The 71,611-nt window shown below is 48.1% G+C and overlaps 4 protein-coding genes and 1 pseudogene across 4 annotated transcripts; 4 read left to right on the top strand and 1 right to left on the bottom strand.

Annotated features, from left to right (window-relative positions):
• Nucleotides 1–6,740: 6,740 nt before the first annotated feature.
• LOC123101576 (uncharacterized) lies at nucleotides 6,741–8,642 on the top strand. The gene is made up of 3 exons (XM_044522961.1): nucleotides 6,741–6,908; nucleotides 6,993–8,091; nucleotides 8,169–8,642. Exons 2-3 carry the CDS (start codon nucleotides 7,651–7,653, stop codon nucleotides 8,640–8,642), a joined length of 915 nt encoding a protein of 304 aa, XP_044378896.1. The 5' UTR covers nucleotides 6,741–6,908; nucleotides 6,993–7,650.
• A 9,541-nt stretch (nucleotides 8,643–18,183) lies between these two features.
• On the top strand, nucleotides 18,184–21,738 carry LOC123104887 (uncharacterized). Its single transcript, XM_044526824.1, has 4 exons — nucleotides 18,184–18,855; nucleotides 19,341–19,493; nucleotides 19,604–20,245; nucleotides 20,389–21,738. The coding sequence occupies exons 1-4, from the start codon at nucleotides 18,511–18,513 to the stop codon at nucleotides 21,472–21,474; spliced, it is 2,226 nt and encodes a 741-aa protein (XP_044382759.1). The 5' UTR covers nucleotides 18,184–18,510; the 3' UTR covers nucleotides 21,475–21,738.
• An 819-nt stretch (nucleotides 21,739–22,557) lies between these two features.
• Nucleotides 22,558–26,760, bottom strand: LOC123104889 (7-methylguanosine phosphate-specific 5'-nucleotidase A). Its single transcript, XM_044526826.1, has 9 exons — nucleotides 26,492–26,760; nucleotides 26,349–26,409; nucleotides 26,116–26,248; nucleotides 25,420–25,543; nucleotides 24,574–24,630; nucleotides 24,403–24,499; nucleotides 23,800–24,007; nucleotides 22,890–22,950; nucleotides 22,558–22,781 (listed from the first exon to the last, which is right to left on the bottom strand). The coding sequence occupies exons 1-9, from the start codon at nucleotides 26,726–26,728 to the stop codon at nucleotides 22,728–22,730; spliced, it is 1,032 nt and encodes a 343-aa protein (XP_044382761.1). The 5' UTR covers nucleotides 26,729–26,760; the 3' UTR covers nucleotides 22,558–22,727.
• LOC123104888 (histidine--tRNA ligase, chloroplastic/mitochondrial) lies at nucleotides 26,639–37,015 on the top strand. Its single transcript, XM_044526825.1, has 2 exons — nucleotides 26,639–28,229; nucleotides 36,671–37,015. The coding sequence occupies exon 1, from the start codon at nucleotides 26,811–26,813 to the stop codon at nucleotides 28,209–28,211; it is 1,401 nt and encodes a 466-aa protein (XP_044382760.1). The 5' UTR covers nucleotides 26,639–26,810; the 3' UTR covers nucleotides 28,212–28,229; nucleotides 36,671–37,015.
• A 1,570-nt stretch (nucleotides 37,016–38,585) lies between these two features.
• On the top strand, nucleotides 38,586–38,724 carry LOC123109273 (uncharacterized; annotated as a pseudogene).
• The last annotated feature ends 32,887 nt before the right edge of the window (nucleotides 38,725–71,611 follow it).

The raw sequence follows: 71,611 nt of genomic DNA on the forward strand, positions 1-71,611 counted from the left end.
AAAGCAATAGCAACATACTAAACGATCGGGTACTAAGCTAATGGAATGGGTCATGTCAATCAGATCATTCAACTAATGATGTGATCCCGTTAATCAAATAACAACTCTTTCTCCATGGTTAGGAAACATAACCATCTTTGATTAACGAGCTAGTCAAGTAGAGGCATACTAGTGACACTCTGTTTGTCTATGTATTCACACATGTATTATGTTTCCGGTTAATACAATTCTAGCATGAATAATAAACATTTATCATGATATAAGGAAATAAATAATAACTTTATTATTGCCTCTAGGGCATATTTCCTTTAGTCTCCCACTTCCACTAGAGTCAATAATCTAGATCACATCGCCATGTGATTTAACATCAATAGTTCACATCTTTATGTGATTGGTTCACATCTCCATGTGACTAACACCCAAAGGGTTTACTAGATTCAATAATCTAGTTCACATCGCTATGTGATTAAGACCCAAAAAGTGATCATGTTTTGCTTGTGAGAGAAGTTTAGTCAGCGGGTCTGCCACATTCAGATCCGCATGTATTTTGCAAATTTCTATGTCAACAATGCTCTGCATGGAGCTACTCTAGCTAATTGCTCCCACTTTCAATATGTATCCAGATTGAGACTTAGAGTCATCTGGATCAGTGTCAAAACTTGCATCGACGTAACCCTTTACGACGAACCTTTTGTCACCTCCGTAATCGAGAAACATATCCTTATTCCAGTAAGGATAATTTTGACCGTTGTCCATTGATCTACTCCTAGATCACTATTGTACTCCCTCTCTTAACACAGTGTATGGTATACAATAGATCTGGTACACAGCATGGCATACTTTATAGAACCTATGACTGAGGCATAGGGAATGACTTTCATTCTCTTTCTATCTTCTGCCGTGGTCGGGCTTTGAGTCTTACTCAACTTCACACCTTGTAACACAGGCAAGAAACTTTTTCTTTGACTGTTCCATTTTAAACTACTTCAAAATCTTGTCAAGGTATGTACTCATTGAAAAAACTTATCAAGCGTCTTGATCTATCTCTATAGATCTTGATACTCAATATGTAAGCAGCTTTATCGAGGTCTTTCTTTGAAAAACTCCTTTCAAACACTCCTTTATGCTTTGCAGAATAATTCTACATTATTTCCGATCAACAATATGTCATTCACATATACTTATCAGAAATGTTGTAGTACTCCCACTCACTTTCTTGTAAATACAGGCTTCATCGCAAGTCTATATAAAACTATATGCTTTGATCAACTTATCAAAGCGTATATTCCAACTCCGAGATGCTTGCACCAGTCCATAAATGGATCGCTGGAGTTTGCATGTTTTGTTAGCACCTTTAGGATTGACAAAATCATCTTGTTGCATCACATACAACTCTTCTTTAATAAATTCATTAAGGAATGCAGTTTTGTTTATCCATTTGCCAGATTTCATAAAATGCGGCAATTGCTAACATGATTCGGACAGACTTAGGCATAGATACAAGTGAGAAACTCTCATCATAGTCAACACCTTGAACTTGTCGAAAACCTTTTGCGACAATTATAGCTTTGTAGATAGCAACACTACTATCCGTGTCCGTCTTCCTCTTGAAGATCCATTTATTATCAATGGCTTGCCGATCCTCGGGCAAGTCCACCAAAGTCCACACTTTGTTCTCATACATGGATCCTATCTCAGATTTCATGGCCTCAAGCCATTTATCAGAATCTGGGCTCATCATCGCTTCCTCATAGTTCGTAGGTTCGTCATGGTCAAGTAACATGACCTCCAGAATAGGATTACCGTACCACTGTGGTGCGGATCTCACTCTGGTTTACCTACGAGATTCGGTAGTAACTTGATCTGAAGTTACATGATCATCATCATTAGCTTCCTCACTAATTGGTGTAGGTGTCACAGAAACTGGTTTCTGTGATGTACTACTTTCCAACAAGGGAGCAGGTACAGTTACCTCATCAAGTTCTACTTTCCTCCCACTCACTTCTTTCGAGAGAAAATCCTTCTCTAGAAAGGATCCATTCTTAGCAACGAATGTTATTGCCTTCGGATCTGTGATAGAAGGTGTACCCAACAGTCTCCTTTGGGTATCCTATGAAGACATATTTCTCTGATTTGGGTTTGAGCTTATCGGGATGAAACTTTTTCATATAAGCATCATAGTCCCAAACTTTAAGAAACGACAACTATGGTTTCTTGCCAAAACACAGTTCAGATTGTGTCGTCTCAACAGACTTAGATGATGCCCTTTTTAACGTGAATGCAGCTGTCTCTAATGCATAACCCCAAAACGATAGTGGTAGATCGGTAAGAGACATCATAGATTGTACTATATCCAATAAAGTACAGTTATGACGTTCGGACACACCATTATACTGTGATGTTCCAGGTGGCATGAATTTGTGAAACTATTCCACATTGTTTTAAATGAAGACCAAACTCGTAACTCAAATATTTGTCTCCGCGATCAGATCGTAGAAACCTTATTTTCTTGTCACGATGATTTTCCACTTCACTTTGAAATTCTTTGATCTTTTCAAATGTTTCAGACTTATGTTTCATCAAGTAGATATACCCATATCTGCTCAAATCATCTGTGAAGGTCAGAAAATAACGATACCCGCCGCGAGCCTTAACACTCATCGGATCGCATACATCAGTATGTATTATTTCCAATAAGTTAGTTGCTCGCTCCATTGTTCTGGAGAACGGAGTTTTAGTCATCTTGCCCATGAGGCATGGTTCGCAAGCATCAAGTGATTCCAAAAGCCCATCAGCATGGAGTTTTTCATGCGCTTTACATCAATATGACCTAAACAGCAGTGCCACAAATAAGTTGCACTATCATTATTAACTTTGCATCTTTTGGTTTCAATATTATGAATATGTGTATCACTACGATCGAGATCCAATGAACCATTTTCATTGGGTGTGTAACCATATAAGGTTTTATTCATGTAAAGAGAACAACAATTTATTCTCTTAAATGAATAACTGTATTGCAATAAACATGATCAAATCATATTCATGCTCAACACCAAATAACACTTATTTAGGTTCCACACTAATCCCGAAAGTATAGGGAGTGTGCGATGATGATCATATTAATCTTGGAACCACTTCCAACTCTCATCGTCACTTCACCCTTAACTAGTCTCTGTTCATTCTGCAACTCCCGTTTCGAGTTACTACTCTTAGCAACTGAACCAGTACCAAATACCGAGGGGTTGCTACGAACACTAGTAAAATACACATCAATAATCTGTATATCAAATATAATTTTGTTCACTTTGCCATCCTTCTTATCCGCTAAATACTTGGGGCAGTTCCGCTTCCAGTGACCAATCCCTTTGCAGTAGAAGCACTCAGTCTCAGGCTTAGGTCCAGACTTGGGCTTCTTCACTTGAGCAGCAACTCGCTTGCCATTCTTCTTGAAGTTCCCCTTCTTCCCTTTGCCCTTTTCTTGAAACTAGTAGTCTTGTCAACCATCAACACTTGATATTTTTCTTGATTTCTACCTTCATCGATTTCATCATCATGAAAAGCTCAGGAATCATTTTCGTCATCCCTTGCATACTATAGTTCATCATGGAGTTCTACTAACTTGGTGATGGTGACTAGAGAATTCTGTCAATCACTATCTTATCTGGAAGATTAACCCCCACTTGATTCAAGTGATTGTAGTACCTAGACAATCTGAGCACATGCTCACTAGTTGAGTGATTCTCCTCCATCTTTTAGCTATAGAACTTGTTGGAGACTTCATATCTCTCAACTCGGGTATTTGCTTGAAATATTAACTTCAACTCCTGGAACATCTCATATGGTCCATGACGTTCAAAACGTCTTTGAAGTCCCGATTCTAAGCCATTAAGCATTCCGCGTGTGCAACTGTTTTGCACCCGTTGTATTTGAACGTAGAGCCTATCACACCCGATCATCACGTGGTGTCTCAGCACGAAGAACTTTCGCAACGGTGCATACTCAGGGAGAACACTTCTTGATAATTTAGTGAGAGATCATCTTATAATGCTACCATCAATCAAAGCAAGATAAGATGCATAAAAGATAAACATCACATGCAATCAATATAAGTGATATGATATGGCCATCATCATCTTGTGCTTGTGATCTCCATCTCCGAAGCACCGTCGTGATCACCATCGTTACCGGCGCGACACCTTGATCTCCATCGTAGTATCGTTGTCGTCTCGCCAATCTTATGCTTCCACGACTATCGCTACCGCTTAGTGATAAAGTAAAGCATTACAGCGCGATTGCATTGCATACAATAAAGCGACAACCATATGGCTCCTGCCAGTTGCCGGTAACTCGGTTACAAAACATGATCATCTCATACAATAAAATTTAGCATCATGTCTTGACCATATCACATCACAACATGCCCTGCAAAAACAAGTTAGACGTCCTCTACTTTGTTGTTGCAATTTTTACGTGGCTGCTACGGGCTTAAGCAAGAACCAATCTTACCTACGCATCAAAACCACAACGATAGTTTGTCAAGTTGGTGCTGTTTTAACCTTCGCAAGGACCGGGCATAGCCACACTCAGTTCAACTAAAGTTGGAGAAACTGTCACCCGCAAGCCACCTATGTGCAAAGCACGTCGGGAGAACCGGTCTCGCGTAAGCGTACGTGTAATGTCGGTCCGGGCCGCTTCGTCCAACAATACCGCCGAACCAAAGTATGACATGCTGGTAAGCAGTATGACTTATATCGCCCATAACTCACTTGTGTTCTACTCGTGCATATAACATTAAACCATAAAAACCTAGGCTCTGATACCACTGTTGGGGAACGTAGTAATTTCAAAAAAATTCCTACGCACACGCAAGATCATGGTGATGCATAGCAACGAGAAGGGAGAGTGTTGTCTACGTACCCTCATAGACCGAAGCGGAAGCGTTGACGCAACGTAGAGGAAGTAGTCATACGTCTTCCCGATCCGACCGATCCAAGCACCGTTACTCCGGCACCTCCGAGTTCTTGGCACACGTTCAGCTCGATGACGATCCCCGGGCTCCGATCCAGCAAAGCGTCGGGGAGGAGTTCCGTCAGCACGACGGCGTGGTGACGATCTTGATGTTCTACCGTCGCAGGGCTTCGCCTAAGCACTGCAACAATATGACCGAGGTGGAATATGGTGGAGGGGAGCACCACACACGGCTAAGGAATGATCACGAAGATCAACTTGTGTCTCTAGGGGGTGCCCCTGCCTCCGTATATAAAGGCTCAAGGGGGGGGGGGGCGGCCGGCCAAGAGGAGGCGCGCCAGGAGGAGTCCTACTCCCTCCGGGAGTAGGACTCCCCCCCTTTCCTAGTTGGAATAGGATTCATGGAGGGGGGAGAGAGGAGGAAGGGGGGCCGGCCCCCTCTCCTTGTCCTATTCGGACCAAGGGGGGGAGAGGCGCGCGGCCCATCTCTGGCCATCTCTCTTCTCTTCCACTAAGGCCCACTAAGGCCCATATACCTCCCGGGGGGTTCCGGTAACCTCCCGGTACTCCGGTAAAATCCCGATTTCACCCGGAACACTTCCGATATCCAAACATAGGCTTCCAATATATCAATCTTTATGTCTCAACCATTTCGAGACTCCTCGTCATGTCCGTGAACACATCCGGGACTTCGAACAACCTTCGGTACATCAAAACGCATAAACTCATAATATAATTGTCATCGAAACCTTAAGCGTGCGGACCCTACGGGTTCGAGAACAATGTAGACATGACCGAGACACGTCTCCGGTCAATAACCAATAGCGGAACCTGGATGCTCATATTGGGTCCTACATTTTCTACGAAGATCTTTATCGGTCAGACCGCATAACAACATACGTTGTTCCCTTTGTCATCGGTATGTTACTTGCCCGAGATTCGATCGTCGGTATCCAATACCTAGTTCAATCTCGTTACCGGCAAGTCTCTTTACTCGTTCCGTAATACATCATCCCGTAACTACCTCATTAGTTGCAATGCTTGCAAGGCTTAAGTGATGTGCATTACCGAGAGGGCCCAGAGATACCTCTCCGACATTCGGAGTGACAAATCCTAATCTCGAAATACGCCAACCCAACATGTACCTTTGGAGACACTTGTAAAGCTCCTTTATAATCACCCAGTTACGTTGTAATGTTTGGTAGCACACAAAGTGTTCCTCCGGAAAACGGGAGTTGCATAATCTCATATTCATAGGAACATGTATAAGTCATGAAGAAAGCAATAGCAACATACTAAACGATCGGGTGCTAAGCTAATGGAATGGGTCATGTCAATCAGATCATTCAACTAATGATGTGATTCCGTTAATCAAATAACAACTCTTTGGCCATGGTTAGGAAACATAACCATCTTTGATTAACGAGCTAGTCAAGTAGAGGCATACTAGTGACACTCTGTTTGTCTATGTATTCACACATGTATTATGTTTCCGGTTAATACAATTCTAGCATGAATAATAAACATTTATCATGATATAAGGAAATAAATAATAACTTTATTATTGCCTCTAGGGCATATTTCCTTCAGGAAACCCCCGCAAAAATTACAGGAAATCATCGATTTGACCCATATTTTAAGGTAATTTCAGAGACTATTCCTTTGCTATCTAGGCTATATGATATACCATTTAATACTGGTCTCTATATAGGATTGTATTGGAGCTATCGATGGTACACAGGTGCGAGCAGGGGTTACCAAAGATGTGGAGCCTTCTTTTCGTGGTAGGAAGGCCTTTACCACTCAAAATGTGATGGCAGCAGTAGATTTTGACTTCCGCTTCACATATGTGTTGGCTGGTTGGGAAGGGTCCGCACACGACGCGACCGTCTTAGCTGATGCATTAACTCGTGAGAGAGGCTTACAAGTACCACCTGGTAAGACGTTGACCTAGATAGAAATTGTCCATTTGTTACTGCCTTACGAAACCATTGTAACCAATATTTATTTTTATTTTTTAGGAAAGTACTACCTAGTTGATGCCGGTTATGGAGCCAAGCCTGGGTTCTTACCACCTTTTCGTGGCGTGAGGTATCATTTGAATGAGTGGGGCAACAATCCGGTCCAAAATGACAAGGAGCTATTCAACCTTAGGCACTCATCTCTACGGGTGATGGTAGAGAGGGCTTTTGGATCTCTCAAGAGGCGTTTCAAAATTTTAGATGATGCCAAACCATTCTTCACTTTTCCGGTCCAAGTTGACATTGTTATAGCTTGTTGTGTTCTTCATAATTATGCACTATCACAAGGGATCGATGAATTCATTATACCGGAAGTGACATGGACCACCCAACCAATTCCAACATCAAGGCAACAATTAAGTGACAATAGGGCCTTGGTAGACCATAGGCTACAAATTGCTGCCCAAATGTGGGAAGATAGGCAACTTATGTATGCCAATTTATGAGTGCAGTGCATTATGTATTTGTAATGTTTATGCAACTACCTTTGCATTCATTTGATGGCTGGACAGATTGTGGTATTTGTTATGTCAAACCATGTATTTGTGATGATTTCATCATTTTTATTGCAACATTTTGATGGCTGGACAGATTGTGGTATTTATTATGTCAAATCATATATTTGTGATGATTTCATCCTTTTTATTGCAACATTTTGATGGCTGGACTGATTGTGGTATTTATTATGTCAAACCATATATTTGTGATGATTTCATCCATTCTTTTGCAATTTTTTGATGACTGGACAGAAATGGACAATGTTGAAGTTACCGCTGCAAGTGGAAACTCCGGGAAAAGTGGGGTCATTGTATGGACCACTTCCATGACCAACAGTATGCTAGGTTTTTTGGCTGACCTTGTTGCTAAAGGGAAGAGAACTTCTAGTGGATTCAGGGAGACACATCTTAAACAATGTGCTGCTGTTTTAAACAAGCAATTCAAGCTAACTATCACCTCTGATCAAGTTAGAAACCATCTCAAGAAGTGGAGGAAGATTTGGTTCAGGGTTGTCAATTTGAAGAATTTAAGTGGAGCTCTATGGGATGAAGATACTTGCACAATTAGGCTCAGCGATAAGCACTATGCAGGTCATTGTATGGTAAGCTTCTTATAGTATGAACGATATCATCTCATTTTCTGCCTTCATTATGCTAATGACTTGCAAATTTTTTGTAGACCCACAAACCTGATGCTCCCTTCTTGAATAACCCAATTGAACACTATCATGCTATGGCGACCATTTTTGGAACAACCGGGGCTAAAGGGATGAATGCAAGGTCTGGAAATGATCTCCTTTCTATTGATGTCGATGATGAGGAGAATGGTGAGGTGAATGGTGAGATCAACACGTCACCACAAGTTGGTGAGTCTTCTGACCCCAAAGGACCACCAAAAAAGAAGGCCAAGGTGGTGAAAGTTCTAGAGGATCCACTAGGTGCCATTCTCAAAGATGGGTTTAAACTTGTGGCTGAAGCTCTTGTGAAATCTGGTGGAGATGATGATGATATACCCGATGACCTTTGGGATGTAGTCTCTTGTTTGAAAGAATTTGATGAAGAGCACCTTGCCCATTACTATGCTCATCTTGTTGACAACCCCAGGACTGCAAGGGCCTTCATGAAGCTTTCCAAAACCAACAAATCCGTTTAGGTGAGTAGGTATGTGAAGAAGAACGTCTAAATTTGATATGGTTGTCAAGTATGTGAACTTGACATGTATGGCTGTAGTGCCATTGGGTTGCTTTTGGATGTTTGGTATGTGAACATGTATGGCTGTAGTACCATTGGTTGCTTTTGGATGTTTGGTGTGTGAACATGTATGACTGTAGTGCACTTTCCTTGGTTATTTGTATGTGAAAGACATGTACTGCCTATTTGTATGTGAAAGACATGTACGTGCTGATTGCTTTTGGATATACCAAATGAACTTACTACATCATTGCCATCTTATGATATTGCTGGAAATTGTGTTCTTTGTCAATATATATAGTTATGTTGTTTTTTTCTTGAAAATACAAACGAAATGCTGCCGAAAATTTGAATTTTTGTTCTTCCATTCTTTCAAACCAAACACTGGAATGGAACCAACCCGTTCTACTTTTTTGCACCTACCAAACACAAGAACGAAACCGACCCGTTCCTCTGAAATGGAACCATTCCATTCCGTAACAGTTGGTTCCTCAACCAAACACACCCTTACTGATCCGCCTCGGAGATGCCATAACAACGTCCAGAACACGATTGCAGGAGTCTATCTAATACCGTTTCGAGTTTACTGCACGAATGTTGTGTGTAATTGATTAACTGGTTGATGCACGAGACGCTGAGGGCGTGTGCGTGCGTGCTAATTTCAATTGAGAATTCTGCCTTTTCGTATATCACCCATCATGATTGTCGTTGGGTTATGCCGCGCTTGCATCTTTCTACACGATGGAGATGGAAACCAGGAAAAGAGATGTGCCGGTGCCGGCTAGCAATGGTGGCTAAGCTAGGCCTAGGCCTAGGTCACCCATGTTGGTGTGCATAAGGGCATCTTCAGTCGTTGGTTTTTTAGGAGGGGCAAAAAATCACCCCTGGGACGCACCGGCGCTAAACCGCGCACTGAGGACGTGATGCCCCCCAGTCGTGGCCTTCCACGGATTTTTAAAATGTTCAAATTCGGCGCAAACACAACGCAAATACGGGCGAGTTCGTTCAAATTTAAACATATTTTACAAAAAAAAAGAAAAAAACTATCGCGGGCTACCCCGCCGTCTCCCTCGCCGCCCGCCTCGCCGCCCGCCCACGCGGTTCTACATGCCGAGGAGGCTGTAGAACCGCGTGTAGTCACCGCCGCCGTCGTCGTCGTCGTCGCCCCCGCCTATGCCTCCGCCGTCCCTGCTGCATCCCTCCCCCGGTTGGCGCGGCGGGTTGGACGGTCCGGAGGCGTCGTCGTCGTCGCTATCGAGGACGACGACACCGTCCTCGTCCTCGCGCCCACGTTTGCGGGCGGCGATCTCCTCCAGGGCCCGGCGCGGCCGGATCATCTCCTCGCGCAGGTAGTCGTCGCGCGACCACCGCATGGCGTCCTCGTCGAAGAAGCCGCACCGGGCTATCTCCTCGTACTCCGGGGGAAGGCTGGACTCCACCTTGGGCTCGACGAGGGCGCCGGAGCTGCGGGTACGCACGCTGACAGGCGTGTCCTGGGGCTCCGGCTTGACGGGGCGGAGGTGGAGGCAGGGAGAGCCGCCGGAGCTGCGGGTACGCGCGCTGACAGGCGTGTCCTGGGGCTCCGGCTTGACGGGGCGGAGGTGGAGGCAGGGAGAGCCGCCGGACGAGGAGGAGGACACCCCGGTCTCCATGCGCCTCGGCGTCCAGGAGCTTCCCCGGCGGCGGCGTGAGAAGGACGGGGGAGCGGGGTACTCGAGGCGCGGCGTGTTGCCGCCCTCGATGTACTCGAGGACGGACTCCAACGTGCGCCCGGGCACGCCCCACCACCGACGCCGGCTGGCGGCGTTGAACCTGTCGGAGGGCACGACGCCGTTGGTGGCCTCGAGCTGCTCGCCGTGCCGGCGGCGGAAGTACGGCTCCCAGATTGGGCTGTCGGGGACGTACCGGGGCCCCTCCCTCGCCGCACGCGGCAAGGACGAGCGGATGCGTGCGATCTCCGCACGCCGCGCCGCGCCGGTGGGTACCGGGGGCACCGGCACGCCGCCGGCGCTGATCCTTCACGCCCCGGGCACCCGCATGTCCGGCGGGACCGGGTACTCGGCCTCGAAAAGGAGGCGAGCCTCGTCCTCATGCAGATGACGGCGCCCGAATCCGTTCGCCGCCGCGCCGTCGCCTGGGAAACGCTCGGCCATGCTTTCTCAACTGGTGACGACGAGAGGAGGAAAGGGGGAGAAATGAGCGCGTCGTCGGTGGATGATCGGGGTGAATCTCTCCGGCGCGCTTGCAGTCGGCTTTTATAGGCGGAGACGCCGCGTGGTAGGCTTGGCCGGCGCGTTACGCGTGGCGTGATTGCGTGGCGGCCGAGAGACGCGTCGCCCAGCCTTCACTGCGCCGCCCGTGAGGCATCAATGGAGGCTGACCGGCGCGGCAGCGCGCGGCAGCTTTGGCATTGATTCCCGCGGGAAACGAGGCGATGAGGACGACGAAGGGGCGAGAAGAGAGTAGAGTCGCTGACGCGGCGGGCCCGCGGCTCTTCGCGCCAAAAACGATTCGTCCGGCGCCCCCGAGCGACCCCCAGCGCGCCGGGTTCGGGTTGGGTCCGCCGGCGCCAATTTCGGCCGGAGCCGGTGAAAATTGAGCTCTTGGGGACGCGACTGGACCGATTTTTTGACGTCGGCGGATGAAAAAACGCCTGGGGGGCCTTCTTGAGGGCGCGGCTGGAGATACCCTAATATGTGCCATCAGCAGGTAGATGCCGGCCATTGTTGGTGACACGCAAGACACCAACAACAAGATATTGCTCGTCTAGAAGGACGTTGATTCATACATCTATAGGCCTGGTCGGACCTAACAAGGAACTGAGCTAGATACGGGCCCTCGGGTTGGCCAAAAACGGTTGTCTTCTTTGTGAGAGTATCAGACAAATATCTTGCATAGGGTGATGATCCAGGGCCGGTGCTTACTGCGCAGGGCGGCAACAGGTAAGTGCTCAAAGTGGACATGGAAATTGACATTGAACAGACACAGAGAGATATACAGTGACAATGAGCATACGGCAGTGGTGCTGAATTGACTTTTTTGACAAGGCACCAAGTAGGCACGCACATTGGCCAAAAAGAAACGAAGAAAAGCAAGCAAGCACGCACGCACGCACACTCCCCGTTGACATATCCACCACACTATCTGAGTTGTCTCCATATTGGTTCAGGTCTCCCTCCGCACTGGGTTCGGTGGGTGTCCCTGTTTTGCTGCTATATTATTATCTGCACTGCACATGGAATGGGACAACACATCTTTGAGATGGAGGTAGAGATACATACGCCTCAAACCCTGTGTACAGTAGGATTTTTCAAGGTTCTGGAGCACACGGTGCGATCGACATGTACCGAATGGGATTCGCACTTCGCCGCCGGGGGTGAACAACCGAGCACCGTATCTGTACGTGGCGTATCAAGAGGCCTATACTTTTAGTCTTTTACCGACGGGTCCAACTAGAACAGATAGGTGTGCCACCAGTGTAAAAGCATCTTCAACCAGACTTGACTGGGTAAATATGACCTCCTAAGATATGTCCATGGATGCGTTTGTCCCTTCGAGCAACCATTCTCCTTATTTACAAACCCTCAAAACCATACAAAAGCATATTTCACAAAAGAAAACATACAAAAGCATGCAATGCAGAAGTCATGTAGAGAAGGTTTTATACATTAAAGCTACATTTATCTTAAGATAACACAGAGATACAATTACATTAAAAAAGTGCAAACTAAAAGCTACTCCGAGTCTGAGGAGATCGGGATTGCGGAAGTCACCAGCCTTCTTGTCATTGACGGCCGAATGCATCTCGTCTTACTCGTAGTCGTCCGCAAAAGTCTTCTTCATTCAACATCGTGGATGAAGAGCGTGTAACGGTTCACCATTACCACCCCGCTCATCCCGCATCGACTCTGAGGATGGCGCGGTTTTCCGCAATGAAGGCAGGGTCGATGTAGAGCTTAGCGAGGGCAGCAGCGTCCGCTTGCTCGGTAGTGAGCTGCTCCTCTGTCATGAGGTGCTCGCCTACATGGCCAAGGGGAATTGCTCCCGCACATCCTCCATCGAGAGGTGGGGGATGTCGTGGCCCTCACCTAAGGCAGTGCCCGCCATTTCCAACCCGGAGGTGACGGGGTCAACTATCAGGACCGCCTTCTCCGAGCGCTTCCCCCTCCTCTTTGTTCGATGTCGAGGGAAGATTGACCACAATGCGGGTTGGGCAAGCCTCCATCACGATATGGGCACAGCGCTCCAGCGCCAATTGCTTATACCATATGACCGTCGTGCGCAACATGTTGGATGGCGAACGGCGAGCTTGGACCCGGACGACACAAGCCCGTGGACACAATGACAACGTGAACCCAAGAGGATGGAGGAATTGTGAAGGAAGGCCGGGGTTTGGCTCGTCGACCGGCTTAAATAGCCGGAATTTGACCCCTCAAACGATGCGCCAGAGCGGCAACATGAATGTGGACAGCAAACCTGCGAGCTCTGGGGCAGACTAATGGGTTCCACCGCAAGTCCTGCTCGTATTTTTTTTGAGTTGCGCGCCCCGCCCATCAGTCAGACATGGTGGACTATGGACTGAGTTTGAGGGGCGCACTATAGTCCGGATAAAATGGACTGGATTGGGATGTCCAATTGGATGGTTGTTTTCTGTTTGAGCAGATTTCAGTTGTAGATACTCTACTGTAGAAACGAAGATTGTGGATCTCACGACACGAGAGAGGATCTGGGGAACTCTGACCAGAGACACAAAGTGAGGTCAAACAAACATGCGCACATGGAGCCCACAGAGGGCCATCACACACACACGGAACCTCTCGGTCAGTGTGCGGTCGGTCACCGTTGGAACCCATGATCACCATCGTAGCCAGGACAGGAAGATCAGCCACATGATCTTGTTTGATGCATACTGTAGCCAGCCAACCCGACTGCAGCCTCCCTTTCCATTTTGTCCCCATCTTCCCGTTGTTTCCTTTCAAACTGCAGGTCCTCTTGTCGTGGTAACGGGGTGCCTAAAATCGATGAACCGTTTGCGGATGGCGCCTAGGAAAATAATACTGGAGTTTTGCAGTTAGGATCGCGACAAGTGGACCGTTATGTGGTGATTGGTTCAGCTTGGGGCAGATTCGTTCTTCCTTGATAAAATAAAATTCGAGCATCGAGCAAAGGCATCTATTCCGAGGGAATAACACCACGAGGGAGGCGACAAGGCTGTCATCCTCCTTCCCAGCCGAGGTCGGGGGAGCGGCAGACGGATACAACTATATCTATGTGCGGTTAATTTGCAAGCTCATAGGCTGCCTTAGCCTTATCAAGCCGCATAATCTACGTAGCAGTATATTCTGCGAACAGGCCGAGCAGTAAAATCCTTTTTGGCATCAGCTAGCGCTGGCTCGCACGCTCAATTATAGGGGGCAGGTAGTGTAGAATGCATTGGCGAGGATGTGCTCAGCAACGTCTCTGTAGGCCAAGAGGGAAGGGAAAGGGAACGAATGGTGAAAATGGGTTGTTCTGTGAATTGTTCTTGTAAGAGTGCTTTATTCATGGAGGTTATTGTCACATTGTCTCTTGTTTGCTAGAACTAGAGCAATGAGAATATCATATCGAATCATACGTTTATGCTACAGTTATGTTTTAGACGTGGAGCTAGCTCATCCAATTAAAAGTAGTGCGTGTTGCGTAGATTGGAATATCTTTCTGGTTTCTCGACAAAAAATATTTATCTCTACTCTTATAAAAAACTGAGTTGGTGATGATGGTGTGTCTGTCATCCTGCAATATAGACCGTCTGATCTATATCTGACGGATAGAAAGCAAACTATGTCAATTTTGCAAAAAGATACCCGTACCCCTCTCCACATTTGCAGATAAGGCCTTCCCTCATTCATCTTTGTCTCGCACGAGACAAACAGCTCGTATAAATGCATCTTGATGTTCCGTGCAACGCATGGGCCTCTTGCTAGTTACTCCCTCCGTTCCAAATTATTCGTCGCAGAAATGGATGTATTTAGAACTAATATACATCTAGATACATCCATACCTGCGACAAGTAATTCGGAACGGAGGGAGTATTACATAAATATGTGGAACCTTACATCATATTGCAACCGCCCCCCCCCCCCCCCCCAGTCCGGGCGACACCCTTTGGGTCAGTTCATTTGGGCGGCTTAAAAATTAAGCTGCTGCACCCTAAAATTGTTGAGACTTCTAAATTAGTTACCTCATAACTAGTTTATTCATTTGGGCGGCTTAAAAATTAATCTGCCGCACCCTAAATTTGTTGAGACTTCTAAATTAGTTATCTCATAACTAGTTTAGAAGCACCAATAAATAAGAGAGGCGGCCTATGAAAAAAGTTGGGGACAAGACAACTTTTTTAAGCTGCCAAAAGAACTGGCCCTTTATCCCCATCTCTTATGTTGCATCCTAGCACACTAGTGACCCCCCCCCCCCCTCTTCTCTTTTGAACATCGAACCCTAACAATATGGCCATAGGCAATCCTAAGCCGGTTTCATGTCAAACCAATTTTGTTGCAGTTGTTGGACATGCTTAAGAACAAAAATCCCATCTCTTTTACCCGCCTCTTGTTTGTTGTCCTAACTCTGCCCTCCACTTTGACACACATCTTCTCCCATGCTACGGTTTTCTCCACGATTACTTCTTCGTATATTCAATTACAAATTTCCTCGATTGATCTTGATTCTTCCTCTCACGCCACGAACCCATTTTATCTCTTTTCCATGTTTGCCGGTGACTTCCATGATAGCCAGGCAATAGCTTCAAGCAAGGTAATACACGATGTGCCATCAGACTCCGGCTGTTGTTGGTAGTGAGATCACATATTTTGGATGCTACTCATGTAGCGGTTCATCTCATGGTGACACTCCTTCCCCGCGTCATTCCTTCTGCTTTGCGGAGGATCCTTAAGCATTATTCTTTTGAAGGTATCTTCTTTCTGAGTTCACTTCCTCCCATGCATTGGACTGGTTCAAGGAATGCTTCTAAACCGATTTGGAGCAACACAGATGGTCTCTCTTGTACTGTAAGGAAAAATAAAACACTGTGAATGGTTAACCCTAATGAAGAAGATGCAAAAGAACCACCAAAAATGTGGCAGCTCAAACATTTCCCAATTTACTAATAATAGTCCTTCCTTTCTAAAAAAAAGCCGTTCCAGCAGGTTATTCTATGAATTGTTCTTGTAGGAGTGTTTTGTTCCAGCAAGTTATTGTCACATCATCTCTTGTTTGCTAGAACTAGAGCAATTAGAATATCATATTGGATCATATAGCAAGCTAAACTTATACTCCCTCCGTCCAGAATTACTTGTCATAGAAATAGATGTACCTAGATGATTTAAATCTAGATACATCCATTTTTATCCATTTGACGGAGGTAGTATTTAGATGTGGAGGTAGCTCATCCAATTGAACTGGTGTTGTTTGTGTCGGTTGAAATTTTTGGCTTTATTTCTTGACAACAAATACCAAAATTATGTGTTGAATACGTACAACTAAACCTGATCATGGACAGACCTGCCACAGCCCAGCCTGAAAAAAACTAGGCTGGGCCAGGCCGGGTTGGGCTTCATTTTATAGCCCAAAAGATCACTCTGGTTGAGCTTCGGGGTGGACTTGCACGTGCATAGACCAACAAACAACATTCAGACCGGGCTCAGGCTTGAGAAAAGTGCTATTTTAGGCCTCGAACTCGGGCTTATAGTTTTAGGATCGGGCTTTTGCAAGCTCGACCTGAAACCCAGCCCGACCCGACATATGATCTTTACTAGAACCTTAGATCATGCTGTATCACCCCCCCACTACTAGTTTGTCCAACACCGTTTTGTCCTCGTCTCTTATGCTTTGTCCTGCACACCACTTGACATCTTTGTAAGGTAATTCTAGTGACCCCCCCCCCCTTGTGGCCACCTCTTTCTAACGTCGGAACCCTAAGAATAAGGCCATCACCAACCCTAAAATGGGTTCTAGTCCAACCAATTTTCACCTCCTCACCGGCAATATGATTCACAACTACAATATGATTCGATAATTCATCTCTGCCAGGAGAATATCATCCAAAAAGGAAATAGGATAACTGCTCTTCTTTTTTAGTTATTCTTTCTTTTGTTTTGTTTGTATATATGTACCATATTTACTTTTATTGATGGAAAATACCTTAGAACTATTGTTCTACGGTTTGGGCCTAAAAAATGACCCCCTCTTGTTCTTTGTCCTAACTTTGCCCTCCACTTTGACTCACATCTTCTTCCATGCTATGGTTCTCTCCACGATTACTTCTTCATATATTCAAATAAATATTTCCTCGCTTGATCTATATTCTTCCCCTCACACTACAAACACATTTACCTCTTTTCCATGTCGTCGACGTCAATGAATTCCATGATAATGCAATGACTTCATGCAAGGTACACGATGTGCTATCATGACTCCGCCTGTTGTTGGTAGGGAGAGCACATACATTGGCTACTACTCATGCGATAGTCAATCTCATGGTGAAACTCCTTCGCCGTGTTGTCCTCGCTAATTTGCGAAGGATCCCTAAGCATAGTTCCTTTTGACGTACCTTCTCCTTGAGTTCACTTCCTCTTGTGAATCAGAGCAGTTCATGGAATGCTTCTAACCGATTTATAGCAGCACAGATAGTCTCCCTTGTGTTGTAAGGAAAAAAGAAAACATTGTGCATGGTTAACCCTACTAAAGAAGATGCAAAAGAGCCACCATTAGTGTTCACAAAAGGTCGCAGCTCAAACATTCTCCAGTTTACTAAATAATAGTAGTCCCACCTATCTAAAAGAAAGTCCTTTCATCCGGATATATAAGAGGCATTTCGACCCATCAAGACAAAGGCTTTGATCAACACTTAATTTTACACGCATGTGCCTTATTCCACATATATTACTGTCATTTACTCATTTATGTTCAGAAAATATTTCCTATTATTGCGGTTGTGATTCAGCATCACATAAAGTAAATACGAATGACCCTCATGGATTAGCTTGTCTTGCTAGGAGGAACCTCCACTCGGCGGTGTGACAGCTTTGCCTTGCCTCCCCCTCTATTATCTGCTAAAAAAACCCTATATGAGTTATTATGTTTGGGGTTTTGACCTATGATTTATTATGTTGGAGAGCTTTGTACTTCCGGTGAAGCTTTATAATAGATCCAGGTCCTGTTACACACACAAAGAAAAACTCGGGGACTGTAAAAACATTAATATTTCTCATTTGATCAACAAAGCCCCAAATCTTATACTGTACTTTGACAAGCAAAAATATGTCCTGTAAAACCGAGACGAGAAAGTAATAATAACAAAAGAAAAACGAAATTTATGCTGCCGGTACAGAGACAGCATGGAAAAGCCGGCCACGGGGCCCCACTCCGCGATCTAAACAAGCAGAGAAAAACAAAGGGGGCCCCACCCGCGCCTCCCCTCCGCAACGTTTTTCTGCCCCTATTTATGCCCGAGACCTGCACCCCTCTCTCTCCTCGTGCCTCCCTCCACTCTCCTCCCCCACAACCTCTCTCCCTCTCTCTCTCCACCGTCTCCTCCCCCGACTCTCAACAAATCGAGCCAAACACCCGGCAAAATCCGGCCGTGCCGCGACGAGATCGACGCGTTCTCTACCGATCCGGCCGTCGCTCAAGCCCGAGGGTTCCCCGGTTCGTCTTCTTGGAGCAGAGGCACGCGGGGTGTGTGCGGGTGTTCTTGCGACATTTCGGTCGGTTCTTGGTGGCCGAGCCGAGCCTTTTCCTTTCCTCCTCCGCGCGATTCGGCCGGGCCTCGTCGAGGGGGTTCCTTCCCGGCCTAGATGGTGGCGAGGATGATGCGGTGGCCGCGGCCGCCCCAGGCGCGCAAGTTCCGCGTCCGGCTGGTGGTGCGGCGGGCGGAGGGGCTGCCGCCGCCCCCGCCGTCCGTGGAGCCCGCGGAGCAGGAGCAGAGGGTCGCGGCGGAGGTCAGGTGGAAGGGGCCGAGGGCGTCCGGCCTCGGCTCGCTGCGGCGCGCGGTGCGGCGCAACCGCACCAGGGGCGAGGAGCTGGCCGGCGGCGCCGTGGCGTGGGAGGAGGGGTTCGACAGCGCCGTCACGCTCGCGGCCGCGTCCCACCGGGAGGCCGCCGCGTTCCAGCCGTGGGAGCTCGCCTTCACCGTCTTCACCGTGAGCATCTCCTCCCCTCTCCTCTCCTTGCTGGAACTGGATTCCATTGCCTTCTCTTGATTGTTAATTATATCATCCTTAGAGGAGTAAAATTATTATTTTTCAGTTGCTTGAACGAATATGTGTAGTTGGTGGATGTCAATGGATCAATCATGGCGGGCAACTGTATTCCTGTTAATATGGAGCAAAATCTGATAGTAACATCACACCTTATGAAATATATGGACTCCTTATTATGTTTACCAGTAACGATAGCTACAGTTGCTTTTCTATGTGGCCATGGTATCATGTTTCCTGCTCTCAAATAACCCCTTCCAGAATGAATTTATAGCCTTGCGACCGAGTTCAATTGCGCCATGAACAATTGCAAATCATCCCTTAGCAAGTTGGCATATTTTGTTTTCAGTGATTTCTTCCAGTCAGTTTGTTTTGAGTGACTTCAGCAGGGAATCTGATATGCCTTGTTCTTCTTTTCCTTGTGGCAGGATGTGAACAAAGGCCCAAAGACTAAACCAACAATTCTGGGAACTGCTTCTCTTAGCCTAGCAGATTATGCATCAGCAGCCGAAGAGGATATTGAGATAATTCTCCCTTTGTCCGTGCCCTGTGGTGCGCCTGAGTCTGCTCCGTCGCTTCATGTGAGTTTTTGTTGTGAACAACAAGCTTCTAGCTAATGATTCTCGGCGTAAAAAAGAAAAACTCGTTTTAATTGCCGCCTGTGTGACTGACATCCTCTTTTTCATTGCAGCTCACTCTGAGCATGGTGGAACTGAGAGCTCATCAAGAAGCCTCTGATGCTTCACAACGGTCTGCTGTGGCCGCTCCGTTATCCCCGTCGTCTTGTGATTCTGTCCCTGGAGGAAAAGATGAGGTTTCAGTCATTAAAGCGGGGCTAAGAAAGGTAAAAATCCTCAGGCATATAGTGTCAGCTCGAAGGTCCAAGAAGACATTCCAAAGCGATGAAGGCAGTGAAGATAATTGCTATATTCACAGTGATGGTACCGAATATCCATATGGTACCGAGCCTGTGGATGAAGATCTTGATGATAGAACACATGAAGATGAAGTTGCGGATTCAACTATCAGGAAGTCGTTCAGTTATGGTTCACTGCAGTCTGTCAACCATGTTGGTGACCATGAGGACTGGGTCTATTACAGTCACCGGAAATCCGATGCCGGTTACCATGTAGATGAACCACAGTCATCAACTGCTGTGGGAACTGTGTTGCCAACTGCCAAACGGAGTATCCTTCCTTGGAGAAAGAGGAAACTGGGTTTACGGTCACTAAAGGCTAAGGGTGAACCTCTGTTGAAGAGAGCAAATGGAGAAGAGGGAGGTGATGATATTGACCACGATCGTCGGCTGCTAACCTCTTCCGATGGATCACAGGTAAAATTTCCTCTTTTTCTTTTCATTGCATTGTGAAAAAATAGTCAGTATCCTGTTCTTTGGCCCAGAGGCCTTGTTGTATACCACAGAACTGTTTTTGAATGTCCATAACTTGCGCTGAACAATATTTCTTTCAATTGCAGCGATCAAGAAGCGAAGATGGGTCAGTTCATGGTATGATGTCAGAATTTGGCGATGACAATTTTGTTGTGGGGAACTGGGAATCAAAGGAGGTACTTAGCCGTGATGGTCATATGAGGCTTTCTTCCCAGGTGTTCTTTGCGTCAATAGACCAGAGAAGTGAGCGGGCTGCTGGGGCAAGTGCATGCACGTCACTTGTGGCTGTCATTGCAGACTGGTTCCAGGCAAATCAGAATCTGATGCCTATCCAGTCGCAATTTGATAACCTGATCCGAGAAGGATCACTAGAGTGGAGAAACCTTTGTGAGAACAAGACATACCGAGAGCGTTTTCCTGACAAGCACTTTGATCTTGAAACTGTCCTTGATGCCAAGACCCGGCCACTTACAGTCTCCCCCAGCAAGTCATTTATCGGATTCTTCGTACCCGAAGGAGCTGATGACATGGGAGGACTTGACTTCCTCAATGATGCCATGTCCTTTGATAACATCTGGGATGAAATCAGCCAGGCAGCAGAGGCCTCATCCAGTGACAACCCTAACCTATATATAGTGAGCTGGAATGACCACTTTTTTCTCCTCAAGGTTGAGCGTGATGCATATTACATCATCGACACCCTTGGAGAAAGGTTCTACGAAGGATGCAGCCAGGCCTACATTTTGAAATTCGACGACACCACCATGATTCACAAGGTGTCCGACGAGAAGAAGGCGCAACCTAGCCCCGACTCAAGCGGGCCGCTGAAGGGTTCTTCAAGGAGCTCCTCGTCCGGGCAGGACAGCGAAGACGACGACATCGAAGAGAACGTACTCGTGTCGAAGGGCAAGGAGTCGTGCAAAGAGTACATCAAGAGCTTCCTGGCGGCCATACCGATCAGGGAGCTACAGGGGGACATCAAGAGGGGAACGGTGGCATCGACGCCGCTGCACCACCGCCTCCAGATCGAGTTCCACTACACCGAGGCGGTCCCGGCAGAGGTTGCCCAGCCGCCACAAGCCCTCACCATCGAAGCTCCGTTTGAGTTCTCATGGCCCGAGCCGCCGCCGGGGATGGAGCTCGCCCTAGCACCGGCGGTTGCCGTGGCATAGCTTGCCACTGCGCTGGCTGAGTTTTTTCCATGGAGGGGAACCTACTCGAAGATTTTGCTGCCTTTTTCCCCCTGTATGTGCTCGTTCCATGTCTAATATGACCTGACTAGTATAGGTTTCCCGTCATCACAGGCATCGGAGCCAGCCGCCTGCATTTTGTACAAAGAGGCGATTGCTCCTGCCTATCTTGTATTAACCGGATGATCTTTGTAATCACGCATAACCCTTGTACTAATCGATGAGGAATCCCATCATCTTACTGAAGTTTTGACCTTGTTTCTGTATGCAAACTTGGTGTGAGGAGCAGAGATTGCTGAAACTCTGAGCCGTCTGTCGATGCTGCCTGAAAATGACTGCCCGTTCTTGATGTAATGCTGTTGCTGAAACTTTTTGGCTCGTGCTGGTGCTGTTGGCTGTGGCTTCTTGACGGTGAGGCATCGTCCAGACGTGCCGGGTTACCGGAACCAAAGCTGTCACCAGCGTGAAGTACATCTTCAGTGAATGCGACGCACGAGCTGCTGCAAAATGCGGATCAAAAGCATCCTCCAATCTTTTTGTGGATCGTCATGTGATCTCGCCAGCTCGTGATACTGTTAAATGGCAGTTGATTCTTCTACATACCTTTTGATGAATACTGGCTTTGTTTTCTTAATTTGCAGGGCAGGTTTGGAATTTTCGGTAGAGAACATCGGTATCGCGGGCCTGAGTTTTTAATTTGTAGTAACTCATTTCGTCACATGCTGACTTTAATATAATTTTGCCGCTAGAAAAACCATTGATTTGTCTGAATATAATGGTGCATTTGAAAAATTGTCATAGTCGTTCATACTTGGTCAGAATATGATTAGCTCAGGAGTGATGTAACAGCCAGGACACGCATAACCGAGCTGGGCGGCCAATTAGTGCTCACAATGCATGTGTTGGACAAGGAATATAATGTTATTTTTCTCCTAGTTTTATACTATGTGAATGTCCCCTTCACAATCACAATCTTTCTGTAGTTAAGCTGGCATAGTAGTATTTACTATTTTGTGAGCGACTTCGACCTTTTGTCCTGTGACAAATTTCTAAGAAGAGAGCACACAAGAAAACCATGGCATGCCTAGGAATTGGGTACATCATAATCATTTGATACAGGCTGCTGCCTAGCTGTACAAGTGCTTCTCATGAAGCAAGTTTACCAAGTTAGCAAGTTTCGGGCATAGATAGATAACCCAGATTTCAGGGTCTAGGTTCGGCTAAAGATGACTCGGTTAAGGACACAGATCAGACACAAGCTCAACAACTCCCCGCATCGACGCATCATTCTGCATAGAGTTGAATCACCATAGACATATGATGTGAGAACTGGGAACTAAACAAGGTGTATAACCATGATAATTAAAGTGATTGCAGTGTACTAAACCATATCTCACCAGATAAACAATGTCAAATGCCTTGGAGTAATCTTTCAGAGATTTCTCAATGTTGGTATTCCTGCAAAACCGGTCGTTTGTCAATTGATGCATAAATCTGTAGGAAAGTGAATCCTGTCACTCACACCTGTTATTAAACAAGATTTGAACAAAGCACTTGCTTTCCAAAAATTAGCAGTCAAAGTTTGATAAGAAGAATATACGGTTTCCTTGGTTAAAATGGTTTATTTAATGTTGATTAGTCACATGGAGTTCCATGTGACGCGATGAAATTTTGGCTTGCATTGGTTAAAAGGAAACTAGTACAGCACAAACATCAGCGTTCTTGTGATTGCTAAGCTTTGATGCAACTGCAAAGAAACTTTACTTTAAAGAAAAGACAGCAATTTATGTCCAGAGCTTGTTAAGTATATAAATCTGCAAAAAATTAATGAAGATGACACGTCTAACTCACACTTCTGCCAACAAAATAAGCTACTTATATTATATGACAAGAGTCAAAAGACATATGGGGAGAAGTTCAGCTTGAATTTTGGAAAGTACGTCATGGGTAGAGCAAAGTCAGGATTATATAAGCTTAGAATACGTCATGGGTAGAGCAAAGTCAGGACTATATAAGCTTAGAATACCCCCCCCCCCCCCCCTAGAGTATACAGTAGAAAAAAAATGTATATGACCCATTGGATTGTTTAGTAATTTACTCGGTTCATCGCAATAACTAATCAATTTCAGTATCAGCAGGAGTTGTCCCCACATTTTCTACGTAAATTCTATATATTGCAAATGACCAAATCCATCGAATATAGACTTAACCAGAATAAAAAATATTATGTGATTATTCTCAATATGTTTAATTGTAATTTCTTTGAATGAATCAAGCAAAAGGCAAGCAAAATGGAAATTCACATACAGGAATCCAGCAGCAATCCTGTTCTCGTAGTTTAAACCATCAGACATTCCCAGGTCTCCAATGTGATCTCCAAGTAGCAGCACGTTGGTCCTCTTTTTCACCAATGAATAGTCATCAATAGAACCATTTGGATCCCCCAGACTGTCATGCACTGGAGCTGCCATGTCCAAGGAATGCTCATTTTTGTTTAGAACATGAATTGTCTTCCCTGCATTAGACGTTATTTAGATTCTATGAGGTAATGAGAAGGTAAGAAAAATGCATACTTGGCGTAAACAAGTGTTATCATCAGTTTGAAAAGATTGTTTATGGAAAAGTGATAAAGGGTATCCATATCAACGGAGATACACAATACAAATATAGAGTGGTCTTTAGACAAAGGTCCAATGAGACAGTCAGGTAACAGCAAACCAACAACCGTACTTTTGGATCTTAGAGATTTCACATGTCACATATTTTCATAAAATAGAATTTGTTCAATGTAGGACAACTGCATGAAACTACTATTTTTTACGAGTTGGATATTATGAACATATATCCTGCATTCACATTTGGTAGAAACAATCCACGAATCATAGACACTTGTTGAGGATTAAAAATCACCTTTAAATGCTACAAGAGAACCCTCTTCATTAAAGACCATTCTATTGGACACAATCTTGATGTTCTTGAATGATCGGTGGAGTTTCTGCCGGAAGACCTAAAAGGTAGAGCAGGCGTGTCATCTGCAACGAAGTTCGTTCAACATTTGGTTTCGTTCCTTTTAGAAGTTACCTCCTCAATGATGTCTGCAAGTCCAGCCGAAAATACTAGCACTGGAATATCTCTAGCCTGAAAATTATATTTAAAGGCTTTATCAAACACTTATGTCTTAATTGTAGCCATAACAGCAACAGTTGCAGGGTTTTATTAAACTAGCCATAACAGAGGTTCATTCTTCATATCTCCCGAAAATGTTGTGATCTCAGGCAAGCCAACTTGATCTACCAATAATATCACTTCATTACCAACATATATGCAAGAAAAAAAAAAGAAATAAGCGCCAGAAAACTCCAGGAAACAACATATTCTTTGTTGCCTAAAATAACGTGTGCCTAGAATATGAAAGATTCCATCCAATGATATAAACAGAAGACGGGAAAGATAAGAAACAGACCAAGGGAAAATTACATAACCGCAATTTAGGCTCTCTTATGCTTGTATGAATGTGTCTAATAGCTTCAGCAGGATGATTACTTTACTTCTCAAATCCGAAGTCAAACTTGCTGAAACGCGAGAAGATGAATTCCACGCTCATATGCACAGCCAAAAGCAGCCTATGGTTCTTTTTTCACTCAGCACATGCATTCTTGTGGATACAAGTAATCACTCAACAAAAGAATCCAAAATAGCTATCCAAATGGTTTATAAAAGGGAGTGATGTTTGTTGCCTTCCTATTCGACAAATTCATCACGGGGATTTTTTCTCTCTCTTAACACAACAAAATAACTACCGATGGACTTAACCATACCAAAATAACCAGGGACAAAAGTAAATATGCATGTTCCGAATGAGTACACCATCAAACCCTTGGTCACTAAAACTGGAACACTAAGCAAACATTAGAAAGGAAATAAAACCTCCAAAAATTCAAACAGCTCCACCACTCCATCTCGAAAAGCAATTGCAGCATCAGCCACCGATTTCTTTATAGCATTTTGTGTAAGCCCCCCTTCAATAAGGAGACCATGAGTCTTCCCCCACCTGTAGCAAGTAATGAAATCAGGGGCCAAGGTACAATACACAGAATCTTTAATTGAAATGCATATTTTATTCGAAAGTGAAATCATATACTGGATAACAGGATCAATGGCATGAAAACATCAAAAGCGAATCAAGAAAACTACCATAAGAAACATTACTATTTCTGTTATAATGGGTTTCACATATATAAACACAAGTACATATTTATTAATGTGCATTTTCCTTTGAGAGAACTGTTTGTGAAACTGATCACACTTGAATTGGCGTCTGCTAACTACGAGGAGGCAGCAGAATACAAACTATCTTTAAAAAGACTTCAGAACAGCGCCTTTAAATAGAATAATATGCAATGCTGATATAAAAAACTATTAGACTGACAAACCATGTGGGTCACAAGAAAACTATCTTTAAAGAACGACCAATGTACAAGCACCACCTCTTGACAAAAAAGACTTCAGAACTAAACAATCATGTATCCAACATGTCATTGGACAAGCAGAACAGACACTTTCAGTGTTCACTTTACACGCTCCACATTTTGCTGTGGAAGACTTCCAACTACTGCTACTCACCATTCTTCCATGAGCTTGGCCTTCTCCAGCAGCGGGATGTCGGGGTTGATCTCGATGGGGTGGTAATGCTCGAACAACGCCTCCCTCTTGGCGTCGAACTCTTCATTCCCCTGTCTGAGCAGCCCATGGCTACCTACGACCACACATACACACACATGCCCTCAGGACAATTCAATCTCTGAAGTCCTAAGCTCCCAAGTCTGACGAGAAATCAGCAGAAACGAGGGGCGTACTCTGGCCGCGGGAGCCGTCGTACCAGTACCGAGTGAGCGTGCCGTCGAAGTCGGAAATCACCTACACCAATGGAAGAACCTATTCAGATTGCAAATCCATAGACAGAGGCCACATAGGCGGTGAGACTGGCGAGGGAGCGAACCTGCAGCTTAGCTGGGCCGGCGGCGCGGATGGCGGCGACCTTGCGAGCGAGCGCGTCGGCGTCTGCGACGACGGAGTCGGGGGCCCTGGCGCTGGAGGAGGACATGGAGGCTGGGAGGCGGCGGCCGAGGGGCCGCGGTGTCGTAGGGTTCCGGCGGCGAGGGGCGCGGGAGAAGAGGCGGCGGAGGAGACGGCAAGGGGATGGGGAGAGGAGCAGTGGGCTCGTCATGGGCCTCATTCCGAAATGGTGGGCCGGAGCAAGACGAATCCCTCCCTCTCTCTTACTGTAGGGCGTTTGTGTTTGTTTCCCTTGGGAGAGAATGTCGTCGGCGGCGCTCCGCCGCCACCTCCTCCGCATTCCCGCCCGCCGCCGCCGCCTCCTCTGCGCCTCCTCCTCCTCCTCTCCCTCGAAGCCGACCAACGGCTGCCATGGCTCCGCGGCGGCGGGGGCGGGGGTGGTGGAGCTGAACCCGCCGCGCGGCACGAGGGACTTCCCGCCGGAGGAGATGCGCCTGCGCACCTGGCTCTTCGACCACTTCAGGGAGGTGTCCCGGCTGATGGCGTTCGAGGAGGTGGACTTCCCGGTGCTCGAGTCCGAGGCGCTCTTCGTCCGCAAGGCTGGGGAGGAGATCACGGAGCAGCTCTACAGCTTCGAGGACAAGGGCGGCCGCCGCGTGGTCCTCCGGCCGGAGATCACCCCGTCCCTCGCGCGCCTGGTCATCAGGCGAGGCACCTCGGCGCCCCTCCCGCTCAAGTGGTTCACCATCGGCCAGTGCTGGCGCTACGAGCGCATGACCAGAGGGAGGCGCCGCGAGCACTACCAGTGGAACATGGACGTCTTCGGCGTGCCCGGCGTCCGCGCCGAGGCCGAGCTTCTCCAGGCCATTGTGCTCCTCTTCGAGCGTCTCGGGGTCGTGTCCTCCGACGTGGGGATCCGGCTGTCCAGCCGGAAGGTTCTCCAGGTGGTGCTCGACATGTACTCCGTGCCGCAGCACCTGTTCACTCCGGTCTGTGTGATTGTTGACAAGCTGGGGAAGATGAGCAGAGAGGAGATTGAGAAGGAATTGATCTCCACTGGACTGCCATCTGAAGCTGTGCAGGGCATCATCGATGTGCTTTCTCTGAAGTCACTGCCTGAGCTCGAAGAGGTGCTGGGCTCTGGTGGTGCTGAGGCTGTTGCTGACCTGAAGAAGCTCTTCTCCTTCGCCGAGCAGTATGGCTATGCCGATTGGCTATGTTTCGATGCATCGGTTGTTCGAGGTCTTGCATACTACACGGGGATTGTTTTCGAGGCTTTTGATAGGCAAGGGGAGCTGAGGGCGATCTGCGGTGGCGGGAGGTATGATAGGCTGCTTTCAACATTTGGTAGCGAAGATGTGCCGGCCTGTGGGTTTGGGTTTGGGGATGCTGTTATCGTCGAGCTGCTGAAGGAGAAGGGCCTTCTGCCTCATCTGTCGCGCCAGATAGACGACATTGTCTTCCCGTTGGATGATGAGCTTCAGGGACCTGCATCCTGTGTCGCATCCTCTCTGCGCAAGAATGGCAGATCTGTAGACCTTGTGCAAGATAAGCGTCTGAAATGGGTGTTCAAACATGCAGAGAGGTTAAATGCCAGCAGGCTGGTTTTGGTGGGGAAATCTGAGTGGGAGCGAGGCATGGTTCGTGTGAAGATTCTGTCTACCAAAGAGGAATTTGAGGTCAAGGCAGGCGAATTACAGTAATTGCTAGCCAATCTGGAGGTTTTCCTTCCAAACCTTGCCCATATTTTCTTCGTTTTTGTTGTCTACCTCTGTTAGTCCTCCCTTTGCAACATTTTAAGCTGTGCCTTCAATGCCATATTATAGAGTAAATATCATGGAACCATTATAGTTGAGGCTTATGTTAAGATAAGCGCAACTCCAAGAAATTGTGATCTAATTGAGATGAATATCATATTCGTAAGTTGAATTGTATACCGGACAACTGATCAATGGCATGGAAACATCACGAGTGCATCAAGAATACTACCATGATAAACATTTTTTTGTCAGTTGTGAACAGTTCTGTATATATAAATATAAACACATGAATTCAGAGAATTATTTGTGAAATTGATTGAACTGCCTTCTGCTAACTACTACTCCCTCCGTACCAAAATATATTTTAACGTCATATATTTTGGTACGGAGGGAGTAGTAGTAAGTACTCCCTCCGTTCCAAATTACTCGTCGCAGAAATGGATGTATTTAGAACTAAAATACATCTAGGTACATCCATACATGCGACAAGTAATTCGGAACGGAGGGGGTAGCAGAATACAAAATAATTCAGAACACTGATACAGTGAGCTAATATGCCTGACGAACTATGTGGGTCATAAGAAAGGTAGGCTCTAAAGGACGACCAACGTACATTCACCATCACCTCACAAAAGAAACTTCAGAACTAATCAATCATGTATCCAAGTTATTATCCCATTTATCATGTTTTGGATATGTAAATATAAACATTTATTAACTATTGTGCATTTTTAGATAATTGTTTGTAAAATTGATGGCACATGAATTGGCTTCTGCTAACTACTAGCAGTTAGCAATACAAAATAAGCTTACTAATACAAGACTAATATGCCTGATGAACTATGTCCGTCACAAGAAAGCAAGCTCTAAAGAATGACCAATGTGCAAGCACCATCACTGGAACAAAAAAAAGGACTTCAGATCTAACAACCAGTACTCAAGTTATTACCCCGTTTATAATGTCTATACTCTGGAACTCGCAACCTTGATCACATGACCCAAATGGAAAATCCGAGGCGCCATTACTGCGCTGCTCCACCCCGATGCGGGATCCAGCTTCGCCTGCGGGAAGCTTTGAATGGAGCTCTCCAGAAAAGGGGGAGATCCATTCCCCGACCAGCGGTCCGTCCCAGGTGCCGGCGACCCCGTCCCCCCCTTCGCCGCGCGGTCCGAGGAGCCCTCCCCGCTCCCCTCGCGGATCTGGCGCCTGCGACCCCGAGGCTGGCTTCGGACCGGAGGACGGGGACGCGCCACCCCCGCCTGAGCGCCCCCGTCTCAAGTCCATTGTGGTACGTGATTCCTCCTTGCCATTTCCGGCCAGCGACGATATTGAAGAGGGCTGGACGCTCCATCAATCCCGCAAAAACAGGAGGGCCAGTAGAGATCTGATGGGCTCCAGCCAGCTCTAGAGCCACCGACGCCGACGCTCCATCCCCGGTCGGCTCTCCTCAAAGGGCAGGGAGGCCTTCTTTAGTAGATTCAAAGGCCTCTGCTTCCGCTGCCTTACTTCTGAACATCGTAGAATTGACTGCCGCGACCCATTGCGCTGCATTATCTGCAAACTCCAAGGCCACTACGGCCGTGACTGCCCTGAAAATCCCCGCAACAAGGCTGCGCGCAAGCAGGGCGTGCGTCCGTGCGCCCAGAACCGGCCGGTCCGCGAGCGCCTGATCTTCCTGCCGTCCCCGACCCTGCGCCCGGCCTGTCCGGTCGACGAGCGCCTCGCCATGGAGCCTGCACCCCTCATCGACCACAACCGCCGCCCCCGCAACAGCCACAAGGTCATCGCGTCCTCGCCAGCCATCGAGCACCAGACGTTCCTGCTCCTCCAGCATGCCGTGGTCGTCACGGCGGTGGGCACCACGGCGCATGCCGCCAGTCCGCTGTCCATCGGCCGCGCGCTCGAGAAGGAGTTCAAGATCCCACCGCACCTTCTGCGCGTCACCAACCATGACCCCGAGGACTTCTTCGTCTTCTTCACCATGCCGGCGCACAAGGATCTCGCTGTGCGGCAGGGCTCGCTGTCGGTGGATGGCGTGCCCTTCCTGCTTGAGCCCTCGCGAGAGGACGCACATGCTGTCCGCCTCAAGTGGATGCTGCATGTGCGTGTGGTCATCGAGAAGCTCCCCATGAACCTCTGGACGCTTGAGGGGGCGGGGGAAGCCATTGGTGACAAGGTGATCGTCGATCGCTTGGACAGCCGGACGCACGAGCGCGTCGACACCAAGCTCTTCGCATGTTGGGTCTGGTGCTGGGACACTGCCCATATCCCCACTAGACGCACCATTTGGAAGCACGCCAGGGGGCGGGCCGCATCGACGAGATGCTGGGCCACTCCCCTCCGAGCCGCGCGGTGGCTCCTCCGCCTGAGCTGCTGCAGTTTGACTTGCTCCTTCATTTGGACCGTGTCGAGGACTGGACACCACTCTCGCCGCGATCCTCGCGCTCCCCGCAGAGTGGCATCCCCTCGGAAGACGACGAGCCCGACGAGCGCCCCTACCCCCGCACCGAGCCGGGCGTGTGGACTGTGCGGGTGGAGGACGGCAGGCCGGCGATGGCGCCTGCGCCTACCATGCGCCCGCAGCCTCGCGTGGCCTCCACGGGCTGCCGGGGCATGCCCTCGGGCGGTGGGGGGCGCGACCGCGACGGCGACGACCAAAGATACCAGCGACACACCTGGAAGGACACCCTCCTCGGCCTGGGACGGGCAACTGCTCCCCCCCGGCCAAGGAACGGCAGCGCAGCCGGACCCCGATCTCCCGCCATCGGCAAGGTGCGTCACGCGGAAGACACATGTGCAGCGACAAGACTCTGCCCCACGTCCCCGGCAAGAGCAAGGAACCGGCAACGCGCGCGGCTTCGACGCGCCCATCAAAGCCAAAGGGAAAGGAGACCGCGCCGAGCAGGCGACTCCACGACGGTGAAGGCACGAGCAGCGGCGTCTCCCTCCTTGCCCCGCCTCGCCAGCTCGCCAAGCGCACTGCACCGGCCCCTGGCGCAGACCCGGTGGCCGAGTTCTTCGAGGGCGCCCAAGACACCCTGCCTCCCCCGCCTCCCCGCGCCGACGCCCATGCTCCGGTGATCGACCAGATGATAGCCGCCAAGCTGGCCAAGCCACTCGCTTTCGACGCTGATGAAGGGGGGACAGCAGCGGCTCCCTGGACCTGGGGCCTGCTCTCTCCCTAGCAGTGACCGGCTGGCAGCCGGTCAGAGACAAGACACCCCTCAAGACCAGGGTAGTGCCCAAGCCAACTCGACAGAGCCTCAGGCAAGCCAGCAATCCATCACCAGTGCCAGTCTCCCAGAGGGCAACGCTGCGTCAGGTGCACGGGCTTGGGATCCTTGGCCCAAAGGAGAAGATGACGACCCAGGCAGCGGAGGCCCTCATTCGCCGCTTCGACGAACCGCTGACGGACTCCGACATTGCTGCCATAGCGAAGCTCACCTGCCTCGACCCCAGAGCGCTCAAGGCAATCGCCGGCGTCAACGACCACGTAGATGAGGCCCCGGGGCCCTCTGTTACCCCATGTTAGTTGCCTCCCGCAGCTCTCCCCGTCGACGACGACCAACATGGTGCTGGAGTAGCGTAGGTTCCTTCATGTGTCAAGATTGCTGTAACCGTAGAGTGGGTAGGAGGATAGTTGTTTGCCGGCGGGGTTTTGGGCCTATTGGTGGCCGTCGGCAACCCCAGGACAGTCCAGATGTGTACCTGTATTTCCTTTCAACGAGTGACAGTCGTCGACAAAATGGCCGGTTCCGCCTCTCTGTAGTTAGCATGATGAGTGTCTATTGGTTTACCCATGATTGACACTAACTGCCCCGTCATGAGCTGGAATGTCCGAGGCCTAAACACACCGGCGCGCCGTGCAGTCATTTGCGACACTGCCAACACACACAAGCTTGCAATCATGTGCCTTCAGGAGACTAAGATAGATTGCTGGTTGGCGGCCCTAGCTAGAGAGGTAGGAGGTGCAAGGCTTGACGATTGTGTCATCCTCCCAGCGATGGGGACGCGTGGAGGGATTGCAATCTTCTGGAACTCCACTCTTGTCTCCGTCCAATCTCAAGCTATAGGGCAATTCTCAATCACCGCCAGAGTAACGCTTGCAAATTCCGCGACTTCCTACTGGCTGACCATGGTCTATGGGCCTGCTGATGAAGTACGGAAGGATGACTTCCTTGCCGAGCTTGCAAGCGTTGCGCCCCCACCTGGCGAAGCGTGGTTGATCAATGGCGATTTCAATATCATCTACGAGGCTAGGGATAAAAGCAACATTAACATAAATCGCCGGATCATGGGAAAGTTCAGAGCAGCCATAGATGCAGCTGGTTTGCGTGAAATCAAATGCAAAAATCGTCGTTTCACTTGGAGTAACGAGCGACGAGTCCCGACACTAGTTAGCATAGATAAATTCTACTGCACCATCGCCTGGGAGAGCCTGTTCCCGACCTACCTCCTCCACGCAGCCTCCACATCTTGCTCCGATCACTGCCCCCTACTCCTGGCACCAACTACAGCCCCTCGACAGCCAGCCCGGTTCAGATTTGAAGCGTTCTGGCCCAAGCATCCACATTTCCATGAAACCTAGAGCGGGCATGGAATCGCCCCACGCCGGCGCGCTGCGCTTTCGCCAGGCTGAACATCAAGATGGCTCGGGTGGCCAAAGACTTAAAGATCTGGAGTAAATCACTTTTCAGCGATGCCAAGATGCAACTACACCTCACCACCGAAATCGTACTGCGCCTTGATGTAGCACAAGAAAAAAGGGCGCTCTCAGATATGGAAGGCATTCTAGGGCTAGCCGCAATCGAGAGGGCTAGAAAACGACAAGCCTCCCGAGTTACATGGCTGCGCGCCGGAGATGCCCCGGCCGCCTTCTTTCAGGCAAAGATCAACTCTAGAAATAGGAAGAAGTTCATCCACACCCTACATGGACCTACAGGTGTGACCACATCTCAGGAGGATAAGGAAGCACTGATCTATTATCATTTTAACTCCCTGCTGGGGACGCCGGCCCGTCGAGACACCACCATCCACTAGAACTCCCTCGACCTACCTCACCTGCAAGGGGGTGGCCTAGATAACCCTTTCACCGAAGAAGAAGTATGGCTCGCGATCAAATCCTCTCCAGCTGAGCGTGCACCAGGACCGGATGGCTTCTCGGGCATTTTCTTCAGAAGCTGCTGGACTGTCATCAAGGACGACATCATGGCAGCTTTTAGCCAATTCTACAACTTAGTTGGTACAAATTTTGCATCCATCAACACGGCCCTGGTGGCCCTGATCCCAAAGAAGGATGGAGCCTCCTCCATTGCGGATTTTCGACCCATCAGCTTAATCCACTCCATCGCCAAGCTTATTGCAAAGGTGCTCACAATGCGACTAGCCACGGTGATCCATACGCTAGTCTCCCCAGCGCAATCGGCCTTTCTCCGGACCAAGTGTATCCATGATAGCTTCCTCTACGTCCAGAATTGTGTCAAGGCACTCCATAGAAAGAAAACCCCGGCCCTGCTACTAAAACTGGACATTGCCAAGGCATTCGACAATGTATCATGGGAATACATATTAGAGCTGCTGCAAAAGCTAGGTTTTAGCGCTAGATGGAGAGATTGGATTGCCCTCCTACTCTCTACCTCATCATCGTCCTTCCTGCTAAATGGCATCCCCGGCCGGCGAATCCTCCACCGTCGAGGACTGCGACAAGGCGACCCCCTTTCGCCGTTTCTATTCATCCTAGCGACCGACCCCCTGCATCACATTCTACGGGAGGCCACCCAGCGGCAACTAATTGCGCCTATACCAGGAAGGGAACTAAAACTTCGTATTAGCCTCTACGCTGACGATGCGGTCATCTTTGCCAACCCAGTGCAACACGAGGTAGATGCACTCCTAGACATCCTCCAAGACTTCGGTAAATCAATGGGCCTGCATATAAACCCTTCAAAATCGTGGCCCTCCCCATTAGATACGAGAATATTGACCTACCGACTGTGCTACACAATTTTGGAGGCAATCTAGGACAGTTTCCCACTACATACCTTGGGCTCCCAATCACCATCACCCGGCTGAGGCTGGCAAACCTACAGTTCATCCTAGATAGAATCAAAGCCAGGTTGGCTGGCTGGAAGGGCAAGCTACTTCCCATTGCAAGTAGGAGAGTGCTGGTTCGAAGTGTTCTCAGCGCCATGCCAACTTTTGCGCTCACTATACTAAAAGTTCCAAAGAAGCTACTGAAAGAAATTGACAAGTGCAGACGCCGGTTCCTATGGAAACAGGACGACGAGCTGACGGGGGCCAGCTGCAAAGTAAGCTGGCCCGTGGTGTGTGCGCCAACCTCCAGGGGGGGCCTGGGCATCCCGGACCTGGACCGCTTCAGCCGTGCCTTGCGACTGCGATGGCTCTGGATCCCCTGGGTTGATCCGGACCGCCCATGGGTGGGCACGACACCACCATGCAACGGGGAAGACAAAGCTCTGTTTGCGGCTGCGACGACGGTAACAATTGGGGATGGTTCAACAGCCCTGTTCTGGCACTCCTCTTGGATCGGCCCAATCACGCTGGCCACTGCCTACCCAGCCCTCCTCAACCACTCCAAGCGCAAAAACAGGACAGTTCGAGAAGCTCTTAGAAACGACACTTGGATTGAAGACCTGAGACATGGAGACACGCAGCCGCTGCTGCAGCAGTTCATCCAGCTCAACCGCTTGATCATCGCCGCTGCCCCGGAGCTCCGAGAGGGAGAGAGGGATACAATCCGATGGAACCACGAGGAAACAGGCAAATACACATCAAAGTCAGCATATGCCATGCAGTTCCAGGGACGGATCCTATCAGCTTTGGATGAGCTCGTTTGGAAAACATGGGCACCAGGAAACATCAAATTCTTCGCTTGGCTGTTACTGAAAGATCGCCTCTGGACAAATGATCGTCTCCAGCGGCGTGGTTGGCCAAACAACTATTTCTGCCAGTTTTGTGTCCGCAACCTGGAGTCGACCCACCACTTGTTCTGGTCATGCCAAACAACGCTTGAGGTCTGGGGCTTGATGGGATCAAGAGAAGGATGCCGGCAGCTAGCTCCACATCACTCATGGCAAAATTTCAACTCTACAGCGATCATGCAACGGATGATCAGCAAGACCCCGCCAGCCAAACGGAAGGGCGCCAGCACGATCATGCTTTTGACTTGCTGGGAGATATGGAAAGAGCGGAACAGCTGCATTTTCAGAGGCAAGCAGCCGGCTGCAAGGGACATCGCCAAGGCCATCGAAAATTCAGTGCATCTTTGGCGGCAGGCGGGCGCAGCATGCTTGGAGAGACCCTTCTGGGATCCGCCATGAGATATAGGCCATTGTTTTTTTTTTCCACTTTTTCGGTCAGCAAAGCCTAGACCGAAGCTGAGCTTGTTGTAATCTTTTCTGTACTGGTCTTAGGACCTTCCAACACACCTTTGTTTTCCCACTGCTTTTTGCTAATGATATGAAAAGCCAGCGATTGCTGGATCTTTCAAAAAACACATGACCCAAATGCTTCGTCCCAGGGACAACAACCAAGCATTTGAAATTCACATGCTTCAGGAATGCAGACCTTTACAAAAGACTGAACAGATGTGGCGACATACTACAGAAGCAGATCAAACGATGTCGGCGTTCACTTCACACGCTCCACCCCGGCCCATATGTCAAACCCAAGAAGATATGTTCACTTCAACGGTTAACCGTAACCATACATTGTGGCTTGCACGCTAAATGCTCTGGTAGTACCAACATGGACGATTGCAACGATCATGTCTTTTGATAGCACTATCGATGTCGAGATCTTCTGACAAGGGGCGTTGATTTGGTGGACAGCGGTGACGAAACTGAGACATTGCGATAGCAAATCAGTAAGCCATCTCCCTAAGGTTACTAACTCAAAATAAAAATAGAAAACGAAGCAGAGTCAACCTGATAATGAATTACGAATATTATTCCGGCAAGCAATCGCAAAACGAGCAGAATTACAGTTTTGAGAATAAATATATGGATGGTTCCGGTGACGGTTTGATGGTAGATGTAGCCGACACTTGCAAAGATTCATGGGTGGCACCGGTGGCTAGCGTTATTAACCAAGAAAAACCCAGTCTAAACTGCAGTGCGTTGTGTTGTACATAAAGGAGGGGCAGGGGGCGCCCAAAGGGAATGAGTATCCAGAGACTTTCAGTTCCAGCACCTTTGGTTTGCCCTCTTCCTTTCTTCGATCGGTAAGCCCTCCTGAGTACCCCTCTTTCTACTCTCACATTTCTAGAAAAGAAATCTCGGGCCCTAAGAAAGGATCAAGAGCCATGTTCTCCCTCCCTCGTCTATTACTCTCTTCCCATACGTTCCCTTTAGTCGTCACAATGTGTTGTTCCTTCACGCAGGTCGCGGGCAGAGGCTAGTGGATGATGGCAACATGTGATGACCGGCGAAGGAGGGACATCGACGACATTGTCTCGAGGGACCAACCTAAACCTTGTCCTCGACCAACCTAAACCTTGTCCTCGACCATCGACGACATTGTCTCGAGCTACTTTTTATTATATACATCTATAGATAATCTGCGATGGAAAATTAGTCCCAAAAATGCACAGGCAGAAACATGTTAAGCACATGGGATTATGATGCTTCCTCCGTTTCTTTGTAGTTTGCATATAAGATTTGGTCAAAGTCAAACTTTGTAAAATTTCACTAGCTTTGTAGGAAAAGATATCAACATTCACATTATGAAATCAATATTATTAGATGCATGATGAAATTAATTGTCATAACATATAACTCTTTTATTGTAGATGTTGATAATTTTTTTCTATAAAGTTAGTTAAACTTTACAAAGTTTGACTTTGATCAAATCTTATATGTAAACTAGAAAAAACGAAGGGAGTAATCCACTGCAATGTCAAACACAGTCTAATCCTTCTGAGCTGATGGTTAACTCATTTTCTTCCGGAATCCGCATGCAAATGCGTGGCGTTCCCTGATCTTTGTTGTGTGGAAAACCAATATAAGCATCACACAGTAATTTGTAAAACGTACATACAACAGCAATTGACACCAAGTTTATGCTTGACATGTATGGCAGTACCGTCATAAGTTTGCATTGAAAGCTGGAGCCTCCCATCCCATGTGTAGAACTGACATGTATCTTTCGACAATAGCTTAGCTCAAACGGAAGAGGAGATAAATACGAAAGCTCGGATGGCATGCCTTCCTGCTTTCCTTCTTCCCTGTGTTTACTTTGCTTACGACTTGCTTGGTTTCCCGGCATTACGGTTGGCAATCTCAAATGTATGGGAACGAGAGGTATCAGGAACTTTAATATCGCCTCCCTCAATCCCTGCATTAGACCATCTGACTGCAGCAGGGATAACCACTTTGGAATCATCACGTATCGTGTCCTTTATGCTACTAGTACTGATAACTGGACCAATATCACGCGTTGGGAGGCAAAAGCCAGACCATACCGCTGTGACGGAGGACTACCGCATCCCAATGACACGGTCTGCCTCGAGACTGTGTTCCCACATGTAATTGATGTGACCGTTCTGTTAAAAGTGTAGGACCGTAGTTGCATCGTGACATTGTAACATAGTTGTATTCGTTGGAACTGAGGCGCAGGTTGTTGGGTAGGATATACTCTATTTCATGTATAGCTTGGAGTAGAGGACAAGTTGATAACCAATCAACCACCTGCGCCATATCTTGTAATCGCTTTGCCTATATAAACACGAAGGCGTCCCTGCCAGGAGGCAACACGCTTAACGCAGCCAACTCTAGTTTTTACATGGTCATCAGAGCACTTCTCGAGATCATCCATGGCGACACCTTCAAACTCCTTCCCATCCTCTCCGTTTGTGCACGCCGTCTCCGAGAAGCTCCGCAAGAACAACCAAGCCCTATGACGGGCGACGGTTCTGTCGGCGATCAGAGGTGCCCGCATGGAGCAGTACCTCGACCTCGATCACCAGGTGCCACCCATGCACCTTGAAGAAGCCACATCCGATGGCAAAACCAAGACGAAGAAGCCCAACCAGAGTTCCAGACCTGGTACGCTCAAGATCAGCAAGTCTTTTCTTACTTTCTGACAACTCTGCCCCGTGAGATGGTCGTCCAGGTCGCTACCTGTCATACGTCGGCGGAGCTCCGGAACACGATTGCAGAGATGCTTACGTCTCACACCCGTGCCCAGACTGTCAACGTGCGCATCGCCCTCGCCAATCTGCAGAAGGGGAATCCTCTATCACCGACTATGTCGGGAAAGTTAAGTCTCTGTGCGATGAACTCATCGCTGCAAGGAAGAAGATCGACGATGATGACATCATCTCTCACATCCTCGCTGGCCTGGACGAGGAATTTGATCCGGTGGTCTCTGCTATGTGCTCCAGAGTGGAGCCGATCACCGTGCCGGAGCTGTTCTCTCAGCTCATCAGCTTTGAGACGAGGATGAAGCTTCGCGGCGGAGTGTCGCAGTCTTCCGCGAACGCTGCCACCAGAGGCCACGGGCGCGGTGGTGACCGTGGCCGTGGCCGCGGCGGCAACGACAACAACAGTGGTGACCGTGGTCACCTCTACATCAAGCCTGGCGGCCGTGATGGACAAGGAGGAGGCGGCCACTACAACAACAATGGTGGCGGGGGCAACTACAACAACAATGCCCCTGCACCTAGGATCCAGTGCCAGATCTGTGGCAAACTGGGCCATCCAGCGTGGAAGTGCTGGAAGCGCTATGATGAAGCCTACCAAGGAGGAGAAGAGAGGACGGCGAACCTGGCAGCACCTCAGTGTGGGGTGGACACCAACTGGTACCTCGACAGCGGCGCCACCGATCACATCACGGGAGACCTTGAGAAGCCGACTGTTCGCGAGCGCTACACCGGGAACGAGCAAATCCACACAGCTAGTGGGTTAGGTATGGCTATAGAACATATTGGTCACTTAGCTATTTGTACCCCTGATCGTGATCTCTACCTAAATAACATTCTTCATGTTCCGGAAGCTAGCAAGAGCCTAATCTCTGCTAGTCGTCTTGCGCTTGACAATGATACATTCTGTGAAATTCATCCTCATTCTTTTCTTGTTAAGGAGCGGGGAACGAGGAAGGTTCTTCTTCGAGGCAGGGGTAGATGTGGTCTATACCCCGTCAAGCACAAGGGATCCAACATCCAGAAGTAGATGCTCAGTGCCACCAAGATATCTTCGGATAGATGGCACCGACGTTTAGGTCATCCATCTCCTCTCATTGTCAGGAGAATTCTTAGTCAGAATAAACTCCCTTGTGCTAGTTTTTCCAGTAGTGATTCTGTTTGTGACGCCTGTCAAAAGGGAGAAAGTCACCAGTTGCCTTATCCAAAATCAATAAGTGAATCCAAGTTTCCTTTAGAACTTATTTTCTCTGTTGTTTGGGGACCTGCTGCTGAAACAGTAGGCAGAAAGAAATATTATGTGAGTTTTATCGATGACTTCAGTAAATTCACGTGGATCTATTTGATCAAACACAAGTCTGAAGTTTTTCAAAAATTTCATGACTTTCAGCATCTTGTTGAACGACAGTTTAATCGCAAAATTCTTGCTCTTCAGACAGATTGGGGAGGGGAGTATGAAAAACTCAACTCCTTCTTCACCAAGATAGGAATATCTCATCATGTATCTTGTCCCCATGCACATCAACAGAACGGATCAGCAGAGAGAAAACATCAACATATAGTCGAAGTGGGCTTGTCCCTTCTTGCCCAAGCCTCTATGCCCTTAAAATTTTGGGACGAGGCGTTTATTGCTGCTACTTATTTGATCAATCGCCTTCCTAGCAAAGTTATCAAGCTTGAGACCCCTCTCGAGCGATTGTTCTATGAAAAACCCAATTACTCCTCACTTAGAATATTTGGGTGTGCTTGTTGGCCTAACCCTCGACCCTATAACAAGCACAAACTTCAGTTCCGTTTCAAACAATGCATTTTCTTGGATATAGCAATCTTCACAAAGGTTTTAAGTGCCTTGATATTTCAACAGGATGAGTGTATATCTCCAGGGATGTTATTTTCGATGAAAATGTTTTTCCCTTCGCTACACTACACCCAAATGCCAGTGCACGGCTTCAGGCAGAAATTTTTCTTTTGAATCCGGAGCTACTAAACCCAACCGGTCATGGGGACGAACAGTATGCTGATGATCATTTGTTACATAGTCCTACTTCTGACGGAGATAGCGGTGAAAAAACTGCACTCCAAATGCTTGTGATTTTATGCAACAGCAGCAGGAAACATCTGGCGGCGGACACGAAGCAGATTCGCCTGGTCGCGCCGATTCTGGAGCTGACGCGGGAACAGATCCCCAGGCGGATCCTCTGACGCCCCAGGCGGATCCTCTGATGCCACCCCCGCCAGAATCCGGGAACATCCACTCCCCAGGTGACGCCTGGCCCGGGTCTCCAGGCCGGTCAGGTGGGCCGGCTCCCTCTCTGTCTCCGCGCCCCAGTCGTCACGAGGCGGGTGGGCCTGAACCTGGTCGCCTGTCCCCCGCTGCATGGCGCAATGATGGCGTGCGCGACCGCGCGCTGGCCCGTGGTCACGTGGCGCCCGCTGACTCGTCAAGGCTGGATTCTCCTGATCCACCAGCGCGCGATCCAACATCGTCCGACCGCGCGACAGACGAGGTTGGTTCTGCTGTGGCGGGATCGGGATCTTCTGCGGCCACCGAACCCGTACGCTCCAGCACACCTCCTCGGATGACTACATGAGCACAACGAGGTATTTCAAAACCCACAGTTTACAAAGGTGGGACACTCAGGTATGATAAACACTTTAAATTTGCAAATTTTGCTGCTACTGGTGAGCCTCAAACTTTGACCGAAGCTCTGGGCAATGATAATTGGAAAAATGCCATGAATGTAGAGTATTATGCACTTACGAAAAACCAAACTTGGCGTTTGGTTCCTCCTAAGAAAGGGAGGAATGTTATTGATTGTAAATGGGTATATAAAATTAAAAAGAGACCTGATGGCACAATATATAGATATAAGGCTATATTAGTAGCTAAGGGCTTCAAACAACGCTATGGTATTGATTATGAGGATACTTTTAGTCCCGTAGTGAAAGCTGCTACTATTAAACTTGTTCTGTCTATTGCTGTCTCTAGGGGATGGAGTCTTCGCCAATTGGATGTTCAAAATGCGTTCTTACATGGCGTTCTCGAGGAGGAGGTCTATATAAGACAACCACCTGGGTTTGAAAATGGTTCAAAGCCACATCATGTGTGCAAGTTGGACAAGGCCTTATATGGCCTAAAGCAGGCACCTAGAGTCTGGTATTCAAGATTAAGTGCAAAGCTTCAGCAACTTGGTTTCAAGCCTTCAAGGGGTGACACTTCTCTTTTCTTCTTCAAGAAAGGGAAGGTGATTATATTTATGTTAATTTATGTTGATGACATAATTGTTGCCAGCTCTTCACAGGAAGCTACCACATCATTACTATCAAATTTGAAAAATGAATTTGCTCTTAAAGATCTAGGAGAGTTACACTAATTCCTAGGTATTGAGGTAAAAAAGTTGCATGATGGTATTATGCTAACTCAAGAAAAAATATGCCAAAGATGTAATTAGACGTGTAGGTATGAAGGATTGCAAACCCTCCAGTACACCTATGGCTATCACTAATAAGTTGTCATTATATGAAGGAGAATTACTAAGCCTAGAAGAAGGAACTAAGTACAGAAGTATAGTTGGTGATCTCCAGTACTTGACACTAACAAGACCTGATATATCCTTTGCTGTTAATAAAGTCTGTCAATTTTTACATGCTCCTACCTCTGTACATTGGACAACTGTAAAGAGGATATTGAGGTATCTTGAAGGGAGTGCAAATACAAGGTTGAAATTGTGTAAATCTTCTTCAACCACAGTAAGTACATTTTCTGATGCAGACTGGGCTGGATGTCCTGATGATAGAAGATCCACATGGGGATTTGCAATCTTTCTTGGGTCGAATCTCATATCCTGGAGTGCAAAGAAGCAAGCCACAGTGTCACGCTCGAGTACTGAGGCAGAATATAAATCTTTAGCAAATGCAGCAGCTGAGGTAATGTGGATTGAAACTTTACTTGATGAACTTGGCATTGGAAGAATAAGTGTGTCATGCTTACGGTGTGACAATCTTGGAGCAACATATTTGTCTGCAAATCCAGTGTTTCATGCAAGAACGAAACACATAGAGATTGATTACCATTTTGTACGAGAGAGAGCTGTACAAAAGTTGCTAGATATTCACTTCATTTCAATAGGAGATCAAGTTGCAGATGGGTTCACAAAACCGTTACAAGTTAAGCAACTACAGGCCTTCAAGCGCAATCTGAACCTTGATACGTTAAGATTGAGGGAGGATGTTAAAAGTGTAGGACCGTAGTTGCATCGTGACATTGTAACGTAGTTGTATTCGTTGGAATTGAGGCGCAAATTGTTGGATAAGATATACTCTATCTCATATATAGCTTGGAGTAGAGGACAAGTTGATAACCAACCAACCACCTGCGCCATATCTTGTAATCGTTTTGCCTATATAAACACGAAAGCGTCCCTGCCAGGAGGCAACACGCTTAACGCAGCCAACTCTACTTTTTACACGTTCTGCCGCTGACTTTGCCTGGTATGCACGTATGCGTGCACCACCTATCGTGTTCTTAATTAAGCCTTCCCGTCTAATTGTACACAAATTAATCCAAAGGAAAAAAATCGTCCAGTCTTCATTCCTACAAACCAAACACACGTCAAGGAATATTTCCTATGGTACTATTGAATCCTCAAAAATCATATATAAATTGAGCCCTAAGTTGTCATGAACCTTGCACCGGTGCAATGAATTACCACAGTATGCTGAGATGGACAAGTATTCCTGGTTGTTATTTGCAAAAACGAGACAGTATTTCCGTGGTCGAACCTCTTTTTTGGGATAGCTAGAGCATAAACCTCTTTTTTTTGAAATGAAGGATCACCCCCGGCCTCTGCATCAATCGATGCATGCAACCATATTATTAAATAAAAACGTAACCAAGTCATGAGGTCTAAAGAAGCTCATAAAATGAGCAGAATTCAAAATAAAATCTGAAAAACACCACAACCGGTGATAAAGAACTGAAAAATGCCACATCCGGCGATAAAACAACAAGCTACGATGCCTACACACCTAACCTGTTATTAGCTCGCCACCCAAATCGGCTGAAGATAGCCCGTGCTACCGTCTCCCAACGGTTGCACCCAATAACCATAAGCTCCCTGAAGTCCACATGAGTGAGTAAGGACCACATACGGATCCAAGTTGTAGCTCTGTAGATAACCTGCAAAAAATTGGTGAACTGTGTCCCATTAAAAATCATATCATTTCTAGTGTTTCATATAGCCCAGAGTAGTGCACATACTCCTATCCGAATATGTTTAGCTAAGTGTACATCCACTCCATTAAGCCACATCCCAAATAACGTATTTATGCTCCTTCAGTGTTGAACGTTCAAAGCTATATGAATTGATCGCCATAATAATTTTGCTAGAGGACATTCGAGAAAGAAGTGTTTACCCGTTTCATTTTGATCACAAAAACAACACCTAGAATTGCCAACCCAATTCCATTTTGCCAAGTTATTTTTGGTTGGAATGACTTTTTTATGGAGAAACCACATAAAAAATTTAATATGAAGCGGAACTTTAATCTTCCAAATATGCAACGATCTCGACAATGGGCCGGAATCAATTAGGTCCAAATGCATGGTTTTCACTGAGAATATTTCATTCGTAGTTAACTTCCAGTGAATTGTATTGGGTTGATCCGATAGGTGAACCTCCATCAACCTACGAACCAGGTGCAGCCAAGCATTCCAATGTTTCCCTACTAGATTATGACATTACCGAGGATGTATCGATGCGTAGGCTCTCATATTAGTGAAGCTATGTTCAAGAAATTAGTTTCTCATATTCTAGGTACTAGTTACTGCAATTTAAGAATGAGTGTACACGAGCAATGCTAAAAAAATCCAAGAAGGTGCAGAACCTATTGTCGACGATTCCCTATTTTTGTGATGGCACAATGGGTAAAAGACCGGGCATATGTAATTTTACCAAATTTTCTGGATATAGAATCTCATGATTAATGTATAATGTCTATGAAAATATGAATTACCTAGCGAGCAATGACAACAATCAAGAAAGTTTTCTTGTACAAACCGACAATAACACAAGCCTAATATATATATATGAATTGTATTGCTGAGTTTGCTATGTATTATAATTAACTTCCTTTAAATGCGGGTGGAGCGAAAGAGCTAATGCAAGAAATGACTATAAATTCAATCTATCTTTTCCAGACGAACTTATATTATTTCCAGTACCACATAGGCAGTACCCGAATAAAAATACCACAAGGCTAAAGAGACATGCATACAATGCAAAAGCTAAGTTACGACTCTAAAATGTATGAGGCAAATCCTTCGTTGCTCAATTCATCATACTGCGAAATAGGTTTGGGATGCATCCAGGATTTGAGCACCAACAAATTCATCAATCCGGTATGCAAAAAGTAGTTCAAAATCTATATGGTTCAATAGATATGATGCATTTCACAATTCTAAACTGTTCATATTGAAATTTGTATATTGCAGGCGCTGGTAAATGCAAGTGCGAAGAGATAACCCACTCGACCACGCTCAAGAAAGTTTTTGAACCATATGCCCTGGTGGTGCGATGGTCAGTATATGCAGAGCTTCAGCATAACTTCTCGGTAAATCAAGAATTTTTAATCTTTATGAAAATTGAGGAGCAATGCATGCTTTCGAGGCAACACATTTGATATCTTACGATGATTGTAGTGATTTGAAACTCAATGATGTGCAACATTATCAAGTAGATGGATCAATGCATATGATCTCTAATTAGTGAAGCTACATTCAAGATTTAGCTTATATGAATATAGTGACACCAATTGAAGAATTGTTGTACCACAACATCGCTGAAGTTTCATGAAGATGCCCAACCTAATGATGACCCAAAAGTATAGGGGGTCAATTGTAGCTCTTTTCGATAAGTAAGAGTGTCGAATCCAACGAGGAGCAGAAGGAAATGACAAGTGGTTATCAGTAAGGTAATGTCTGCAAATGCTGAAATTGTAAGTAGCAAAGTAGTTTGAGAGAATTGCATCGCTGCACGCAGCGCATCCACGGCTGGCACATCGTCGCGATTAGTACGAGCCAAACGTGCTACTTGGAGTATAGAGGCCCATTGGCGAACGATATGTTGCGTATTCAGTGTATTTGAAGTACCACGCGCTGACAGACGAACTACACTGTGCTGCAGATCACTATATGTGTGCAGGCGAAGGACGAAATAATGTCGTTGCTTTGAGCACTCTGTAACGATAACACTTTCCCCTGGATGTATTTAAGGCCCATGCAGCCAGAGTGCAGTACTAATCGTTTGAACATTCTCATTCAAGCACGCACAAACATCCCGTGTTGTCCTGATCCACCGACGTTGCCGTCCGAGATGTACCGGAGCTCATCTTCTGCTCGTCGTCTCCGGGCTCCCCTTTGGCAGAAATTCAATATGTACATGCGCTTCCATCCAACACGGATGGTGGTGGTTGCCGAAGTTGGGCCGCCATGGTGGAAGGACTGCACGATGCAGCTCGAGACGACGGCCGGCGTCTCGTCGCCGGCTTGTGCCGACGACACATCCCCGCCCCTAGAATTAATGTCGTGTAGGATGCCGCCGTGGCACTATGGCGGAGGGACTGGATGGAGCTATGCAAGACGACGGCTGACATCGTGTAGCTGGGTTCTGAGAACGCGACATCTCCTCCCCTGAACGTCGTGCAGATCGCTTCGGAGAACTCGACATCAGTCAAGCCCACACCTAGATCCAACTAACGCATATTCGGTGGGATCGCTCCTACGGCCGAATCCGGTGAGCCTACGACTGAGGAGACGGCCTTCTCGACGTTGTCCTTCACCTGCAAGCTGGAGAATCCGACCTCGCTTATGACGCGGCTCACGCTCGGGTCGTCGAGGATGGAGACGATGAGCTGCTCCAGCTCGACCTTGGCGGCGAGCACCGGCGCGGCCGTCTGCTGGACGCCGTCCCCGGTGCCCCCCACGACGTTGGTACCGCCCTCGCTCAAAACGCACGCACCTCATGCACCATTGGATCTCTTGCCGCCAAGGTCTATCTGCAGCACCGACGACCGGAGCGAGCTCATCAGCTCTTGATTTCAACAAAGAACAACTAAAGAGGCAGAGTTTGAAAATCACCACTAGCAGAGCCAGGCGGACCACGAAGCACCCCTGTTGTTTGCGGCTCAACCTGTTCTTTGCCCCTAGTCGGAAAAGGGATCTCGTGCAGGACGAAGACATGCGCCATCCAGTCCTTGGCCCCATGAACCTGTGTCCTCACCATCCAGTCCTCTCCGTACAAAACTTTATGGATACATTGTTGGGCCCGTGAAAACAAAGAAATAATGTCCCACACTCCACACCCTGCGCGACCTGTTGATAACCCACAAGTATAGGGGATCACAACAGTTTTCGAGGGTAGAGTATTCAACCCAAATTTATTGATTCGACACAAGGGGAGCCAAAGAATATTCTCAAGTATTAGCAGTTGAGTTGTCAATTCAACCACACCTGAAAGACTTAATATCTACAGCAAAGTATTTAGTAGCAAAGTAGTATGGAGGTAACGATAACGATGGCAAAAGTAACAGTAGTAGTTTTTGTAGCAATCGTAATAGTGGCAACGGAAAAGTTACTAAGTAAAGATCAATATGTGAGAAGCTCGTGGGGAATGGATCAATGATGGATAAATATACCGGATGCGATTCCTCATGCAAAAGTTATAACATAGGGTGGCACAAAACTAGGTCCAGTTCATCAATGTAATGTAGGCATGTATTCCGAATATAGTCATACATGCTTATGGAAAAGAACTTGCATAACATCTTTTGTCCTACCCTCCCATGGCAGCGGGATCCTATTGGAAACTCAGGGATATTAAGGCCTCCTTTTAATAGAGTACCGGACCAAAGCATTAACACTTAGTGAATACATGAACTCCTCAAACTATGGTCATCACCAGGAGTGGTCCCGATTATTGTCACTTCGGGGTTGCCGGATCATAACACATAGTAGGTGACTATTGACTTGCAAGATAGGATCAAGAACTCACATATATTCATGAAAACATAATAGGTTCAGATATGAAATCATGGCACTCGGGCCCTAGTGACAAGCATTAAGCATAGCAACATCATAGCAACATCAATATTAGAACATAATCGATACTAGGGATCAAACCCTAACAAAACTAACTCGATTACATGGTAAATCTCATCTAACCCATCACCGTCCAGCAAGCCTACGATGAGATTACTCACGCACATCGGTGAGCATCATGAAATTGGTGATGGATGATAGTTGATGATGACGAGGGTGACGGATTCCCCTCTCCGGAGCCCCGAACGGACTCCAGATCAACCCTCCCGAGGAAGATCAGGGCTTGGCAGTGGCTTCGTATCGTAAAATGCGATGAATCCTTCTCTCTTATTTTTTCTCCCCGAAAGTGAATATATAGAGTTGGGGTTGAGGTTGGTGGAGTCCCAAGGGGCCCACGAGGCAGGGGGCGCGCCCCAGGGGGGGCCTGCACCCTCATGGACAGGGTGTGGGCCCCCTGATGCTTATTCTTTCGCTAGTATTTTTTATTAATTCCAAAACGTGTCTCCGTGGATTTTCAGGTCATTCCGAGAATTTTTATTTCTGCACAAAAATAACACCATGGCAGTTCTGCTAAAAACTATGGGGGAACGCAGTATTTCAAAAAAATTCCTACGATGATGCAAGATCTATCTAGGAGATGCATAGCAACGAGAGGGGAGAGTGTGTCTACGTACCCTCGTAGACCGAAAGCAGAAGCATTTAGTAACGCAGTTGATGTAGTCGAACGTCTTCGTGATCCAACCGATCAAGTATCGAACGCACGGCACCTCCGTGATCTGCACACGTTCAGCTCGGTGACGTCCCTCGAACTCTAGATCCAGCTGAGGCCGAGGGAGAGTTTCGTCAGCACGATGTCGTGGTGATGGTGATGATGAAGTTACCGACGCAGGGTTTCTCCTAAGCACTACGACAACATGACCGAGGTGAAAATCTGTGGAGGGGGCACCGCACACGGCTAAGAAATCAACTTGTGTGTCTATGGGGTGCCCCCTCCCCCGTATATAAAGGAGGGGAGGAGGAGGGCCAGCCTCAAGGGGCGCGTCCAAGGGGGGATTCCTACTCTTAGTAGGAGTAGGTTTCCCCGTGAGGGAGTCCTGGATTAGGGGGTCTCCGGACAGCCGGACTATATCCTTTGGCCGGACTATTAGACTATGAAGATACAAGATTGAAGACTTCGTCTCGTGTCCGGATGGGACTCTACTTGGCGTGGAAGGCAAGCTAGGCAATACGAATATGTGTATCTCCTTCTTTGTAACCAACCTTGTGTAACCCTAGCCCCCTCCGGTGTCTATATAAACCGGAGGGTTTTAGTCCATAGGACAACATACAATCATACCATAGGCTAGCTTCTAGGGTTTAGCCTCTCTGATCTCGTGGTAGATCTACTCTTGTACTACCCATATCATCAATATTAATCAAGCAGGACGTAGGGTTTTACCTCCATCTAGAGGACCCGAACCTGGGTAAAACATCGTGTCCCCTGCCTCCTGTTACCATCTGCCTTAGACGCATAGTTCGGGACCCCCTACCCGAGATCCGCCGGTTTTGACACCGACACCCCCTTTCCTAGTCCAAATAGGAGAAGAAGGAAGGAGAGGGAGAGGGAGAAGGAAAGAGGGGGGCGCCACCCCTCCTAGTCCAATTCGGACCAGCCCATGGGGCGCGCGCTGCCTCCCCTTGTGGCCCTTCTCTCCTTTCCACTAAAGCCCTATAAGGCCCAATACTTCCCCCGGTGAATTCCCGTAACTCCTCGGTTCTTCGAAAAATACCCGAATCAAGAGGGCCCAAACCTGGGTAAAACATCGTGTCCCCTGCCACCTGTTACCATCCGCCTAGACGCACAGTTCGGGACCCCCTACCCGAGATCCATCGGTTTTGACACCGACATTGGTGCTTTCATTGAGAGTTCCTCTGTGTCGTCGCCGTTAGGCTTGATGGCTCCTACGATCATCGATAGCGATGCAGTCCAGGGTGAGACTTTTCTCCCCGGACAGATCTTTGTGTTCGGCGGCTTCGCACTACGAGCCAACTCGCTTGGCCATCTGGAGCAGATCGAAAGTTACGCCCCTGGCCACCAGGTCAGGTTTGGAAGCTTAAACTACACGGCCGATATCCGTGGAGACTTGATCTTCGATGGATTCGAGCCTCTGCCTTGTGCATCACGCGGTCACGATGAGTACGATTTAGCTCTACCATCAGACAGTGTTCAGGAGATCGCACCGGCAGCCGCTCCGACCCTCAATTCAGAGTCAGTTGCACCGTCCATGGACAGGTGGATGGACCCCGCCACGGAGGCCTTACCCTCAACGGTGATCGAGCCGAACATCGACCTTACCCTGCACGAGAGCCGCGTTGTCAGACTGCCGGATCCTTCTCCGGCCACGGACTCCGAACTGCGTGCGCCCGTTCCTAGCAAATCCGATTGGGCGCCGATCATGGAGTTTATCTCCGCGGATATTTTTCAGCACTCGCCCTTTGGCAACATACTGAACTCATTAAGGTCTCTCTCCTTGTCAGGAGGATCCTGGCCGAACTATGTCCAGTAGGATTGGGATGCAGATGACGAAGAAATTCGCTGCCCACCCAACACCCACTTAATAGCCATTGTCGACGACTTAACCGACATGCTCGACTTCGACTCCGAAGACATCGACGGTATGGATGACGATGCGGGAGACGAAGAGGAACCACTGCCCACAGGGCACTGGACAACCACCTCATCATACGATATATACATGGTGGACACACCCAAAGAAGGCAATGGGGACGAGACAGCGGAGGATGACCCCTCCAAGAAGCAACCCAAGCGCCGACGTCAGCGGCGCCGCTCTAAGTCCCGCCAAAGCAAAAGTGGTGATACCGGCATAGGAGATAATAACACTCCGGATAGTGTCGAAGATGGCAACAATCCCCTCCAGCACGATCTAGGACAGGAGGATGGAGAGGCCAGCCCTCCAGAGAGAGCGGCAGATGGAGAGGCGGAGGATGACAATTACATGCCCCCCTCCGAAGACGAGGCAAGCCTCGATGATGACTAATTTTTCATGCCAGAGGATCCCGTCGAACAAGAGCGCTTCAAGCGCCGGCTTATAGCCACGACAAATAGCCTTAAGAAAAAGCAGCAGCAACTTCAAGCTGATCAAGAGCTGCTAGCTGACAGATGGACTGAAGTCCTCGCGACCGAGTAATATAAACTTGAATGCCCCTCCAAGAGTTACCCAAAATGCAGGTTGCTACCCCAACTGGAGGAAGAAGCGTATGACGCGGCTGATCGGCCACCTCGTGGCCGCGATAGAGAGGTATTCCAGCCAAAAGCTCAGGCTGTACCTCGACACCATTCAAATAAAAAGGCATGGGGAAATACGCCAGACCTGCGAGACGTATTGGAGGACAAAGCAAAACATGCAAGATCGATCTACGAATCACGAGGGCGCGCCACTATGTGAGACGGTAAACGTCACGCCGGATACAGTAAAAGTAAATCCGACCGGGCCGAACACAGCGGGCAAGACTCATTTGAGCTGTGTCGCGATATAGCCCAGTACAGAGGTGCCGCACACCCATTATGCTTCACAGATGAAGTAATGGATCATCAAATCCCAGAGGGTTTCAAACCCGTAAACATAGAATCATACGACGGCACGATAGATCCTACGGTATGGATCAAGGATTTCCTCCTGCACATCCACATGGCCCGCGGTGATGACCTACACGCAATCAAATACCTCCCACTCAAACTTAAAGGACCAGCTCGGCATTGGCTCAACAGCTTGCCAGCAGAGTCCATTGGCTGTTGGGAAGATCTGGAAGCCGCATTCCTCGACAACTTTCAGGGCACTTATGTGCGACCACCAGACGCCGATGACTTGAGCCACATAATTCAACAGCCAGAGGAATCGGCCAGGCAATTCTGGACACGGTTCCTAACTAAGAAAAATCAAATCGTCGACTGTCCGGATGCAGAGGCCCTAGCAGCTTTCAAGCATAACATCCGCGACGAGTGGCTTGCCTGACACCTTGGACAGGAAAAGCCGAAATCTATGGCAGCCCTCACGACACTCATGACCTGCTTTTGTGCGGGAGAAGACAGCTGGCTCGCTCGCAGTAATAACGTATCAAAGAACCGTGGTACTTCGGATACCAAGGACGGCAATGGCAGGTCACGTCGCAACAAACATAAGCGCCGCATTAACATCGACAATACTAAGGATACGGCAGTCAATGCCGGATTCAAAGGCTCTAAACCCGGCCAGCGGGAAAAGCCATTTAAAAGAAGCACTCCAGGCCCGTCCAGTTTGGACCGCATACTCGATCGCTTGTGTCAAATACATGGCACCCCCGACAAGCCAGCCAACCACACCAATAGGGATTGTTGGGTATTCAAGTAGGCCGGCAAGTTAAATGCCGAAAACAAAGATAAGGGGCCACATAGCGATGACGAGGAAGAGCCTCGACAGCCGAACACCGGAGGACAGAAGAGGTTCCCCCCACAAGTGCGGACAGTGAACATGATATACGCAACCCACATCCCCAAGAGGGAGCGGAAGCGTGCGCTCAGGGACGTATATGCGTTGGAGCCAGTCGCCCCAAAGTTCAACCCATGGTCCTCCTATCCGATCACCTTCGATCGCAGGGACCACCCCACTAGTATCCGTCATGGCGGATTCGCCGCACTGGTCCTAGACCCAATCATTGACAGATTCCACCTCACTCGTGTCCTTATAGATGGCGGCAGTAGCCTGAACCTGCTTTACCAGGACACGGTGCGCAAAATGGGTATAGACCCCTCAAGGATCAAACCCACAAAAATGACCTTTAAAGGCGTCATACCAGGTGTAGAGGCCCATTGCATAGGCTCAGTCACACTGGAAGTGGTCTTCGGATCCCCGGATAACTTCCGAAGCGAAGAGTTAATCTTCGATATAGTCCCGTTCCGCAGTGGTTATCATGCACTGCTCGGGCAAACCGCATTTGCGAGATTCAATGCGGTACCGCATTATGCATACCTCAAGCTCAAAATGCCAGGACCTCAGGGGGTCATTACAGTTAACGGAAACATAGGGCGCTCTCTCCGAACAGAGGAGCACACTGCGACCCTCGCAGCGGAAGCACAAAGCAACCTCTTAAGGCAATCCACTAGTTCGGCGTTTAAGGACCCAAACACCTTCAAGCGTGCCTAGAGTAATCAGCAACAGGACCGCCTGGCACGTTCCGAGCTCGCATAGCAATGCGGCCCCCACCCCACCCCAAGCCAAACGGCGAAATTCGTGCCACACGTACATAATTACGCATTAAAAATACCATGGGCACAGGTGGGGAGGGGGGCATGACTACGGCACGCCCCAAGACGTGACTTAAACCGCACTAGGGGCTTCCCGTTTTGTTACTTTTTTCTTTTCAGGACTTTAATCTCTGGAAACCCGGTCCGGCAGCATGATTGCCGAACATATGATGCAGCAACCAAGAAGGTAGAAAGCTACGTCACACCATGGAACTCCCAGGTGGATTACGATAACGAGTGTAATACTTGCCTTAATACTATTCTTCAGCTCGCCCTTGGAGGGGACATAGTCCTACTTTTTGCTTATTGCACTGCATGTATCATTCTGCTTTAACGCACCTTTTTGAATAAACAATGCATAGCATTAAGACTATTATTGCATTCTTCTTTTTATATATATATATATATATGTTCATTCATGACATGTAGCACCCGTACACTCTGGTACGGCCAATACGCTAGGGGCTTAAGCATACCCCACAATACTGCGTGAGAAGTCCGGACACTTTCAACAGTGCGGCACCACGAACTTATAGCATTATATGCATCAGCTCCGAATCATGTCTTGGGTCAATAGTTGGGTTTGCCCGGATCCCATGTTTTGGTACCTTACGTTCCGCTATATCGGCTAAGGTAGCACTGGGAGAACTACTGCGATTGTGCCCCGGTTCTGCTGGGCTAAGCACCTCAGTAGAGAAAGCTAAAACTGACTGTCATGATAAGGCGAGAGACTGGTCGTTGTTTGAGAGGTTTTCGAGTCCTTAAAGACTTATGCCGCTTAGAGCGAGGAGTCGGCCCTGTCCGGCTTAAGGCGTGTATCGCGCCCCGAGTTCGGCCTTCCGAACACTAGGGGCTTCGCCAAAATTTAAAATTATAGAATTCTATGGCTAAGTGAGAGTGATAACGCATTATAGTCTGATTGCCTTGTTCTTTGTGCTAAGCAGCTCCCTCGAAGGACCCAACAATGGGAACAAGAGTGCTCAGGTTTATCCCGAACACCCCAGCACTCGTGGCGTGGGGGCAGAAGCCGACGACTAGCCATCTCTCAGATTTGATAAACAGCCGAACAAAAGGTAATATTTTAAATTCAAACAAGCGTTGCATAGCGCATATGAACAAGTTTTCATAACTACAGGATTACACGAGCGAGTTCACTCGAATATTATATCTTTCGTACACTCGTCCGCTACGAGACGAGCACCCTTCAGGACACCCTCATAGTACATCTCAGGGTGGTGATGCTCCTTGCCCTCCGGCGGCCCTTCCTTAATCAGCTTCACGACGTCCAGCTTGGCCCATTGCACCTTCACACGGGCGAAAGCCGGGCGTGCACCTTCGATGCAGACGAACCACTTGATGACTTCCAACCGTGGGTAGGCATCCACAAGCCGCCTCACCAGGCCGAAGTAGCTGTTCGGAAGGGCGTCGCCAGGCCACAGCCGGACTATAAAGCCCTTCATGGCCTGTTTAGCCGCCTTGTGTAGCTCGACCAGCTGCTTTAGCTGCTCGCTCATAGGCACCGGGTGTTCAGTCCCAGTATATTGGGCCCAGAATAACTTCTCCGTTGAGCTTCCCTCCTTGGCCTGGTAAAACGTTGCGGCATCCGACACGCTGCGGGGCAAATCTGCGAATGCTCCTGGAGAGCTCCGGATTCGGGTAAGTAACAAGTAAATTACTTTCACATGCTTGCTTTGCATATAGAATGCCTTACCCGCCGCTATATTCTTCATCACATCAATCTCCTGGAGGGCCTTTTGGGCTTCGGCCTTGGCACTCTTTGCGCTCTCGAGGGCCGCGGCAAGCTCAGACTCTCGCGTCTTCAAGTCAAGCTCCAATGCCTCGTGCTTCGTCATGAGAGCGTGGAGCTCTTGCTGCACGTCGCCCACCCGTGCCTCATGGCTTTTCTGCTCGGTGCGCTCCTTGGCCGCTTTGTTTTCGGCCTCGGATAGCGCTTGCTTCAGGGTCGCCACCTCGGTCGTGGCCCCTGGCAAATTTACGCTGATCCTGTCATTTTGTAATCGCATTCTTTTTATACATATCCATAGACTAGGTACTACTTACCTTTGTTCTCCTCGAGCTTCCTCTTGGCAAGGCCGAGCTCGTCCTTGGACCCTTTAAGGTCCTACTTCAGTGCGGCGACCTCCGCAGTCAGTGCGGTAGATGCCAGCAGCGAAGCCTGCATACGCATATTGACATACTTATATTAGACTCATGCGATATTGTTTGATCCTCGGTTCGGCTTTTCTTTGTGAACACCGAACAGAGCATCAGGGGCTACTGTCTATGCGGTAATATTTCTCCTATATTTCAAAAACTTACCTCAAAGCCTGTTAGAAGGCTGGCACATGCCTCAGTCAGTTCGCTCTTGGCGGACTGAACCTTCTGGACCACCACACTCATAATAGTGCGGTGCTCTTCGTCAATGGAAGCACTGCGAAGCGCTCCCAGCAGATTGTCCGGTGCCTTTGGATGGGCAGAGGACACCAGCACAGGCGTCTTGCCCCTCTTGGAAGGAGGCCGCCTGCCCGAGTTTGGAACCACTGGAGGTTGCGGCGCGGTGTTCGGCTGAGGGCCGAACTCGGAGCCCTCGAGGGCTTTGCCCCTGCTTCCGGAGTCTGGAAGGTCGCTTTGAGGCACCTCCGGGACTGTCTCCCCTCGACCCAGTGCCTCTTGAGACAACACCTCGGCGTTGTCCGTAGGGAAAGGGGAGGTGGCGGTCGGAAGTGGATCGCTATCCATATCCGACGAGCCCAAGGAGCCGTCTGACGAGGATACGTCGATACGGGTTCGGGCCGGTCTGCACAACCATAATTTGGCGTTAGGAGAAGTAGTGCGACAAAGGAATGCTATGAGTTACTCTGGTATCCGAATACTTATGACTTCGCCAGGGGCTTGGCCCTGAGCAGCCACTCGTCTTCGCCTTCGGCGGCGGTGGTGGAGTAGTCCGGAAGGAGAGTCCTTCCCTTCTTGGACCCTTCGACCCCCTAGTAGGGGCGACCTTCCTTTTCTTGTCTCCCCCGACTGGAGGGGGAACATCTTCATCTTCCTCCTCGTCTTCGGGGGAGGAGTGCGTCGCGGAGTTATCGGACGATGAGTCTGATAACACCTGGCACTGGGAGCTCTTTCGGGTTCCCTTGGCCTTCTTGGTCTTCTCTAGCACCTTGTAAGGAGCCGGAACCAGCAGCTCCGCTAAGCGGGCGTCCGCTGGGCCATCAGGCAAAGGAGCCGGACAGTCGATCTGTCCGGCCGTCTCCTGCCAGTCCTGTCAAAGGTACGGGAGCTTAGATCCCGCATAGAGTCAAACTATGAAAAACGAGTATCCTGTAAGAGGTAAAAACAGCTTACCGCGCTGGCTTGGCGCTTCGCACAGAATTCGCGATCCTCGGTAGTGGGAGGGGGAACCTCAGCGCCCTTGAATAGCACCTTCCAGGCATCCTCATGTGTTGTGTTGAAGAGCCTGTTCAGAGTTTGGTGCTGGGCCGGGTCGAACTCCCACAAATTGAAAGCCCGTCGTTGACACGGGAGGATCCGACGGATGAGCATGACCTGGACTACGTTCATGAGTTTGAGCTTCTTGCTCACCATGTTTTGGATACATGTTTGGAGTCCGGTCAGCTCTCCCGAACCACCCTAGGATAGGCCCTTCTCTTGCCAGGAGGTGAGCCACGTGGGGATGCTAGATCTGAACTCGGGGGCCGCTGCCCATTCGGGGTCACGCGGCTCGGTGATATAGAACCACCCCGTTTGCCACCCCTTTATGGTCTCCACGAAGGAGCCCTCGAGCCATGTGACATTGGGCATCTTGCCCACCATGGCGCCTCCGCACTCCGCCTGGCGGCCGCTCACTACCTTCGGCTTGACATTGAAGGTCTTCAGCCATAAGCCGAAGTGGGGCTCGATGCGGAGGAAGGCCTCGCACACGACGATAAACGCCGAGATGTTGAGGATGCAGTTCGGGGCCAGATCGTGGAAATCCAGGCCGTAGTAGAACATGAGCCCCCGGACGAATGGGTGGAGAGGGAACTCCAGTCGGTGGAGGAAATGGGTAAGGAACACTACCCTCTCATGGGGCCTGGGGGTGGGGATGAGCTGCCCCTCATCTGGGAGCCGGTGCGCGATGTCGTCGGGCAGGTATCCGGCTCTCCTCAGCTTCTTGATGTGTCCCTCCGTGACGGAGGAGACCATCCACCTGCCTCCCGCTCCGGACATGGTTGGAGAGGTGGGTGGAAATGCGGACTTGGGCGCTGGAGCTCGAGTGTGCGAAAATGGATGAGCAAAGGAGGAAGAAGGCATGGATGAAAAGGTGAATCCTTATCCCTTTATATGGGCGGACGAAACTATGCGCCCCCACTAGCCTGGTAAAACTCGCTTATCCCTCAAGCGCCGTAATAGATGGCGCGGTTGGGTTACCCACGCCCATATTGATGAGAATCCCGTAATAAGGGGAACATGATCTCTGCTTTGACAAGACGTGTCAAGAAACTGCCTCGCGTTATGTGCGGGGCTAGTTAAAGGAAACGGTTCGAATAATCACCGGGCCATGGCATAATGTCGTGTTGCCAAAACAAGTCAGCAATTAGATTTGTGGAAATATTATTCTCTCTACGGTGGTATGTGGAACTTATTTTGCAGGGTCGGACACTATCCTTGTATTCAAATTCTTCCGTGGTGTATTCGGAGGAGGAACCCGCCTTGCAATGCCGAAGACAATACTGCGCGCCGGACTCATCGTCATTGAAGCCTGGTTCAGGGGCTACTGAGGGAGTCCTGGATTAGGGGGTCTCCGGACAGCCGGACTATATCCTTTGGCCGGACTGTTAGACTATGAAGATACAAGATTGAAGACTTCGTCTCGTGTCCGGATGGGACTCTACTTGGCGTGGAAGGCAAGCTAGGCAATACGGATATGTATATCTCCTCCTTTGTAACCGACCTTGTGTAACCCTAGCCCTTCCGGTGTCTATATAAACCGGAGGGTTTTAGTCCGTAGGACAACATACAATCATACCATAGGCTAGCTTCTAGGGTTTAGCCTCTCAGATCTCGTGGTAGATCAACTCTTGTAATACCCATATCATCAAGAATAAATCAAGCAGGACGTAGGGTTTTACCTCCATCAAGAGGGCCCGAACCTGGGTAAAACATCGTTTCCCCTGCCTCCTGTTACCATCCACCTAGACGCACAGTTTGGGACCCCCTACCTGAGATCCGCCGGTTTTGACACCGACACCCCCTTTCCTAGTCCAAATAGGAGAAGAAGCAAGGAGAGGGAGAGGGAGAAGGAAAGAGGGGGCGCCGCCCCTCCTAGTCCAATTCGGACCAGCCCATGGGGGGCGCGCTTCCTCCCCTTGTGGCCCTTCTCTCCTTTCCACTAAAGCCCAATAAGGCCCAATACTTCCCCCAGTGAATTCCCGTAACTCCTTGGTTCTCCGAAAAATACCCGAATCACTCGGAACCTTTCCGATGTCCGAATATAGCCTTCCAATATATAAATCTTTACCTCTCGACCATTTCGAGACTCCTCGTCATGTCCGTGATCTCATCCCGGACTCCGAACAAACTTCGGTCATCAAATCAGATAACTCATAATACAAAGCATTATCGAACATTAAGCGTGCGGACCCTATGGGTTCGAGAACTATGTAGACATGATCGAGACACATCTTCGGTTAATAACCAATAGCGGAACTTGGATGCTCATATTGGTTCCTACATATTCTTTGAAGATCTTTATCGGTTAAACCGCACAACAACATACGTTGTTCCCTTTGTCATCGGTATGTTATTTGCCCAAGATTCGATCGTCAGTATCAACATACCTAATTCAATCTCATTACCGGCAAGTCTCTTTTCTCGTTCCGTAATGCATCTTCCTGTAACTAACTCATTAATCACATTGCTTGCAAGGCTTATAGTGATGATCATTACCGAGAGGGTCTAGAGATACCTCTCCGATACACGGAATGACAAATCCTAATCTCGATCTATGCCAACCCAACAAACACCTTCGGAGACACCTGTAGAGCATCTTTATGATCACCCAGTTACATTGCGACGTTTGATAGCACACACGGTGTTCCTCCGATATTCGGGAGTTGCATAATCTCATAGTCAGAGGAACATGTATAAGTCATGAAGAAAGCAATAGCAATAAAACTCAACGATAATAATGCTAAGCTAATGGATGAGTCTTGTCCATCACATCATTCTCTAATGATGTGATCTCGTTCATCGAATGACAACACATGTCTATGGTTAGGAAACATAACCATCTTTGATTAACTAGCTAGTCAAGTAGAGGCATACTAGGGACACTCTGTTTTGTCTATGTATTCACACATGTACTAAGTTTCTGGTTAATACAATTCTAGCATGAATAATAAACATTTATCATGATATAAGGAAATATAAACAACAACTTTATTATTGCCTCTAGGGCATATTTCCTTCAGTCTCCCACTTGCACTAGAGTCAATAATCTAGTTCACATCGCCATGTGATTTAACACCAACAGTTCACATCACCGCATGATTAGTTCACATCGCCATGTGACTAATACCCAAAGGATTTTACTAGTCAATAATCTAGTTCACATCGCTATGTGATTAACACCCAAAGAGTACTAAGGTGTGATCATGTTTTGCTTGTGAGAAAAGTTTGTCAATGGTTATGTCACATTCAGAGCCGTATGTATTTTGCAAATTTTCTATGTATACAATGCTCTGCATGGAGCTACTCTAGCTAATTGCTCCCTGAGGGAGTCCTGGATTAGGGGGTCTCCGGACAGCCGGACTATATCCTTTGGCCGGACTGTTGGACTATGAAGATACAAGATTGAAGACTTCATCTCGTGTCCGGATGGGACTCTACTTGGCGTGGAAGGCAAGCTAGGAAATACGGATATGTGTATCTCCTTCTTTGTAACCGACCTTGTGTAACCTTAGCCCCCTCCGGCGTCTATATAAACCTGAGGGTTTTAGTCCGTAGGACAACATACAATCATACCATAGGCTAGCTTCTAGGGTTTAGCCTCTCTGATCTCGTGGTAGATCTACTCTTGTACTACCCATATCATCAATATTAATCAAGCAGGACGTAGGGTTTTACCTCCATCAAGAGGTCCTGAACCTGGGTAAAACATCGTGTCCCCTGCCTCTTGTTACCATCCACCTTAGATGCACAGTTCGGGACCCCCTACCCGAGATCCGCCGGTTTTGACACCGACATTGGTGCTTTCATTGAGAGTTCCTCTATGTCGTCGTCGTCAGGCTTGATGGCTCCTTCAATCATCGACAGCGATGCAGTCCAGGGTGAGACTTTTCTCCTTGGACATATCTCTATATTCGGCGGCTCCGCACTGCGGGCCAACTCGCTTGGCCATCTAGAGCAGATCGAGAGTTACGCCCCTGGTCATCAGATCAGGATTGGCAGCTTAAACTGCACGGCCGATGTCCGTAGAGACTTGATCTTCGACGGATTCGGGCCCCTGCCTTGTGCGCCACACAGTCATGATGAGTACGATTTAGCTCTACCATCGGGCAGTGCTCATGAGATCGCACCGGCAGCCGCTCCGACCCTTAATTCGGAGCCAGTTGCGCCTCCCGTAGACGGGTGTATAGACCCCGCCACGGAGGCCGTATCCCCAATGGTGATCGAGCCGAATATCGACATTACCCTTCACGAGAGCCGTGTTGTTAAACTGCCAGATACTTCTCCGGCCATGGACTCCGAACCGCCTGCGCCCGTTCCGATCGAATCCGGTTGGGCATCGATCATGGAGTTTACCTCCGCGGATATCTTTCAGCACTCGCCCTTCGTCGACATACTGAATTCATTAAAGTCTCTCTCCGTGTCAGGAGAGTCCTGGCCGAACTATGTCCGGCAGGATCGGGATGCGGATGACGAAGAAATTCGCTGCCCACCCACCACCCACTTAGTAGCCACTGTCGATGACTTAACCGACATGCTTGACTTCGACTCCGAAGACATCGACGGTATGGACGACGATGCAGGAGACAAACAGGAACCACTGCCCATAGGGCACTGGACGCCCACTTCACCACATGACGTATACATGGTGGACACAACAAGAGAAAATGACGACGAGGAACGGAAGGACGCAACAAAGGGTTGTCCCCTCGAGAAGCAGTCAAAGCGGCGGCGTAAGCGCCGCTCCAAACCCCGCCTCGGCAGAAACAACGATCATATAGACCCAGCTTTAGAGCAGGGTGAACCATCAGCGGACCAAGGCAACACAGAGAATCGAACCGAACAACCAGACTCTCTCAAAGATAACAGTCCGGAAGACATCACACCGGACAGACACCCGGAGCAACAGAATGCCCATCAAAGGCTTGTTGCCACCGCGAGGAGTCTAAAAAAGCAGAAGCAAAGTCTCAAAGCTGCGCAAGAAACACTCAGAATCAGATGGAGTAAAGTACTCAACACAGCAGCGAAGTACCGCGGTCATCGCCCCACCAAGAGCTACCCGAAGCGGAAGTTGCTACCTGAATTTGACGAGGAGGCCTTAGATCCCCCGCAACCAAAAATTAAAATGGCCATCTGGCCGGATAGACGACCTCACAGCCAACATAGAGCGGCAAACAACGCCGCACATAAGCCAATACGCGATCCACGCGAGGGCTCGCATCAAAAGGACGGCGCAACTAGATCCATCTATGGACCACGCAAGCGCGCCCCAGCATACGATGCAACACAACAAACATCCGAACAACGCGGTACACCCAAATACAGGGGTGCCACACACCCCCTATGTTTCACCGATGAGGTGCTGGACCATGAATTTCCAGAGGGATTCAAACCCGTAAACATAGAGGCATACGACAGAACAACAGACCCTGGGGTCTGGATTGAGGACTATATCCTCCATATCCATATGGCTCGAGGAGATGATCTCCACGCCATTAAGTATTTACCCCTCAAACTCAAAGGGCCAGCTCGGCACTAGCTTAAAAGCCTCCCCGAAAGCTCCATTGGAAGTTGGGAAGAGCTCGAAGACGCCTTTCAGGCAAATTTTCAAGGGACTTACGTCCGACCTCCGGATGCAGACGATTTGAGTCATATAACTCAACAGCCCGGAGAGTCAGCCCGAAAGCTTTGGAACAGGTTTCTTACTAAAAGAACCAAATAGTCGAATGTCCGGACGCCGAAGCCTTGGCAGCCTTTAAAGACAGCGTCCAAGACGAATGGCTTGCCAGACACCTCGACCAAGAAAAGCCGAGAACAATGGCAGCATTAACAAGCCTCATGACCCGCTTTTGCGTGGGCGAGGACAGTTGGTTAGCCCGATGCAGCACCAGCGACCCAAGTACGTTTGAAGTTAGAGATGAAAACAGGAAATCACAACGCAACAAAAATAATAAGCGTCGGAATAAAGAAGACAACCTGAAGAGCACGGCGGTAAACGCTGGATTCAGAAGCTCTCGGCCAGGTCAGCAAAAGCCGCCCTCTAAAGGCGCCAGAGATGAATTATCCAGCCTAAACAAAATTCTGGACCAAATATGTCAGATCCATAGCACCCCCGATAAACCTGCAAATCATACCCACAGAGAATGTTGGGTCTTCAAGCAGTCCGGCACGCTCAACGCTGTACACAAGGGGGAGGATACACCAAGCGAAGACGAGGATGAGCCTCGCAAGCAAAGCACTGGGGAACAGAAAAAATTTCCACCAGAAGTCAAAACAGTAAACGTGTTACACGTGATTAAGGGGAGAAACAAAGCGGCACTCCCAGAGAAATATGCCCAAGGGCCTATCACCGCGGAGTCCTGCCACTGGTCGTCTCAACCGATCACTTTCGACCATCGGGGTTACTCAGCAAGTATCCGGCGTGCAGGATGGGCTGCCTTGGTATTAGACCCAATAATTGACGGATACCACTTCACACGAGTCCTGATGGACGGTGGCAGCAGTCTAAACCTGATATATCAGGACACAATCCGCAAAATGGGGATAGACCCAACGAAAATTTGCCACATCAATACTACCTTTAAAGGAGTAACGCCAGGCCCAGGGGCTCATTATATGGGCTCCCTGCTGCTAGAGTTTATATTCGGCTTCCCCGATAACTTCCGTAGCGAAAATTTAACCTTCCACATTGCTCCGTTCCAAAGTGGCTATCAAGCACTACTTGGACGCGAAGCTTTCGCTCGTTTTAATGCAATACCGCATTACGCTTCCCTCACGCTTAAGATGCCCGGTCCACGTGGCATCATTACAGTAAACGGAAATATTGAGCGATCCCTGCACGCCAAAGAGAGAGCGGCTGCCTCGGCAGCCGCACACTAAAACAGCCCCACCAACTAAAGCATTCGACAGGTCGTTAATACTACGGACATGGTTAGACGAGTCCGAAGCAGCTACATGTAATTCATACAGGTTTGATGGCCACACCCCTATTACAAATACAAGGGGCTCAACGCGCGCAGACAAGTGGCAATTTTTACTCATCTTGAATTATACATGGTTTCTTTAAACCTACCTTTTTGCACGATAATGTTTCACCTAAGTTCCTTTCTTTTACAGATGACCATCGTGCTACACCCGTCCAGGATACGGCACAATGGAGACACAGGCGCAGACGTGCAGCAGGGACCCGTTCCAAGGATTCTTTTTAGATTAAGACCCTGCGTAAACCTTTCTTACTGTCTCTTGTTGATACACATCCCTCGGATTCTCAGTACTATTGAGAAGGATGCTGGCGTCTTGGCATGTGGCCACGTCAGAATAATGCACGTACCTGGACACCAGGGGCTTCTTACAAAGGGCACTGTTTAGGCCCGGTTTATACCATAAAGACCGAATACCTTAGGGAGTGTTTGGCATCGCGAGTTTGGCCTTATATGCATCAGCTCCGAATCATGTCTTTGGTCAAATGTTGGGTTTGCCCGGCTCCTGTGTTTTGCTGCCTTACGTTCCGCTGTATCGGCTAAGGCAGCACGAGGAGAACCACTGCGATTGTGCCCCGGTTCATCCGGATGAGCACCTCAGTGGAGAAAGCCGAAAACTGACTGCCATGATATAGCGTGAGACTGGTCAACCACTCGATGACCTATCAGAATGTTAGAATTCCTCCACCTTAACGAAGGGCCGTTTCCCGACCAGGCATGTACGCACCTTGAATTCGGGAGAGTGCGGAGCCACCAGGGGCTATATAGTAGCCCCACCGTCAAACTCCTATGGCTAAGTGAAAGTGTTAAAGCATTATAGTCTGATTGCCTCGTTCGCTGCGCTATCACCTCCTTAATAGGACCAAGACATTGGGTTAAGTGTGAACACGCGTCTTCTGCGAACACCTCCGCATTATATGCGTGGGGGTTGAAGCCGACGACTGCAATCTTTCAGGTTATATACATATATACATAAACGGCCGCACAGGAGGCATCATATTACTTCCAGGCAAAAGTATAAATACAGCCTTACTAAATTTCATAAAAACGTTGTGTTTACAATGGGAATACATGTCACTCAAACATAATATTCTTCGATCACTGGGCCTCTATCAAATGAGCACCCTCGAGAACTTCTTCGAAATAGTGCTCGGCAGCCACTCGGCCTATGGCCGAACCCTGCGCCGCAACAGTGGTAGCATCTATCTCCGCCCAGTATGCTTTGACACGGGCAAGGGCCATCCGCGAGCCTTCTATACATGCTGACCTCTTCATCGCATTGATGCGCGGCACCGCACCAAGGAACTGCTGCACTAAGCTGAAATAGCTGTTCGGCTTCGGCTTTTCCGGCCATAGATGATCTACGACGGACCTCATGGAAAGTCCGGACAACCTATTGAGTTCGGCCCATTTGGCTAGCTGATCAGTCAATGGAAGCGAACACTCTGGAACATTAAACTGCGACCAGAACAGCTTGTCCACTTCACGATCTGTTCGATCTCGGAAGTATTCGGCCGCATCGACAGCGCTTGCCGCCAAGTCCATATATGCGTCTGCCGAACTCCACAACCAATCCAGAGGTGCCTACCGCGGATCTTCGAGCTTCCTCCACAGCATAAAGGGCTTCCCAGCCGCAATATCCCTGGCTTGACGCAGCTCCTCCTTCTTCGCTCTCATAGCAGAGCGGGTGTCTTTGGTCGCCATCGTGGCCTTTTCAAGGTCCGTCGCCTTCACTCGGTTTTCTTCTTCAAGGAACTGGCAATGGTCGGCAGTGTCTTTTAACTTTATAGCCATCTTGGCCATTTTCTCTTTGCTCTCACAATGCGCGGCCTTCTCGGCTCTCAACTCTTCGGCCGCCTTCAAAGCAGCCACACTACTACTCCTTGCTTGTTCTTTGGCTCGGGCAAGTTCCACCCGAAGGGTCTCCACGGTGGCAGCTCCATCTGCAGTCATAACATATTAAAGATACTGGCATCATGCTGCTCTTACTATGTGACATTCACCAGAAAACATTACTTACCCCATGCCTCGTCAAGCTGCTTGTTAACAAGCTCGAGGTCGGCATCTCCCGCATCCAGTTGCCGCTTTAGTTCGGCAAACTCATTAGACCGGCCAGCCACCGGAGCTTCCATCACCTGCACATAAAGCGGTATGGTTATTACCTGGGACTACGATCCTCTGTTTGCCACCGTTCTCAGCGACAACCAGAGTCTCAGGGGCTACTATCTACACAGGGCACACCTAAAAATGTGCGGTACCATCACAAATGTACATCATTTTACGTACCTCAAAGCCCGCCAGTAGACTCATAAAGGCGTCATGCAACCCGCTTTCGGCGGATGAAAGCCTTTCCATCACTGTACCCATCAATGTACGGTGTTCTTCTGAGATGGCCGCTCGCTCCAACAGCTCCCTCAGTACGTCCGACCGCATACCAGACGGTGCCGGACTCTTTTGTTTGCTCTCTTCAAGAGCCGGACGCTGGGGACTTTGGGTGACTATAGGATTATCTTCTGGCCTCATTGGATCCGGAGACGCCCTCCATGATGACACTTCAAGGTTGCCCGCTTCTTGAGCGGGGGAGTCCAGGGGAGGCGTTTCTCTCTCCATCATCTCCGGAAGAAGATCCCCCGAAGACGAGCTCTGTTGAGAAGGGCTAAGATCTGAATTGCAAGATAAATGCTTCGGTTATTTTCCTCAGAGGTAAGGTAGTATATCTTCACTATTAAAGTACTTTTTTACTTACAACTCGTTGGAGGGATGATCCCCACGCGGACTTTGTGCGGCAACAGCACCCTCCAAGGCAGGACCCTCTAGTGGAGATTTCTTCTCCCTTTTGGAAGCCTTTGTTTCCGGATCTTCAGAGGCAGTCCTCTTCCTTCCCCGAAGCGAGAGAAGGTCGGATTCTTCCCCTTGGTTATCCTCCTTCACGGAGGCGCTCATTCCCTCGGTTGGAATTGGTAGCGATGGGGGCCTGCTTTCGCCCTCACTATTCCCCCCTTTATCTTCCTTTGAGGGCTCCGGGCAAGGTGCCAGCTCGAGCATCTTTTCCAGTACCAGATTTTCCAAACCCTCAGGAAGGGGGGGCTGAACACCGAATCATCTTCGCCTTTGTTAGCCAGTCCTGGTCAAAGAGCAATTTCTCAGAATGACGTCATGATAAATGAAAGATAGTGTGTTCGGCTAGAGGATTACTTACTTGTTCGGCGGTGCGGTTGCTGCTCAGGCCCACGTCCTTGGTAGTATCCGGACACTCTATTTGGGGCCTGAAGAATGATTTATACATCTCCTCGTGCGTCAGGCCGAGGAAATTCTGAATAGAGCGTGGTCCTTCTGGGTTGAACTCCCACATGAGGAGGGGCCGGCGTTTGCATGGCTGGATTCGTCGAACCAGCATGACTTGCACCACCGTAACCAGACTGAAATCTCCTTCAAAGAGATCTTGAATGCGGCTCTGCAGAGGCACGTCCTTGGCTGGACCCCAGCTCAGCCCTCTGCTAATCCATGACATCAGTTGCGGTGGAGGGCCCGAGCGGAAAGCAGGGGCAGCCGCCCACTTGGCACTTCTGGGAGCTGTGATGTAAAACCACTCCCGTTGCCATAATCCGGACACCTCTGGAATGGAACCCTTTGGCCATGGAGCTCCAACAATCTTGCTTATTAATGCACCTCTGCACGCTACATGCTGCCCCTCGACCATCTTCGGCTTCACGTCAAAGGTCTTGAGCCACAGGCCAAAGTGAGGGGTAATGCGGAGGAAGGCCTCACATACGACAATAAATGCCGAGATGTGGAGAAAGGAGTCCGGGGCTAGATCGTGGAAATCTAGCCCGTAATAGAACATCAAACCCCTAACGAAGGGATCCAGAGTGAGGCCTAGACCTCGAAGGATGTGGGAGACAAACACGACACTCTCGTTGGGTTCGGGAGTAGGGATGACCTGCCCTCGGGTGGGCAGCCTATGTGAAATTTCGGCGGTCAGGTATTTGGCCTCCCTCAACTTCTTGATATCCTCTTCCGTAACAGAGGAGGGCATCCACCGGCCTTGAAGGGTAGATCCGTACATGATTGAAGGTCCGAAGTACCTGACCTGGGCTATGGGTGTTAGAACTCGAGGCGGGGAAGGATTCGATTGAGCACGGGAGGGGAAAATGTAAAAGCCTTGTCCCTTTATAAAGAGGGTGAATATCAAGCGTCCTCTCCGTGGCCGTTTGGGACTTTCCTATAATCTAGGAGTCCTAGACACGGTTGGGTTACCCACGACCGTATTGATGAGAATCCCGTAATTAGGGGAACACGATCTTTGCTTTAACAAGATGTGTCAAGAAACCACCTCGCGTTATGTGTGGAGATGGTTAAAGAAAAATGGTTCGAATAATCACCGAGCCATGGCATGATGTCATGTTGCCAAAACGTGTCAGCATATTAAGATTTGTGGAAATATTATTCTCTCTACGGTGGTATGTGGAAACTTTTTTTGCAGGGTCGGACACTATCCTTGTATTCAAATTCTTCTGTGATGTGTTAGGAGGGGGAACCCACCTTGCAATGCTGAAGACAACACTGCGCACCGGACTCATCGTCATTGAAGCCTGGTTCAGGGGCTACTGAGGGAGTCCTGGATTAGGGGGTCTCCAGACAGCTGGACTATATCCTTTGGTCGGACTGTTGGACTATGAAGATACAAGATTGAAGACTTCGTCTCGTGTCCGGATGGGACTCTACTTGGCGTGGAAGGCAAGCTAGGCAATACGGATATGTGTATCTCCTTCTTTGTAACCAACCTTGTGTAACCCTAGCCCCCTCCGGTGTCTATATAAACCGGAGGGTTTTAGTCCATAGGACAACATACAATCATACCATAGGCTAGCTTCTAGGGTTTAGCCTCTCTGATCTCGTGGTAGATCTACTCTTGTACTACCCATATCATCAATATTAATCAAGCAGGACGTAGGGTTTTACCTCCATCTAGAGGACCCGAACCTGGGTAAAACATCGTGTCCCCTGCCTCCTGTTACCATCCGCCTTAGACGCACAGTTCAGGACCCACTACCCGAGATCCGCCAGTTTTGACACCGACACTCCCACTTTCAATATGTATCCAGATTGAGACTCAGAGTCATCCGGATCGGTGTAAAAGCTTGCATCGGTGTAACTCTTTACGACAAACTCTTTATCACCTCGATAACTGAGAAATATCTCCTTAGTCTTCTAAGGATAATTTAGACCGCTGTCAAGTGATCCACTCCTGGATCAATATCGTACCCCCTTGCCAAACTCATGGCAAGGTACACAAAAAAGTTTGGTACACAACATAGAATACTTTATAGAACCTATGGCTGAGGCATAGGGAATGACTTTCATTCTCTTTCTATTTTCTGCTGTGGTCGTGTTTTGAGTCTTACTCAACTTTACACCTTGCAACACAGGCAATGACTCCTTCTTTGACTGTTCCATTTTGAAATACTTCAAAATCTTGTCAAGGTATGTACTCATTGAAAAAAACTTATCAAGCGTCTTGTTCTATCTCTATAGATCTTGATGCTCAATATGTAAGCAGCTGCACCGAGGTCTTTCTTTGAAAAACTCCTTTCAAACACTCCTTTATGCTTTCCAGAAAAATTATACATTATTTCTGATCAACAATATGTCATTCACATATACTTATCAGAAATGTTGTAGTGCTCCCACTCACTTTCTTGTAAATACAGGCTTCACCGCAAGTCTGTATAAAACCATATGCTTTGATCACCTTATCAAAGCATATATTCCAACTCCAAGATGCTTGCACCAGTCCATAGAAGGATCGCTGGAGCTTGCACACTTTGTTAGCACCTTTAGGATTGACAAAACCTTCTTGTTGCATCATATACAACTCTTCTTTAAGAAATCCATTAAGGAATGTAGTTTTGATATCCATTTGCCAGATTTCATGAAATGTGGCAATTGCTAACATGATTCAGACAGACTTTAAGCATCCATATGAGTAAGAAAATCTCATCGTACTCAACATCTTGAACTTGTCAAAAACCCTTTTTGACAAGTCTAGCTTTGTAGATAGTAACACTACTACTAGTGTCCGTCTTCCTCTTGAAGATCCATTTTATTCTTTATGGCTCACCGATCATCAGGCAAGTCAATCAAAGTCCATACTTTGTTCTCATACATGGATCCCATCTCATATTTCATGGCCTTAAGCCATTTCACATAATCTGGGCTCATCATCGCTTCCTCATAGTTCGTAGGTTCGTCATGGTCTAGTAACATGACTTCCAGAACAGGATTACCGTACCACTCTGGTGCGGAATGTACTCTGGTTGACCTATGAAGTTCGGTAGTAACTTGATCTGAAGTTTCGTGATCATCATCATTAACTTCCTCACTAATTGGTGTAGGCATCACTGGAACTGATTTCTGTGATGAACTACTTTCCGATTTGGGAGAAGGTACAATTAACTCATCAAGTTCTACTTTCCTCCCACTCACTTCTTTCGAGAGAAACTCCTTCTCTAGAAAGGATCCACTCTTAGCAAAAAAGATCTTGCCTTCGGATCTGTGATAGAAGATGTACCCAACAGTTTCTTTTGGGTATCCTATGAAGACGCACTTCTCCGATTTGGGTTTGAGCTTATCAGGCTGAAACTTTTTCACATAAGCATCACAACCCGAAACTTTAAGAAATGACAGCTTAGGTTTCTTGCTAAACCACAGTTCATACGGTGTCATCTCAACGGATTTTTAGACGATGCCCTATTTAACGTGAATGCAGTTGTCTCTAATGCATAACCCCAAAACGATAGTGGTAAATCGGTAAGAGACATCATAGATCACACCATATCTAATAAAGTATAATTGTGACGTTCGGACACACCATTACGCTGTGGTGTTCCACGTGGCGTGTGTTGCGAAACTATTCGACATTGTTTCAACTGAAGGCCAAACTCATAACTCAAATATTTCGTCTCCGTGATCAGATCGCAGAAACTTTATTTTCTTGTTACGACGATTCTCCACTTCACTCTAAAATTCTTTGAACTTTTCAAACATTTTAGACTTGTGATATACTCATATCTTCTCAAATCATCTGTGAAGGTCAGAAAATAACAATACCCACCGCGAGCCTCAACACTCATCGGACCGAATACATCGGTATGTATTATTTCCAATAAGTCAGTGGCTCGCTCCATTGTTCTGGAGAACAGAGTCTTAGTCATCTTGCCCATGAGGCATGGCTCGCAAGCATCAAATGATTCATAATCAAGTGATTCCAAAAGTCCATGAGTTTCTTCTTGCGCTTTACACCAATATGACCTAAACGGCAGTGCCACAAGTATGTTGCACTATCATTATCAACTTTTCATCTTTTGGCATCAATATTATGAATATGTGTATCACTACGATCGAGATTCAATAAACCATTTATATTAAGTGTATGACCATAGAATGTTTTATTCATGTAAATAGAACAACAATCATTCTTTGACTTAAATGAATAACCATATTGCAATAAACATGATCCAATCATATTCATGCTCAACGCAAACACCAAATAACATTTATTTTAGGTTCAACACTAATCCCGAAGGTAAAAGGAGTGTGCGATGGTGATCTTATCAACCTTGGAATCATTTCCAACACACATCGTCACCTTGCCCTTTACTAGTCTCTGTTCATTTTGCAACTCCTGTTTCGAGTTACTAATCTTAGCAACTGAACCGGTATCAAATACCCTGTGGTTACTATGAACACTAGTAAAGTACACATCAATAACATGTATATCAAATATACTTTTTGTTCACTTTGCCATCCTTCTTATCCGCCAAGTATTTGGGGTAGTTCCGCTTCCAGTGACCATTCCCTTTGCAGTAGAAGCACTCAGTTTCAGGCTTAGGTCTAGCTTTGGGCTTCTTCACGGGAGTGGCAACTTGCTTGCCATTCTTCTTGAAGTTCCCTTTATTTCCCTTGCCCTTTTACTTGAAACTAGTGGTCTTGTCAACCATCAACACTTGATGCTTTTTCTTGATTTCTACCTTCGCCAATTTCAGCATCGCGAAGAGCTTGGGGACCGTTTCCGTTATCCCTTGCATATTATAGTTCATCACGAAGTTCTAGTAACTTGGTGATAGTGACTAGAGAACTCTGTCAGTCACTATCTTATGTGGAAGATCAACTCCCACTTGATTCATGTGATTGTAGTACTCAGACATTCTGAGCACATGCTCACTAGCTGAGCTATTCTCCTCCATCTTGTAGGCAAAGTACTTGTCAGAGGTCTCATACCTCTTAACATGGGCATGAGTCTGAAATACCAATTTCAGCTCTTGGAACATCTCATATGCTCCGTGGCGTTCAAAATGTTTTTGAAGTCCCGGTTCTAAGCCATAAAGTATGGTGCA

Source organism: Triticum aestivum, chromosome 5A (assembly GCF_018294505.1).
Source record: "Triticum aestivum cultivar Chinese Spring chromosome 5A, IWGSC CS RefSeq v2.1, whole genome shotgun sequence".
Classification (NCBI taxonomy): Eukaryota; Viridiplantae; Streptophyta; class Magnoliopsida; order Poales; family Poaceae; genus Triticum; species Triticum aestivum.

What these genes read in the sequence shown, in the direction of transcription:
- LOC123104889 (XM_044526826.1), bottom strand. Translation starts at nt 26,728, where the DNA reads ATGAGGCCCATGACGAGCCCACTGCTCCTCTCCCCATCCCCTTGCCGT. An exon ending in CCGGCCCAGCTAAGCTGCAG is followed by an intron (nt 26,410 to 26,491) that starts GTTCGCTCCCTC and finishes CCATTGGTGTAG; the next exon opens with GTGATTTCCGACTTCGACGG. An exon ending in CGACGGCTCCCGCGGCCAGA is followed by an intron (nt 26,249 to 26,348) that starts GTACGCCCCTCG and finishes GTGTGGTCGTAG; the next exon opens with GTAGCCATGGGCTGCTCAGA.
- LOC123101576 (XM_044522961.1), top strand. Translation starts at nt 7,651, where the DNA reads ATGGCTGGACTGATTGTGGTATTTATTATGTCAAACCATATATTTGTG. An exon ending in ACTATGCAGGTCATTGTATG is followed by an intron (nt 8,092 to 8,168) that starts GTAAGCTTCTTA and finishes AATTTTTTGTAG; the next exon opens with ACCCACAAACCTGATGCTCC.
- LOC123104888 (XM_044526825.1), top strand. Translation starts at nt 26,811, where the DNA reads ATGTCGTCGGCGGCGCTCCGCCGCCACCTCCTCCGCATTCCCGCCCGC.
- LOC123104887 (XM_044526824.1), top strand. Translation starts at nt 18,511, where the DNA reads ATGGTGGCGAGGATGATGCGGTGGCCGCGGCCGCCCCAGGCGCGCAAG. An exon ending in TCGCCTTCACCGTCTTCACC is followed by an intron (nt 18,856 to 19,340) that starts GTGAGCATCTCC and finishes TCCTTGTGGCAG; the next exon opens with GATGTGAACAAAGGCCCAAA. An exon ending in CCTCTTCCGATGGATCACAG is followed by an intron (nt 20,246 to 20,388) that starts GTAAAATTTCCT and finishes TTTCAATTGCAG; the next exon opens with CGATCAAGAAGCGAAGATGG.